The sequence below is a fragment of the Tenrec ecaudatus genome, chromosome 18 (genome assembly GCF_050624435.1).
Source record: "Tenrec ecaudatus isolate mTenEca1 chromosome 18, mTenEca1.hap1, whole genome shotgun sequence".
NCBI classification, from domain to species: Eukaryota; Metazoa; Chordata; class Mammalia; order Afrosoricida; family Tenrecidae; genus Tenrec; species Tenrec ecaudatus.
The window spans coordinates 72,677,064-72,738,011 of NC_134547.1; the positions used below are offsets into that span (position 1 = coordinate 72,677,064).

The window sequence follows — 60,948 nt, forward strand, 5'->3', positions numbered from 1 at the left end:
GCCAGTGGGTTAGAACCAGGAGTCACAGGACTCCCCGGTCACATTGGCCTCGTGTCCTGTGTCGGCTGCCGGCTGATCACTTCCAATCATGCTCCCGCAGAGCCATGCAAGTCAAAGCAGGACTGCCCCCAGGGTGCCCGTCGCCGGCGTTTCAGAACCAAGTTGACAGTCCTTTCTTCTGAGGTACATGTCAGGCCGGACTGGAACCCCTAGCCTTTCGCTCCGCAACCGAGCTAGTGAACTGCCCGCCCCACCCAGCATACACTCTGAATCAGAGGTGCTCTTTCCGATTCTCCACTAGATCTCGGACCCCTCGTTGGGATGAGGCCGCACAGAGCTCACCTCTGCTCAGGTTAGCAGCTAGGCTACTGCCACTACGCTGTCCCCAGGTGGGGACCATGCCAGCTCTCACCAGGGACATGCTTCTCTCCCAGGGAACACGGGATGCCCACCAACACTGCCTCCCAGAGGCCACCTCTCCAGGCCCCCAGCTGACACCCTGGCTGTTTGGATTCGGGCCAGTCTGTTGCCTCTGGGGAAGATGGAGGGGGGGGGGGCCTAGCTGCTGAGAGGTGGACACCACCCACCCAGAACCAGGCTTGGCAGCAAGGCTAGTGGTGGCCTTCGTGCCTGTGGTGGCCCACACAGCATCCTGGGAGGCTGAGTCCCTTGTGGGTCTATCCATCAGCCAGGGCTGAGGGGACGTGGCCCTGTCGGGGAGCATAGGACCCGATGCTCAGAATAGGCTGGTGCCCATGGTGGTATTGTGTCCATGGGGGTGTTGTGCTGTGTAAGTCACAGCAGCTGATTCAAAAGCCAGGCCTCCAACTAGAACGAGCCAGGCCTAGGGAGCAGCCCTCGTGAGCGCTGTGCCCCGTTTGTCCACTTGATGGCAGTGTTGCATTTCTAGCTGCCTTCTGCCTTTGCTGAGGGGACTCTGGCTTGGAGTTCCCCAACAAACACCCTCCTCCAGAGGCCGAGCAGTGAAGTAGGGGGCAGGCAGGTCTGCCAACTGCTGCCCCCACCGGGCCCCAGGTTACTTTGAGAGCAGGCAAGTGGCTGCTTGCAAAGGCCCAAGGAGCTCTGGGCGCCCTGAGAGGGGCTGTCCCTACCAGGGACTGACCCTGAGAAAGGATGTCCGGGAGGGGACCGTCTCTTCCTAATGGGACCATCCATCCCTGATGGGAACTATCTGTCCCTGAGGGGTCCCCACGGGGCTGAGTGAAGACAGGACTCTCAGCATTGGGCTCTCACAGGGAGGCAGCTTTCTGAGGGGCCAGGTCTCCCAGCCTGGTTCTGTCACCTGTTTGCCTGCATCACGGCGTTCACATGTCATGGCCACCAGACTTCATGATTATTGTCAAAGTCAACAGTCAGGTACGATACGCTGATGACAAAGAGGGTTGTTACATTCCACTGGGGTACAGCGCCTGGCTTCTCTCCCCTCCCCTCTACTCTCTCTCCTCTCCTCCCCTTTCCCCTCCCCCCTCCCCTCTCCCTCTCCACTCTCCTCTTTTCTCTCTTCCTCTCTCTTCTTTCCTCCCTCTCTCATCTTATTTCTCCTCTTCTCTCTCTCCTCCCCTCTTCTCTCTCCTCTCCCCTCTCCCTTCCTCCCCCCTCTCCCCCCTCTCTCTCCCTCCACCAAGATTAATAAATGCTAGTTGTCAGCAAGCTGGCTCCAGCTCACAGTGACCTTATGTCCAACTGAACAGAGCCCATTGTTTGAGCTATTCATGCAGTACCCCCACTGAGGGGTCTGTCACTTCTGCGGACCCTCTGCTTTAGCACCAGGGCCACTGCCAGCTAGTGGCCACCGGCAACCCTCCACCCCCCCCCCCAGAGCCATGCCCAGAAGAGGTTGGTACCCCTAGGAAGACGGATGAGTCTGTTGATGCTGAAGTAGACCTCAGCCCTGTGCCCCCCAGCTTCAACGTATTTCTTCTGTTCTCCTTTAAGGGACCCAGCAAACCCACCACCATCCAGTCTGACTCTCGGGGACCTTGTAATACAGCATGGAGCACCCCAGAGGGTTTCCCAGTCTTTCGGGGAGCAGGCTGCTGCATCATCCCCCCTCTGAGTGGGTTCAAACCATCCACCTCTCAGCAACCAAGCATTTAACCACTGCCCCATTGAGACTCCTTCAACCCACTGCCTGGGTCAAGCCTGACTCATATCCTGCAGGACAGGGTAGAGCTTCCCCTGTGGGTTTCCAGGACTGTGACTCTACAGGAGTAGAAAGTCCCATCTTTCTGGTGAGCGGCTGGTGTTTTCGAACTGCTCACCTTGCAGCTAAGCAGCTCACCGTGTACCCTGTACCACCAGGGCACAGGCCTTTGTGGAGAGGACTTCACAAGCCCTCAGGAGCTTTTGAGAGGAAGAGAGGACAGCAGCCGAGTCACCTGCTCCCTAGGTGAGCCAGCATGCCCGCCCTGACCCAGGACCACCATCTCACTCTTTGGGGGGGGGGGACGACACTGGAAGCAGTCTGGACTGGCCAACACACTCCCCAGGCCTCCCCCACGGCAGCCATGTCCCCAAGGCCCCGGTACACCAGCCAGAGCCAGCTGGCCAGGGACAGCACCACATCCAGGAGAGCTGTGGCCATCAGTGACCACATGGCCAACAAGTGTCCCATAGAGGAGGGCCAGGCCATGTGCTGAGGGCCTTCCGAGCACAGTGAGGGTCTTACAGAGCTTCCACTATGAGATGTCACCACTGGGGCTGGGGGGCTGCTGACCTCGACCCCCCCCCCAGCCAAGGCAGAGCTTTGTGATGTGACAGAGACCAGCCTGTCCCTCCTCCACCCCTATTGCCACGTCCAGTGGGGGGGTCCCCCGGAGGAGGCTCAGCCTCACAGAGCCACGCTGCCCACCAGGTTCACCTGTTCACCTACCTCAGGTAAGGAGGCGGGGTGAGGCCAGAGAGCAGATGGGCTCAGAGGGGGCAGCCAGGCCCACTGGCTCCCAGGGAGGGGGCTCGGAGTCAGGTCGGCTGGTAGCTCAGCTTGCCCTGGTGGTTACAGGAAAGAGCTGGGACCCAGGGCCAACCTGGTGATGATGGGTTCACTGGTACTGTCTCGCCCCCCACAAGAGGGGCCCCTCAGAGGAGACTCCCAACAGAACACACCTAGCACCCACAGTCTAGGACCCCAGAACTCACCAGGCCTGGGGTGCCCCTATGCCCACTCCCAGGCCAGGCTGGGCCATGTGCTCTTTCAGAGCCGCTGACTAGCTCCACCCCCTGAATGCCTGGGGCCAGCCTGAGTGCACAAAGTGGGGACCACTGGGGATCCCCAACCCCATGCCCTCCTGTGATTTGGGGCTACAGGGAGACCCCAGCCTTGATTGACAGCCTTCCTGCCTGTCTGCTCCCAGCATCTGTGCCCGGTGACCTCCACCCACCAGCTCCGGGGCCACATCTCTTGTTCCCCTCCCTCACCCAGCCACTGCCCATCTCTGAGGGCCCCTGTGCTCTACACTCACCTCACAACAGGTGCAGGAAGAAGGGATCCAAGTCCTGCAGGCAGGCTTAATCCCCACAATCCCTTCTAGATCCGTTTTCTCCTCACTGAGTCACAGATTACCATAACCAGGTGGCTTAAAACAACAGAAATGTACTCTCATGGACGGGTCAATCCTGGGCCTCGAAGCCTGGGCTCACCACGCAAGCCCAGGGGAGGGGGTTCTGCCCGCTGGCGGGGCTCCTTGGCTTGCAGCCAAGTCACTGCTGCTTCCCTCACCACCACCACCACCACCTCCTTTGTGTCCTGCATCCTCCTTCTGTCTCTTGAAAGGGGGGGTTAGTCCTAGGGCTTAGATTCCCCCCCTCCTTAATCCTCGATTTCCGCTCCAGACCCTTCATTAACCCTCGCAGCACTGAATGCTTTTCTGCATTGAGTTTTGTGTTGAATCAATGTGTTTTCCAGATGGAAAACTATTTGCGTGAAATAGGGAAAAATAGCTTTTTGGAGGCGATAATGGAATTTAAAGGAGCCCCGATGGCACAGCAAGTTACACCTTGGGCTGCTAATCAAGAGGTCAGCAGTTCAAAACCAGCCGCCGTTCTGTGGGAGAGGAAGAGGGGCTGTCTGCTCCCATAGAGAGTCAGTCTCACAAGCCCATGGGGGCAGCTCCATGCTGTCCTATAGGGCCGCCATTGGTCTGCGTTGCCTCGATGGCGGGGAGCAAGAATGGATTTTAGTCCAGTTAGTGGGACACATGTTTCTCCTGAGGAGCATCTGAGGGGCTTTGAACTGCTGACCTTGCAGTTAGCAGCCCGATGCCACCATGGCACAGGGCCCTGGGGTATGCCTGGACCCAGCACCACCGGTGCTCACCTGGCGCTCGCTGGTTGCTCAGGGCTGGGAGCAGAAAGGCTCTCCCTCCCAGCGTGAGTGTTCAAACATGTGAACAGAGAAGCGTGTCATTTGCAGGGTAACACCTTTGGAAAGGGGGCTATGTGGTCCTAGAAAGCTAGTGAGAAGGGGAGGCAGAGATGGGGAGATGAATGAGCTCCCAAGATGTGAGTGTCCTTGGCGGGCAAGTCTAGCCAAGTGGGGAAGCCCCCAAGCAGGAGGCCAGCTGGCGCTCCTGGGAGGCAGCTGGGGAGACCAGGGGAGGACCGAGAGGAGAGGGGAAGTCAGCTGAGGTTGGCAGATCTGAGGGGAGTAAGGGGCTCCAGTGTTTGGTCCCTGTGACTTCCAGCCAGGGTGGAGGCCGAGAGGGTACACCACAGTCAGGGCAGAGATGGCCCAAGGGGTCAAACTCTGCTGGCCTACAGCCCTGCAGTGGGGTCTGTAGAGGGGTGGGGCACACAGAAGGAGTCAGGAATCTCCAGGGTGACTGGGAAGGGGCAGAGCCAGCCACTCCTGCCAGGGAGCTGCCAGAGCACCTTGCCAGCCCCCGAGAGAGAGGAGGCACCTGAAAGCTCTGTTCCAGGGCCAGCCCGCGCCCTCCTCCTGCTAGCCACTACCTGTCTGAGCTGGCAGGACACGACAGGACCCAGGATGGGCCTGGGGCCCAGCCCAGGAGGAGGAGAAACTGCCTGCTGGGATGCTGAATCCCTGAACCTCCAAGACACTGCCCCCTCCTTTGGAGCCCACTGGCCCCATGGCCCTGCAGCCACAGCTGCAACAACACCCCACCCCCTCCCACCCTCCAAGAAGCAGGAGCCAACACCGCTGGCCACATTCTGGGGACCTGCTGGAGTTGGAGACAGCTTTCTGACAGGCATCAGGGACAGGACCCAGAGACTGGGTCATGTGTAAAAGGAGAGAAGGGCGCTCAGAACAGTAAAGCCCCCAGATGCAGGCCTGCTGAGGACTCCAGGGCCCAGTTCTGCCACGGGCTCCTCTTCTGTGGAGCAGTGGGCTAGGCACTGAGGTGGTAACCACAAGGTCTGCGGTTTGAACCCACTAGCCACTCTTCAGGAGACAGATGAGACTTTGTACTCCTGTAAAGAGTTACAGCCTTGGAACGCCAGGATGGAAGGCAATTTGAGGGAAATAGGGAAAAATGGTTGGGTTGGGTTGTTCTGGTTTGGTTTGGTTGTTTGGTTTTTTGAGTCATCGTGGGTGACCCAGGAGGGGGACAGTCCTACCCTGTCCTACAGAGTCACCGTGCACCAGAGTCGACCCCATTGCCCGTGTGTCTGGTTTTTGTTGTGAACGTATGTAAAAGCAGGAGCCCTGGTGATGTGTTGGATTATGTGCTGGGCTGAAAGGTCTGCAGTTCGACCCCACCAGCCACTCGTGAGGAGAAAGATGAGACATTCTCCTCCCGGAAAGAGTTACAGCCTCTGAGGGTAAGGGAAGGTGGGAAGAAAGGGGAGCCACTGATCTCAATGAGCGACGTATAACTCACTCCCGCCCAACTGAGGGGCATGGGCAACAGAAACGTGGGTGGAGGGAGACAGCGGACGGTGTAAAATATGAAATGATTGGAATTTGTGATTTATCAGGGGGGTGCGAGGTTGGGGGGAGGACATAAAGAGGACATAAAGCAGAATGAAAATGATGATGGCAACGTATGTGCAAACGTGCTTGATGCAAGCGATGTATGGGTTGTGATCAGAACTGTGAGGACCCAGTAAAATGATTGTAGAAAGAGAGTGGGTGACCCAGAGGGGCAGTCCTGCCCCACCCTGCAGGGTCGCTGTGAGTGGTCCTCCAGTGAGAGAAGCTGATCTGGGTGGGGGTGATGGTAGTGTCTCTGCAGGGGGATGGGGCCCTGCTCGCTGCTTCAGTTGCCCCACGTCACCCAGGTCACACAGCCAGAAGCTTCCCTCAGTGGGTCAGCTCCATGTCCCAGCCCTGTGTGGTGCCCCCACCCCCTTCCAGACTCCCTAGAGTTCTCCATCCCTGCCCCAGCACCCTCCACAAACATACCACATCCAGCACCCAGGCCTTGGCAGGCGCTGGCCCCCTGCCTAGAAGGCAGGGCCCTGAGTCTCCAGGCTAATTGGGGAAAAGAGGGTGCAGCTGAGGTGAAAGGGTGGGGCGAAGGGGCACAGGAATCCTTTGGGCAAAGTCAAGGTTGCAGGAGGCCCTGACTGCGTGCTAGTTGGGGGGTGTGGGGGGCGGGGTGGATGGCCCTGCCCCAGGTCCCCATCTCCCGCTGATGAGCAGGAACAAGAGGAGGCCTTGAGCAGTTCCTTCCTTACGTTGCCACCGACGGGCCGGCTTTGAAAAGCTCAAGGGAACAAAGCAGGAAGGTGATGGGTTTGTCCGTCCACACACGAGACAAGGCAGTGGGACTGGCTGGCATGATCCCAAGGTGGGTGGTATGAGCCCACACAGGTGCCTTGGGGGAAAGGCCTGGTGCTCTAGTGTCCCAAACACAAGCCAACAGGACCCCCACCCCCACCCCCAACACAGCTGTGCTAGGATGGGCTGTCAAGTTGGGGTCGTCTGGAGGACAGCTGGGTTTTCAGATAAGAAAAGAGCTAATGCCCAACGTCCTTGTGGAGGGCTCCTGCCGGGAGCAGCCACCCTCCTCTCTCCCGCTGAGTGGCAGGTGCGTGTGTCCCATTGTGCACAAGGCCAACACCACCCTGGGACACGCGGCTAGAGATGCATGTGCAGAAAGAGAAAACCAGTGAGCTCACTGCCTCCAAGTCTGCAGATGTACGGGGACCCCGCAGGACAGCCCTGGGGGGTTCCAAGACTACATCTTAGCGTAGTAGACAACCTCGTCCTTCCCGTGAGGAAGAGCAAGGAGTGGTTGGGGATGCACATTTAAAAAACAAAACACAGATCCCTGCCACCGAGGCGATGCCGACTCACAGCGACTCTATAGAATGGGGTAGAGCTGCCCCTGTGAGTTTCCAAGTCTGTGACTCTACGGGAGTAGGAAGTCCCAGCTTTCTCCCAAGGAGAGACTATCCACTGACATTGCAGCTAGCAGCCCATCCCATAACCCCCACACCCCAAGGCTCCACATAAGAACTGGCTGGGAAGATACATTCCTTCAGCCTCTTTCACAGAGGGCCACTGGACACCCCCCACCCCCACCCACAGTGTTCCCTGTGTCCTGGTCAGGAGTACAGGAGTATGGTCTCCCTCCTCTCCCCCCCCACCCCCACCTGCTGTTGCTCCTGGCTTGCTCACAGCACCACCTCCCCCCACCCCACCCCCAACGCCAGCACCTGAGGAATGTCTGCAGAGGGTTCCCTTCTGGCTTGCCGAGCCTCACTGCCATCCTTGGGCATGCAGCACCCCACCTGGTAGCACAGACCCATCTGTGGGCCCAACAGAGCCCACGAGGAGCTGCAGGTTCCAGGGCGGGCACATTTTATTACCCACAGATGGTCAGGGACACTTCTCTCACCCAGTCACTGACTGAGAGGCGCCAGGCTTCCTCTGGATGAACCGCCGCTCATGCTGTTAGCATGTTTTCCGTGATCTGTTTGTATGCAAAGGGCAGAAACATTCCCACTGTACATGGAATCTTTGAGAGAATCTCGTGCACATGCAAAAGCTGGGCCTGGAATCAGGGAGACCGAAGAAGAATGATGTGTTGGCGAGGAATCTCGGAAGTCCCTTGACTGTCCAAAGTTCAAAGTGATCTGTCTGGGAAGGAGCGCGGCCACGGGCACTTAGATGGCGAAACTCCAGCTCATGGACTGGAGACAGGTTGTCAGAAGAAACCGGCCTGGTCCCTGGGGAAAGACATCAGCCTGTGAACGCAGCGGGGCCAAGAAAGAGAGGAAGACCCTGCACCTTGTGGATGGACACAGTGGCTGCATGCACGAGGACCGCTGTGAGGCCGGCACAGCACAGGGCAGAGTTGTATTCTGTTGAACAAGACATCGCTGTGAGCCGGAACCAACCAGGCGGCACTGAGCAGCAGCAACGTGTGTGGGAAATGCACATCCCACTGTCCCACTGTCCATTATACCTGTGTGGGTGTGTGTGTGACACAGGAATGGCGTTTTAAGGTAAAAGATAGTGTTATGGTGATAATTAGGAACTAAAGCTATGGTTAGGGATAGGGTTAGGTTTTTAATGTTTAGGTTAGGATTGTTTGGGGGTACAAAAAATGTCTCTGTGATACTATAAAGAGAACATTTATTGGGTTTTAAAAGGGACACAGACATGTCATCCGATACAGGAAATCAATACAGTGTTGGAGGATTGGCCATCGGATGCTATTTAAATACAGGGCAAAGGGAACTGTCACAAACTCACGATTGGTGGCAGACGAATATATTGCTCTTGGAGGCAGGACTGCACATGGATAGAACTTATGGGGCGGCCCAGGGGCTTCCAACCAAGGCAGTCAGGGTACAGCTCAGAGGGCACGACTCATGACTATGCGGCCCCCATACTGTCCCCAGGGACCTCCATCAAAGACACCCTGTAAAGTCCCTATAAGGGACTGCCTCTCCCAGGGCTGGCTGGAGAGGGTAGAGGTGACCCACTTTCCTGGGCACTCTGCCTGAGGGCAGGATGACCCGCAGCCTTGGTGAGCGACCAGATGGGATTCAGTGGGGGCTTAGCTGTCAGAGGAAACCAGCCTCCAACAGCCAAAGGGCCAGTAGGCGCACTTGTATGGCGACAGTATATGAAGATCATAGTAAATAGTAGAGCACAGTAGAGGAGTGAGCCCTATTGTATGGTAGCGTGCTCACCGCAGCCCCTCTTGATGGTCCATGTGGAACTGGCAGAAGAGAGAGAACTTTTAATCTCTTGGGACATTGATGTGATAAGACATGCTTATTCAGTAGTTACAGGCGTCACAAGGTAGGTCCCTGAGCTCACAGGTGAGGAAACCTAATACCTGCCTTGGGGGAGGTACCAGTGGGGTTGGGTGGCCCAGCAGGAAGAGAGAACAAAAGGATCATGTCTGCTTCTATAGTTAAAGCTGCCTCTGCGTAGCCATCAGCCAGGTGCTTGTAAGAGGCACCTTTGAGGCAGCACTATTAGGGGAAGATAAGTCGGGAGCAATATTACTTATGAGAATGTGACTGGGACTTACCTCCAACTCACAAGGGTGAAGGCCTCCAGCCACCCCAGAAACCCAGCCTACGGGGCTTCTTAATCTATGAGAACAGAGGGTTCGTTCATATGCACATTCTTCCCGCTCTTTGCCCCCACACCCAGTCTACTACGTGGAGACGCTGCGAGTGAACTTTGGACTGTCACTGTCATTCATGACCGCCTATGGAACCGGAGTGCCCAGAAGTTCAGTCATTTCTGACTCATGGGCGACCCTGTAGGACAGGGTAGACTGCCCCCATGGGTTGCTGAGATTATAACTCGGGGAGCAGGAAGGGCCCGCTCTTTCTCCTGTGGGAAGGTAGGTGGTTTCCAACTGCCCCCTTTCAGATAATCCACTATGCCACCAGGGCCCCTTCCTGGGAATATCACCCTTGCTACCAGCAAGTTGGTGCCTACTCTGGGCCCGGGCAGAACTGCCCCTGAGGGTTTCTGAGACTGTAACTCTCTATGGAACTAGACAGCCTCGTCTCTCGCCTGCAGAAGCGGCAGGTGATTTCAAACTGCCCACCTTGCGGTGAGCGGCCCAGCCCATAAACACTATGCCACCGGGCCTGCCCTCCTGAATATATCTCCAAACCAACCCAACTCTGCCAAACTCACCGCCTCACCGCGACCTATCGGACAGGGTGGAACAGCCCCTGTGGGCAGAACACCTGGTGTGTAGCTGGGGATAAAAAGCCCAGTCCCAGTCCCAACCCCTGAGGATAGGTCCAGTAGCACGACAGTGGTGGAGTAGCAATGAAAATACTTTTATGGTTGTGGGGTCACTACAACATGAACTGTGTGAAGGGTATTAAAACTGTATTAAAGGCATTAAGATGGTTGAGAACCACTTCCCCAAGGGCAGGGGTGTGATGGTGTGGGAGGCAGAAATGCCTTTTTGGGGTCGGGAGGGTTGGTGCAATTCCTCACCTTCCCTCCAACCCTACAGGACATCCTCGCTGCCAGCCCTGCCCCCTCCTGGAACCAGCTCCTCCCCTCCTCCCAGGGAACAGGAAGTGGCCTTGACCTGTATCCTTTCCTGAAATCCCGTCGGCATTCCCCCCAGACCTCCCCTGGCCCTGAGGAGGCAGACCTGAGCCGGATTCCTGGCCAGCCAGCCCTAAAGCCAGCACCCCACTCCTGGACCCTCGGGTGCAGCACAGACCCCTCCTCTCAGTTTCCCCAGCTTGGTTCTCACCTGGCCCCCTCTCCGAGGTACTGCTGCATGCACTCCAGGCTACTCCAGCCCACCACTCCATGCATTCCTCGATGACAGCCTCTTCCTCCTTCAGCACCAGGTCTGTGCCAGTGCCCTCCCCTAGCTCACTGCTGGTGTGGAACCTTCTGGTGGCTGTCAGTGAAGGGTGTGGAGCCCTAGGGAGGTAGTCGTTCCAAATTGGGTTGCAATCCGTCTGGTCGGCAGTTCCAAACCCCCAGCAGCTATGTGGGAAAAAAACGGCTTTCTACTCCCGTCAGCAGTCAGCGTCGCACGCACCCGCATGGGGCGCTGTTGTTAGGTTTCTCTGGTGGAAAGTACCTCGGTTTTTGGCTTTGCAGGAGCAAGTATTCACACCAAAGCCTGGTTTATGATCCAAGCGGATTTCATAAAGGACAGAAGTTTTGGGTTTGATAATCACTGAACAGGGGCAACCTGGTGGCACATGGGCACACCCACACGTGGCAACCTGAGGCCAGGGCGACCACTGCTGAGCAGGCACAGGACAGGAGTGGAAGGGTGAAGAAGGGGGGAAATGGGCAGGAGGTCTTGCGGTCAATGTATTTGAGGCCTCTGGCTGGAAGGCATGGTGGAAGGTATTGGTTGACCCTGTTGACTGAATTAAGCCCAGGTGTGCTGCTCACCTGGCTCGGGCTTGACTTGACACGTGCCCAGTAAGTCTGTGGCTGGCTCAGGGCTCACCTGATTCTCTTCCAACCTCATGTAGGGGGCCTTCAAGCATGCAGATGGACAACCCCTGTCCCCACTTCTTGCTACCTAACACTGAGCCAGCATTGACTCCATGGCAGTGAGTGAAGGAAGGAGCCCTGGAGATGCTGTTGGGTCAGTGTTGGACTGCTAACCTCAAGGTCTGCAGTTCAAACCCACCTGCCGCTCCTATGGAGAACATTGAGGCTGATTTACAGCCTGGGGAACCCAAAGGGGTAGTTCTACTCTGCCCTACAGGTCAACTTGATGGCAGAGAATCAGTGAAGGGTAAGGGTGTTGAGACCCCTCCCCAGGGGCCGTGGCCACTCCAGGAAGAAAGCAGCAGGGGCCTCGCTCCCAGGGCATGTTCCTGGTGTGTGGGGCAAGTGAACATCTTGCCCGTAGCTTGAGGGACGCTGCTCTACCTGGGACTAGTCGTGTCTTGTGACAGCTCCCTCTGAGCACAGACCGCTCGTGCCCAGGATTCAGGGCAAGAGTCCAGCCGCCATGGACCACCAATCTCAGCGGGAGGGACGCACAAGAGGCGAAGAGACAGGGCCCTGCCCTAGACTGGGGACCACTGCCCTGATCAAGTGGAGAAGGCGTCGGTGTCCCCAAGCGAGGTTCAGAGACCTCTCTGGCCAGAGGCACAGGCCCATCATCAATGATGATGATGAAGCCAGGCCCAGCTGGAGGAGGTTCACCTCCAGTGCCTCCGATCGATTCCAGCACCCAACCACCTCCACCTGTGCTGCAGGTCAGCTGAGACGAGGATGGCAGGGGGCCCCTCCCCCTACAGCAGATACCTCAGCACCCCAGCCAGGCTGCACCTTCCACCTCCAGCCTCCAAGGGCCCTGTCCAGACCTGACAGTGCCCGCTGCCAGGCGCCATGCAGGGTCAGATGGCAGACTGCCCAACACGGAGAGTGAGAAATTGACGTAAGCAGCCCAGGGCCTGTCAGGTCCTGCTCCGACATAGCCCATCAGCGAGGCATGAATCTCACCAATAAAGACCCAACACCCTCCTTGCTCTGCGGCCCCTCACAGTGGTGCCTGCCTGGAGCGATGCTCCAGCGGCTCCCCTCCCTGTAAAATGACCAAGAATCATTTGATCTCCCGCTGCAGGGAAGGGCCCAATCCTGGTTGTGCCCTCATCTGGTGATGAAGGTGACGATGGTGAAGATGACAGTGGGAGTGTGTGTGTGTGTGTGTGTGTGTGTGTGTGTGTGTGTGTGTGTAAGCTCCAATGATGGTGAAGAGGGTGTCGTAGTGAGGAAGATGATGGAGAATGGTGGAGGTGATGAAGACGACCATAAAATGAAGATGAAGTAACAGTGATGGAGATGGTGGTGGTGCGAGGAAGATGGCAGTGATAGTGAAGACAGACGATGGGGATGATGATGGTGGAGATGAATATGATGGTGACAGCAATGTTGAAGATGACCATGGGGACACTCAGGAGGGTGAAGAGGGTCACAGCGGTGATGGAGATACTGGTGATGCTGTGTAAGGTGGTGGCGGCCACAAGGAAGGTGAGGACGACGACCACCAACCAAAGCAACCGCCACAACCCAGGGGAGCTTGGTCGCAACTCAGGTAGTTAGGTCTCCACCCTGGGCAATCGCGGGAAGTCGCCAAGAAGGCCCTGTGCCGGCTTTGGGGATGAAACTGGAGGAACAAGATAAACGAGACTGCGGGGGTCTCCGTCCACGTGTGCAGCACTGCTCTGGCCACCCTTCCACGTGCTTATCTCAGTGTTGCCAACAACAGGACCTGCCTCTGAGGATGCTGGGAAGACTCATTCAACCGCGCATCTGGTAGTCAGTGTAATGGCGTCTGGTAGCAGGTGTAATACATCACAGCTTGTGTTGCTAGCCTCTTCTGGCCCCAGAGCCACCCTGCCACCTCGCCCTGAGCTCGTGGGGGCCCAGACAGCCTGCCTCGGAAGATCCTCACAGAGGCTGCCCTGAGGCCCGGGGCTCATCACCAGTTCAGTGAAGACACACCCCGTGGCCCTTCTAGGTGCCCACAGGGGCAAGAGTCGGGGTTCACAGGTTAGAGGGAGATCTGAGCTCATAAACAGGTCACGGGTCTGCAAGCACCCCGACTCCACGTGGACAAGACACAACTCTGGATCCCATACTGATTGCTCTCTCCAATGCCCCATTGTGGTGGGCATTCCTCACTCCCATGAACCTCAGCGGTGGTGGGAGTCAACTGGGACCACTGAAAGCCAATGGGGTGCATCTCTTCCCAACACTATTCATCAGGTGGAATCCATCAACCTAGCGGAAATGTTTACACCATGGGAATTGGTAGGCACTGCACATTGAGACTTCTGCATTGACTGCTGACTCTCCTGAGCAGGCTCTGATTTTGATCCATCGTCAAGTCCAGTAGATGGCTAGCTCCAAATGGGCCAAGGCTCCATCCATCCTTCCATCTTCTCTACTTGCACGGCCAGCATCCTAGCGCAAGTTCTCTCTGAACGGCCGGTACAGCCTCTGATGTCTCCTTGCTCAGTCATGAATTCCCCAGCTCAAAGCCCCCAGCCTAGTGCTCCCCATTGGGAGCCTAAGCTTGGCTCCAAGGCTCCATGCCAGGTCCAGGGGGTCCTCCCACCTCTTCCCTACAGTGTCTCCAACAAAACAAATCAATGGGACCCAGAGTTTCTGTCTGAACTATTGCTCTGCCTGCGAGGATATAGCCCAGGACCCGCATCCGACCATGGTGTTGGCAGGAAGGAGGAGAATTCAATACCGCACCAGCCCAAGGCCAGTGCCACAGGACAGAGGTCAGACATGCCTCCAACCTCCACCCCTCTCCACCCTATTCAGACATCAACCAGCCCTCCCACCGCTCTCTGTTCCTCCTCTGGGTTCATTCATTCTGCTGAGTTCATCCATTCATTCAAAAGTCAGAACTTGGACAACTCTCGCAATTATCGTTTATTCAGGAAGCTACCAGCTGACAAAAGTCAGCTAAGTGTAGGACTGCAAACTGCAAGGTTGGTGTTCAAAGTCATGAGCCTCCTCATGGGGGAAAGACGAGGCTCCTGCTCCTGTGAAGATATACAGCCTTGGGAACCCTACCTTGGATCGCTATGAGTCAGAATTGATGCTGACAGCAGTGTGTTGAACAGGCTATAAAGTAGTGTGGTAGTTGTGTGTGTGTGCGTGTGCCCACAGCAGTTCTCAGACGTGCTAGTGGCAGGCACCTCTCTCTCTGATCCTCAGCCTCTCAGCCACGTGGTCACTTGGCCTCTGCCTAGCCCAATGGGCCCCTCTGCTTCACGGTCTGGGTGTCGCGGCCTCTGCTATCTCTCCCACCTGAGACAAGGATCTCACACAAGGTCTGCTGGCAGCTTAGGGGCCATGGGATTCTCTCACCCTGCTTCTGGGGTGACTCCTTTCTCCCCAGAGGGATGGTAAACAGGCCAGTCCACTGTCTGTGTCCACCTGCCTGCTAGGCGTGGTGCATAAGTACAGCGACGTGGGAGAAGAGCAGTGTTGAATCTGTTTCCAATCTCCGCAAACACCACCCTGCCCACATCCCCAGTCCCATGCCAGCTCAAGTGCCACCTCTCCAGGGGGACTCCATGTGACTCTCCCTGATGTCCTGTGTTGTGAAGTCAACTCTGACTCACAGCCACCCCATAGGACAGAGTAGAGCTTCCCCTGGGGGTTGCCCAGGCTTTCATCGTGTGGGGGACCAGCCTCCACAAGCAAATGGGTCCCAAGGGGCGGTTATGTCATTGAAGGGTCAGTGAAAGAGACTGAATCAGACAAAGCATGCAAGGGCCCACCTCTTCCATGGAGTCTGGAACCAGAGAGAGCACGTGAGTGCATTCTCAGGCTTATATAGTCGCCAGGCAAGCAAACCACGCCATACACCTCCGTAGCAGGAAAAGGAGGTGCTCAGAGCCCACACGTGACAGGAAGACAGGTGCTAGACTTATGATGGTGCTTAGCCTTGGTGGTCCCTTCGCTGGCTTGACCTTCGGTGGCCCTGAGCTCTTCTCCAGGGCAGCAATCTATGATCCTCCTCAGGAGGGAGCTGGCTGTAGTTAGGGTGTGGGACAGACAAGAGGGTCTGGTTGCTCTCTCCGGCAGACAACCTTCAAGCATATCGTAAGCAGTCGTGTGCTTGCTTGTAAGAAGCATCCTAAGAGTAGCGCTATTACGGGGGAGACTGTGGGGACGATTTTGAGTCAGAAGAATGTGACTGGGATCCATCGCCAGCTCACGAATCTGAAGGCCTTCCTCCTCCACCAGTCTGCCTCCCCGACTCTTTAAATGCGAGCGTGGAGACTTTGCATGCATGCATTCTCTTCCTGGTTCTCCGTCCCCGCTCCCCCACCCCCATCTTAATGGGAACAGATACCTCAACTTTCTCAGGAGGAGTGGTTGGGTGAGTCTGAACCGCCCAGAAACCTACAGGTGAGAGTCCTGACGTCTGACCCGCAGCATCACTAAGGTTCTTAGCCAACCCCCATAATTCTCAGCAAAGCCCCACTCGCTGCTGCTGTCTTTTGGCTTCACTAGCGCCTGTGCTGTGACTAGCTCGGGGAGACCCCAGGCACCATAGCAGGCCGTGATCTGGGATGGGCTCTGCAGGATCTCCAGGCTTCTCTTCAGAGGCACCTCTGAGTGGACTCAAACCCTTAACCTTTCGCTAGCAGCCCAGCACACTGCCAGCTTACAGGGTCTCCAGGGCACAGCAGGAACATGGAAGCTCTCGCTGCTGTTTGGGACAGGGAAGGGGGGCAGAGCAGAGGGAGGGGGGTCCCAGTAGGGCAACAGGATGGGATGGGGGAGGCAGGTTTGCCATCCTCCTGGTAAGGTTAGGAAGAGTTGGGGAGGGGGCAGCGTGAGGAGCCCTGTGGGGTCATCTGCAGACAGACCTCAGGAGCCCCAGCCCGTGATCTGGGCCTGCAGGAGGTCAGCAAGTCAAGTGCTGGTGAGATGCTAGCCTGCAGAGAAGCCTGGCAAGTGCCATCAGGTACCTCTCCCCAACCTGCCCCTGGCCCATGACCCTAAACTAGGCTGCCGAGGCCCTGACCCCGACTGTCCACACAGGCAAGGTCCTGGGAGGTTGTGGACCTGAGAGATGATAGGGAAGGCAAACAGGGCTTTGTTTTTTCAGCTGCTCCGGGGCCAAGTCACAGGCGCCCTGATGGTGTGTGTGGTGGTTCCGCTTTGGACTGAGAGCCATACCATGGGCAGTTCAAAACCACCAGCTGCTCCAAGGGAGAAAAGGTACTCTCCTTACTGTTCCAGTCTCGAAACCCACGGGCCAGTTCTGCTCTGTCCGATAGGGTCGCCATGAGGCAGCAACAGCTCAATGGCCGTGAGTTTGCTTTTGAGTGGGGCCGCGAGGAGGCCTGGTGCTCCGTGGGTGATGCACGGAGCCGCTCCCCCCGAGATCGGTGGTTTGAACACACTAACCATTCTGCAGGACACGGAAGGCAGACTGATTCTGAAAGATGACAAGGTGGCAGGTCTCTGGGGAAGCCTGCTTTGTTGTTGCTCATTATGAGTCAGAATACGCCACGGGGCAGTGGTCAGGGGAAATGAGGCAGCTGCTCTGCACCAGGCCTGGGGTACAGACGCTGGCTGGTAAGGACAAGGGCCGAAGGAGGCTGTGGACAGCCCACAGCTTGGAGCCTGCAGGCCTCACTGCTGGCTGCAAAGAGACAGTGCAGGACACACAGGAGCCTTAGGGGCTTGGAGGCAGGGTGGAGCACAGGGATCTGGGTAGTAGGGAGAGGCATGCTAACGTCCCTGACAGCAGGGTCTGGCCCACACGCTCACGTTCACACAGACAGGCCTAGAGCACATGCACAGAAACTCACACATCCACACACTACATTCACACACATACTCACAAGCTCACATTCACACAGACAGGCCTGGAGTACATGCACATACACCCACTACATTCACACACATACTCATGCTTACATTCACATGTACAGGCCTGGAGCACAAGCACAGACACACACACACACACACTACATTCACACACGTACTCACATGCTCACATTCTCATGTACAGGCCTGGAGCGCATACACAGACACTCACACACACTCTACATTCACACATATACTCATGCTTACATTCACATGTACAGGCCTAGAGCACAAGCACAGATACACAATACAGTCACACATATACTCACATGCTCACATTCACACAGGCCTGGAGCGCATGCACAGACACTCACATTATAAATTCAAACACACACATACATTCACACAATACAAGCCTGGAGCACACATACACAGATACACATTCATATGCATACACACAGAATATGAGCCTGGAACACACACATCACACACTCACATTTACACACACGTTCACACTCACAAGCCTGAAGCACACACACATGTTCACACTCACATTCATACATACAATACAAGCATGGAGATCACACACACAATACAAGCCTGATGCATGTACACATTCACACACACAATACAAACATGGAGCATACACTCACACAGAGAGAGAATACAAGCCTGGAGCACACATTCACACACACACACTCATACACAGAATACAAGCCTGGAGCACACACATTCACACAAACAATACAAACTTGGAGCACACATTCACGCTCACACACACACTCACACAGAATATAAGCCTAGCACACACACACACGACACCAGCCTGGAGGAGATGGAGGCGGCTGTGGTGACTGCATGGGAGAACTCTCCCTTCCAGGTTCACATACAGCCGATGCATGTGCACACACCACGCGTTCGTTTGTCTGTCTATCTGCTTGCAGAGGCTGACATGCAACTGTGATGCTGGGCAGACTTCTCCAGAACTTACAGGCTAAGATGGACCAGGAAGCAAGGTGTGGCAGTGAACAGGGAAAGCCCAGGGTGGGCGCGAGGACCCAGCAGTGTCCTGTCCCATTGTGAGAACCTGCATGGCCGGGCCCACAGTCAGGCTGCAGGATGCCCACCGTGGACTAAGGACCCCCCACGGGCCCTGGGGGGCTGAGGGGAGCAGGTCTGACTAGTCCTGCCCCCTAAGCTGGGGGATGGAGGCTCAGAGATGGGTTGCAGGGCTTCAGGCCCTGGGCAACACTCTCGCTACGTCCATTCCGTCAGTGAAGGGAGCAGACGGGCCCTCGTGCCAATGAACTGCTTCCAGAGCCTGTTCCTATAGCAGACACTAGTTATACCGAGACAGGCGCCCAGCTGGCAGAGCCCTGAAGGCCCCAGCAAACCCACCCAGTGGCTGCAGACGTAGGGGTCTGCGCCCCAAAAGATCAAAACCAAATGCAAGCCCATGTTCACCAAGTCCATCCCAGCCAATAGCAGCCTCCGGAAGGCACAGCGGAGCTGCCCCATGGGGTTTCCAAGGCCGCCTCTGTCCGCTGAAGCATTGAGGACAGGCATCCACAAAGACACCACGGTTCATCCCTGGTTGCTGGGGTGGCCACAGCAGAGCCCTTTACACACCCTGGACAGGACCCCTGCCCACCCTGATGCTCCAAATACTGCCACCAGCTCAATTTTGATTCAGAGTGACCCTACAGGGCAGAGGAAACCAACCACGTGGGTTTCTGAGGCTATCAGTCTTTAGGGGAGCATACAGCCTCACCGTTCACCCACGGAGCAAGCTGGTGGGTTCGAACAGTTGACCCTGCACTGAGCAGACCAACTCATCATCCACAATACCACCCTAACAGTGGGGCTGGTCATCCACTCTCCTGCCGGCACCTTCCCCCTAGATTTAGTTTCTTGGCTTCTTGTAAACTGGATGAAGGTTTCCAGAGGAAAGCCGTTTTCCAGCCAACAGTCCAGGCACATCTTAGTTGCTGTCACTGATCTCAATGTCTCCATGTGACCAGCACGTCCCGCACCTCTGCCCTGTGGTTCTGGTCTCCATTCCTCCTTCCTTCCCTACTCTCTGCCCTTTGGCCTTGAGTCCTTGCTGCCTTTTGATGACTCAAGGAATGGACACCCCCCACTTATAAACCTGCCTGTTGATTGGCTGAAAACCAGTCATGGGGTGAGTCCATTTCCAGGCCTGAAAGGGGACTGAGGGCCATAGCCTTGGTCTCTGTCTGGCCAGCAAACTTGGGCTCTTTGAAGATTTTGAGTTTTGTTCCACATCTCCCACTGGATCCAGGATCTGCTTATGGGATCCCTCTCCGAGCAGCTGGTGGTGGAAACCTAGAACCATCTGCTTTTCTGGTTCTCAGGGTTGTGGGGTCCCATGTTCGAGTGTCTATTACTGGTCCATTGAACAAATCGCTTCCACGTGCCTTTGATAGTCCTCATCTTCATTAGTTGCACCTTAGATGGCTGCTCAGGAGATTTTAAGACTCCAGTCGCTCGTCACCAAAGCAGGGTGCAAAACGATGTCTCGGGACGTCAAGGTGACTCAGCACACAGCATTGTCCACAAAGACAACCTCCTGCTCCCTCTGGGTTTTTAAGGAAAAGGAGCCCTGGAGTTGCAGTGGATACATACTCCGCCGTGGAGCAAAAAGCCAGCTTTCTGAACCCATGAGCTGCTCCAAGGAGAAAAGGCCTGGCTATCCTCCAGGGAAGACTATAGGCTTGGAAACTCAGCGTAGCAATGCTGCTGTGTCCCACAGTCCCCATGAGTCCCAATCAACTCAGGCAGGGCGTTTTAAGAAAAAGAGTGGGGAATTTGGTGGGGTTGGGTGGGGGAGTGTCGTGGGATGTGGCTGCTGGTTCTTTCCACGTGTCCCTGTGCCCTCTCCAGCTTTAATGGCAGTGGCTCTGGACCCCCAGGATGACCTGGCCAGGCCCTGGTGGCCCTGCTGAGGCTTTGTGCCCCACAGACAGACTTCTGAGCATCGCCCACCCGCCTCTGCTTCTGGTGGCCTCAAGGAAACCCATCAGTGGCCCAGTTTCATCATTGGTAAACTAGACCTGTTGCTGGGCATATTTGCCCATCTCTCAGGGCCAAGGGGATAATCGATGAGATCATGCAGACAACCGGGCTCGGCACACAGAGAGGCTCTGGGCAAATATTGGCTGTTGTATCACGTGCTGGCAGGATGTGGGGAGAAAAGGGTCGCACCTCTGACCAGGGCCCATGCCTCTGTGGACTCACGTGGAGAATAGGATGCCCTTGCTGTGGCTTCCTGGCTGGCCCTGGCAGAGGAGGGCAGCTGTGCTGATGGGCAAGGTCTTCCAGCTGCCCACCGGGGCATAGGAAACTTGGACAACCTTGCCTTTGCACCCTGGGATGGGAAGGAGACAACCCTTTGTTTGTGAGACTTTAGTCCTGATTCTGGCGCTGTGTGGCCTCAGGCCCCAGAGCACCCTCTCTGAGCCCCTGCTGGGGAGTAAAACTCAAAATGAAACTCACTACTATGGAGTCAGTGACAACTCATAGGACTAGGTAGACCTGCGCCTGTGGATTTCCCAGACCATAAGTAACTCTTTAGGGGGAGTAGAAAGGTCCCATCTTTCTCCAGGAGAGCAGCTGGTGGTTTCGAACCGCCGACTTTGCAGTTAGCAGGTAACCCCTGCACCACCAGGGCTCCTAAAACAAAGGCTGAGGTCCACCAAAATAAATGCCTTCTTGGGCTCACAGAATCCAGGACATTTCCCAGACACCTTATTACCCAGGTAGGAAAGACACAATGAAAACAAATCCCATCAGGTCATTTCCCTGGTCCCAATAAATAACAAGCCCTTCCAAATGCCCTGTGTGTGTCACATGGACAGGGAGCCTGCCTGACCCAAGAGAGGCTGGAAATTTCAGATCCAGACTTGTTTTCAGAGAAATCCAATGACCCCCCTTGAACCACACGGGTTTTGAACTGCATGGGTCTGCTCAGACCCAGAGTAGGTGTTTGTCCTTCATCCCACCCCCAATGAAAAGTCGTGGCGTTACAGGAAAAGTCAATTGCTTCATGTAGGCCATTGATTGGGGCTGCCCAGTATGTCAAGATAGATGAAGCCATCCGGTGTGAAGATTATTGAGAAAGAGGCCAGGGAAATTTGTGAAGCTGCCACTGCAGCCACACCAGCAAGAGCAAAACAAACAATGGCTGTACTGTGACCCCCATGGTGTGGACAGCGCGGGACTGGGCGGTGCTTCATTCTTGTCGTACATCGAGCTGCTGTGAGTCAGGACCAACTCGACCACACTCAGCCACTGGACCCGCGCCCCCCCTCCCCCCCAGTTACTCTGAGTATGTTTCCCTGCTTATCTCTCCTTCCAGCAACTCCACCTCGACCATCCCCATCCTTGCAGTGCCGGCGGCCGGCTGGCGCCCCTGGTTGCAGCCACTGAGTCCATCCGTATCCTTGAGGGTCTTCTGCTTTTTCCGCTGGCCTTCTCCAAAACAAACTCACTGCCACGAAGCCAACCTGGAGGACAAGGTAGAACTGCCCCTGCGAGTTTCTGAGTCACTAACTTTGTATGGGAGTTGACCCATCTCTGCCTTGGAGCCACTGGTGGTTTCGAACCTCCAAATGTACAGATGTCAGCCCAGCGCATAGCCACTACGCCACGAGGGATCCTACAAGCATGGCTTCACTCACACTAAAACCATTGCAGGGGACATGCTTAGACTAAAGATGTGGTGCTGTATCTCAGATTCAGAGTCACTCGTATTTTTATTTCCGTAAACCTTTCCATCATGCCACCGGCACATCTCAACCTCAGTTTGGAATTTTCTGCTCAGGAGCCACTTGTGGGCCAGGCAGGTGGGAAGGTGGGACAGTGTCAGGTGGCACCCCAGATCAGGAGCCCCCCCAAAAGGGACAGCCTGCAGAGAGCCAACCTGCCCCTCCTTCCCACTTTATCTTGGTGTAGAGCTTTCCAGAAACAACTAAACACATTCTATTTCTGACCATCATGTGGTTGGTAAATAAGGGAAGAAAGTCCACCGGCCACCACGGTCCTCTTGGCAGCTTTTCAAAATGTGGCAGGGACTGTGGGGGGCCGGGAGGAGGGAGGACAAGGATAGGCCAGGAGAAGCCCTCTCCCCACTGCCCCAGCCCTCTGCCTCTGACCCTGAGCACCTTTCTCTCCACCTCAGTGTGCACATCTGAGAACGGGGGAGTGGCAGGTGCAGCACTTTTCAAGTACGGGAAGTGAGGCAGCTACTAGGGGAAGATGGAGTGTAAGCAAGAGGTGTATACCAGAGTGCCGGGCTCAGGCCAGCGTCAGGTCGTGACCTCTGCTGGGCTCCTGGAATATCAGGAAGCATTGGCAGAGGACAGCCTGCAAGGCCACAGAGGACACCTGGGTCTCCACCAGGGTCCCAGAGCAGTAGGGGTCCTCTGCACCCCTCTGCCACTGGCTGCATTATGCATACTCCCCTGCCCACCCCAGGAAGAGGATTCTGCATGCCCATTTTCACACGGGGAAAGCTGAGGCTGGGAGGGAAGCGTGTCTTGCTGAGCTCATCCAGCCTGGAAGGGGCCGAGCAAATCTGAGGCACATGACCTGAACAGAAAGGAAGCCTCCGCTTCCTGTGCTGCCAGGACAGGCCCCACCCCGTGTCCCCTTCAGCCACAGGGACCCACCAGGGCGAGAAGGCTGAGGGACTGGTCTCAGGCGCAACAGTGGCGTGGGGGACAGAGTTGGGGGGGTCCCAACCAGGCCAGTAGTCAGGAAGCAGGATATGTTCGTGTGCCTTTAAAAAAAAACATCTGATGAATGTGAAACTCCTCTGATGTGCAGAATATGGTGGTTCACGATTTCTCCTTTGGTCTTTATTCTCAAGTTTCCTATTTCGTCCAGCGTGTTTTTTGTTTTTGTAACATCCATTTTGATTTCCAAACAAATCGTGTGAACATTTTCATCTTGTTAATTTTAAATTTTTTTCATCTTGTTAATTACTAAGGGTTTTCTGGCACTTTTAAAAATTGGGGGTGGAGGCCCCAGGAGAGCGCCTCCTTGCCTGCTGTATCCTAGTGCCAGCGTGGGTGTCCACCCCCCACCAACACAGGCAGAAGAGTCAGAGCAAGGATGCCCCAGGCCTGGGAGAGGGAGAGGAGGGGGCGGGGCGGGGCGGGTAGTAGCATAAACAATGCAAACAGTTTGCAGCTAATAGGCTCCGAGTCCTGGTGGCACAGTGGGCTACAATCCCAGAGGCCATGAGTTGGAAACCACCAGCTGCTGCTGTGGAGGTTGGTGCTCTGTGTTCCTATGAACAGTCCCAGTCTCAGGAACGCGCAGGGGCAGGATAGGCTCGCTGAGCTGAGTTGGCACTGACTCGATTTGGAGGGGGCAGGGGTGGGGGAACACAAAGACCTGCCTGTAACTGACTTCAGATAGTGCCCACCACTCACTCACTATTCTACACTGCCCCCCAGGAGGTTTGCGGTGATGGCGGTGAAGCGGCTGCAGGTGGCAGAGGTTGTCGCTCCATCCCGTTGCTCTCGGGACGCAAGCTTAGCCATGAGCAGCTTGCCCAGTGGCCCAGCCAGTGGGCGCTGTGCCAGCTGGCAGGCTGGGGGTGGGGGGAGCCCCCAGCGGGGCCCAGGGCTCTCAGAGGCCACGGGTTGGCAGCGCGCCGCCCCCGCCCCTGGCACGTTCATTCATTCACGACCTGCTGAGTCACCCTGATGAAGGGGCCAGGCCAGCCCCGCCCGCTGCCGCCCGGTGAAATAGACCCGCTTCCCCGTAGCCGCTCACTGCCTCGCGGGTCTCCACGGGCGACGGGCGACTTCCCGAGACCTACAGGTGCCGCGACCCCCCGCCCCCAGGAACCTGGCCGGCTGGCTCGCCGGCCCCTCCAGCCGCTGCCCGCCCGCAGGTGAGTGGAACGGCCAGGCCGGGCCTGGGGTCGCGGTCGCGGTCGCGGTCGCGGCCCCAGCCAGACGGCCAGTGGGGACCCGGTCGGCGGGACCCCAGGGCGCCCCCAGCCCTGCCGCCCGGTTCCCGGCTGGGCCTGCCGCCAAGCGCCCAGCTGCCCACCCACCAGGTCGGCCCTGGTGACCGCCTGGCCACGTGACCGCGCTCCGGGCTGCGGGGGAGGGGGGGGCGGAGCCGCTCTGGTTTTCGGAGCCGGCTGGGTCCTACGAACCGCCTCCTGCTACCCGCGCCCCCAGGCCGGGTTTCCCATAATAGGGTTAGGGGTATAGACTTGGGGGTCGCCTGGAGGGAGGGGGCGAAGGGGGAGACTGGCATGGGGCGGTGGTAGGATTTGTGCTCACGCCTTCTCTGCTGGGCTTTCTCCTCCCGCCTGGCAGGACTGCTGTCCAGGGCCGAGGGCCCGTGCAGGACTCAGCTAGAATGGCGGGTGCAGGCGGACAGTCCCATTCTTTTAAGCTCTCATGACCCCTCGGGAAAACATCATGTCCCATCCTTCGATGCCTCGCTGTGGAGGTGAACCCCAAACTGTCGCTACTCTTTTAACTTTTCTCAGCCACCCTGGCGGCTGCACGGGAGGTGACTATCCAGAGTAGAGTCTTAAAAACGGGGGTGGGGTGGGGTTCCCACTTCACCAGCTGGAGGTGTGAAGAAGAACCAGGGACTTCGGCTTTCGGTCACTTCTATGCATGTATTTGCAGCGTGTCGCTGCAGGTGGCCAGGGCTCCGGGGGCCAGGGCCTCTCAGCAGCCTTCCTGTCCAGGAAACTGACCACAAGGTCAGCCCCGGACAGGGATCTCATGACTGTGGCATCCAGGGGACTTGGAGTCCAGGCTGCTCCCACAGAGGGTAAGATGGCCAGCAGTCTGGACCCCTGGGAGAACACACAGGCCGGGGGACAGGGAGGTGTGTCCAGGGTAGGCTGGGCACATTGGTGGGATTTGGGGGTAGATGGTGTCCAGACTCTGTGCATGGCTGTGAGCACAATGGAGACTCAGTAGCCCTGCCTGTGAGCTGGGAAGAGGTGCCTTCTCCATAGGAGGCCACAGGTAGGCAGCAGTCAGAGAGGATCCCGGGTGTAGCCTACTTCTGGTGTTCCCGAGCAGCAACAGCAAGAATCAGTGGCCCCTTAGCCAAAAGGGGTGCAGGAGAACCGGGAACTTTCATTCCCTGCCCAGTACTGTCTGGGAGGGGAGTGTCGGCTAGTCCCAGTGCTGGGACCAAACTGAGTGTCTGACCCCCAGGGATTTGGGAGGGCTTGTACCAGGACTTTCAACAGCCTGGTGAAATCATCACCGCGAGGTGACATGCACATAGCACCAGAGAGGATTGGCAAAAAGCCAATACCTGCTCTCCGCCCCCACTAACTGTTACTATCACTGGGAGTGATGATGTCACCCCAAACCCTCCCACCAGAGGGGGAGAGGGCGACCCTGGGAATGCAGGGTAGACCTGGGCAGGTGAGGGGGTTTGTTCACAAGGCACCTGAGAACATCTAAGAGAGTGTCTGGGTGCCTTCACCTCAAGCCTCCATTTGTTTCCTCACTTGCAAGTAGGAGATCACCCAGGGAACCACTGTGTGTCCCTGAGCGGACTCACCAATGGTACACTACTACCACTCTGCGAGGTCGGTCATCAGCCCGCCCCTTGTGGGACTTGGGAACCTGGCCAGCAGTGGACCTGGGGTTTCTGCTTCTCTGCTCTCATCAGCGGGGGCCCTGGTGGTGCGGGGTGCCAAGCATGAGGCTACTAACTTCAGGGTCAGCGTTTCCAAACCATGAGCTGCTCCTTGGGAGAAAGATGAGGCTGTCTGCTCCCGTGAAAAGTTGGCCTCACAAACCCACAGGGCCGTTCCCGTGTCCTGTAGGACTGCTATGGGTCGCCATCGACTCTACGGCAGTGGGTGGCTGATTGCATGGGTGTCTCGGGTCCGACACAGTGTCTGAGAATCCACCCCACCCCACCGCCCCCGCCAAATATGAATCAATCCCCCACTCTTTCCCAAGTCAGAGAGGTCCCATCAAATGCAGGTCCCACCTTCTCTGGAGGAAATCTGTAGGCCGGGGCCCTGGCCACAGGCTCTGGGTGGGCTCCTGCCACCCTGACCCTGTGACAAGCCCAGGTCCCCAAGCTGCCCCCGCAGCCCCCCAGAGCCTTGTTTGGGTCCCTTTAAGTGATTTGGGCCGGTGGCTAGCGGGGAGCGCTGGTGCTCCACCTCACAACAGGTTTTACCCATAACCCGGGACACCAGCTTCCAGTTCCTGTGGTACTGGCCCTTCTTACCCAGGGGCCTGGGTATTGCCCCGGGAGTCAGACCCACTCTTCCCACGTTGCAGATGAGGAAACAGATGCTCCCGCCATGCCCCCCCACCCATGCCCCCTTGCCCAGGCATGCAGGAGTGCCTGGAGGTCATCCCCACCCAGCAGCCAGACCTGGTTACGGCTCCAAAGTCCATAGGCCACTCTGGATGGTGGGGGGAACAGGGCAGGGCCTGGGGAAGAGAGGTAATGAACTGTGGGTGTGGCTCTTGCCAGGGAGGCTCAAGGGCTGAGAGCTGCCCAGGTGACTGGGCTGGGGGCAGGGAGGGACATGCTGGGCGGGGGTGGGGTGACTGCTTAACTGGGGTCTGGGCACTGTTTGGAGAAGGTTTGAGGGGTCAGCAGTCCCCCAGCGGGGGCTGTGGAGGTGGGGGGATTGGACTCACCCTGGTTCCACCAGGGAGTCACACCCAAGCCTGGTCTCTGTCTCCAGATCTGCTGCCAGCACTGACCCCCCCACCAGACACAGCCATGAACTCCTTGCGGAAGGAGCCCCTTGGCAGTGGCAGCTCGGAACCCCTCCCGGTTGCCATCATTGGTAAGTGAAGTGCTGAAGGCTGGGGTGGACTGACCCTGTGCATGAGGAAGCCCACAGGTGTCTGTGGTGAAGAGCGGGGCTGGCCGGGCCAGGCCTGGCTTCCCTTCACACCTGGGTCTTTAATTTTTTTTAATTTAATAAATCTTTTACACCTGGGTCTTTAATTTAACCACTGAGCGTATACCAGGTGGCAGTGCCCTGCTTAGCAATTTACAAACTATCGTCCCATTTTACGCTGGAGAACCCATGAGTTAAGAACAGGAGTCTGAGCCGCGAGGGCAGAGGGCGGGTCTGCTCCTAAGCTCAGAGTACAGTGGCCAAAGGTTTTGGCGCTGCAATGTCACACACACATTGCCTGCAAAGAAAGACAGCTGGGCGACAGCTGTCCCCATTTTACAGATGAGGAAACCAAGGGGCTGGGGCTTACCCAGGGAGACACAGCTAGTGCAAGGAGGGAGCCAGGGAATGGCCATGGCATCCTCATGAGCACAGGTCCCAGAATAACATCAGCTCCAAGGCGCCTTCTCAGAGCTCATCCACCAAGGGGACACAAGCAAGTAGCCGTGACTCCTGCCCTCCGGGGCATGCAGAAATGGGGGTGGGGAGCAGAGCCTTCCCTCTCCCCCCTCCCCGACACAGGTAGAAGGTGGACCCACAGGAAGTGGCCACGAATGTCTCCCAAAGTGTAGATCAAAAGATCAAATGCATCAGGCTGTCTCAAAGACAGTCCAATGCAGGGCACAGAGATCAGCTGGTGACGAAGAGCTTCGTGTTCGCCTTGGGCTGGGCCTGTCAGGCCCAGAACTTCCCCTTCTTTCTGTTTGGAGTTTCTTGTCCCTTGGGTGAAAGCAGACGAAGGAGATTCATTTTCTTCTTTTGCGGGGCGTCCCTCGTGTCACGGCAGGTGCTGGTTGGCCAGTTTGGGAAGGCATCATCCACTGAGCGCGGGCAGTCCATGGGGGTTCACCCTCGTGGCAGTGAATGTGTGGATAATACTCTGGGTCGTGCAAGGGGCCAGGAGAGCCTGTCACGCTGTGAGTCGAAAGCAAGGACCGGGTGGATTTGGGACAGTCTTAAGTTTATTCCTGTACGCGTTTGCAGATAGAAACCAGCCAGGTGTCTCTTCCGAGCTATTTCTGAGCCCAGTCCTGATCCCCTCAAGTGAATATAAAAGAAATGGGTTGTGTTGTTTGTTTGTTTGTTTACAATGATTACAGGGAGAGATTAGCCAGTCTTTATAATGATCCCAGGATACAGTTGATGCTCTAGGAATCCAGGATTTTCAGTGATCCTTAGGAAATTATGTACACGTACATTTCTCCAGGGACCATTTGACCACAGTCCCATGAAGCCTCAGGCACCCCTGTTTATCTAAATTGGGGTGATGTTTTGTGTCTGACTACCTAATGACCTAGTTAGTTAGCCTCCTCCCCAAGGTGGAACGGCAGCTTACATGGAATGTTTACCCTGTGGGGCGAGGGGCTGTTACATTCTGGTTTTTAACAAATGAAATCTAAGGGTGGCTATATGTCGAGTACTGACCTTCCCTCTTATCAGCACAAGACAAGGAGGGAAAAGGCAGGTAAGACCTGAGGAGCTGTCAGGATCTTGGAGCTCATCAATCACCCAAGAATTGCCATTGACCGGCAGCAGGATGGAGTTAGGGGTGGGCCGCCCCTCCTGAGCCCCTAGGCCCCAAGGCTCAGCCACCCAGACACCTTGAAACTGGAATCTAGGACCTGGCTTGTTTCTGCCTGAACCTGCGGGGTCGGGGTAGGGATCAGTTCTCAGTGATCTCAGACTTCCCACTGCATTCTCGGGTCCCCTCTGTCTGGGTTTGATGCCTCCCAGCTGTGTGACCCTGGGCAAGTTACTCAACCTCTCTGTGGCAGCTTCCCCACACGGCAGAGGAAAGGGTAGCAATTCTCTGGCTGAAGCAATTAGGGGTAAGCAGTGAGGTGGTGCAGGCCCTTCAGTGCTCCATTGGGACCTGGGACCCCACGGCCATCTGACAGCTTGTCATTTTTAATTATGAAAGTCACTCAGCACCTATCTAACACCGTTTCCGCTGCCTGGCTGGTTTCCTTCTGCAAGCGCTTACAGGAGGTAAACTTAGGCTGTCTCGATCTACCTGGTCTCTGTTCTCGGCTAAGAGAATGACAGGCCTTCTGGGGCCCATCGCAGCCAGCAGCAGTGTTGGACTACTGGCCCTGTGGTTCACAGCCTAAAACCTAACCCTCGGTGCCACCAGGGCTCCCTAGCTACTACTACCAGTACTTGTCATCCACTGCCTCTAGGAAGTGCCCAACCATCCTTCCTGACTGTGTTTTGTGGCAGTGGCAAGCACAGCCTCCAGTAGAGGCTAAAACTTCTCACTCACTGCCATCAAGTCAGGGCTGATTCCTAACTGTTCACTCAAGTGGAAAGACCAGTCTTTCTCCTGCAGAGTTGCTGGTGGTTTCGAACTGCCAACCATGTGCATGGCAGCCCACTGCACACCCACGATACCTCAAAGGTTCCTAGCATAGGCTAAAGCCTCAATGAATTAAATCATTCCGGTAATTCTTACGAAGAGTCAGGCCCACACCTGAGCCTGGGCAGAGTGATCTGTTTTGCCTACACCTGCCACCTGCCTGCCAGCCACTAGACTGACCCCTGCCCTCTCCCCTCAGGCAATGGCCCCTCGGGGATCTGCTTATCCTACCTGCTGTCGGGCAACATCCCCTATGTGAAGTCGGACGCTGTCCACCCACATCCCCTGCTGCAGAGGAAGCTCATGGAGACACCGGGGGTCTCCATCATGGACCAGGTAGGTCTGCCCACCTCGGGAGACTATCCCAGCTTCCCCGGGGTGGGGTGGGAAAAGAGTGCTGGGGAAGGAGAATGCATTTGCAGAAAATAAGACAAACTCACAGAAGATGACAGGCCACGGCAGAGTCAGCCAGAGAAATTAAATTGTGAGAGAAAGTGGGGTCCTCTTGGGTCCCCCTTCCACTGCCCCCTCAACGTGTCTCACCGCCCCTCTGCCCCAGTGTGAAGCCTTGCTGTCCTGCTTGCCGGCTGTGTGACCATGGGCAGGTTGCTTAACCTCTCTGTGCCCCGGGGTCCTCCAGTATCAGAAGACAATGGCTGAAGGGGGTTGGGGTGGGGCAGGGAACAGTGCTCAGTAAGATAAAAGTTCATGCCCCGGGGACATTCAGCAACATCTGGGGACAGTTAGGTTGTCACAGATGGGTGGGGGGAAGGGGTGTTACTACTGGCCAGGGATGCTGCCTAACACCTTACAGCAGCCACCTCCCCCCCCTCCATGAAGACCACCAGCAATATATAGGTAAGGCTCTAGGCCAAAGCTGCTCAAACTGTGCTTCTTGACCCCACACTGGGTCGTGTAACTGAATGTGAGGGTCGAGGGAAACTCGGTTTCCAAACAGGCAGCACCTACAGCCTAATTCATAATGGAGCACCCACGAACTGGAGGTGCCCAGGCTGCCCTTGCCCCCTTCCCACGCTGCTCAGCTCTCGGACAGAAAGCCAGGAAAGTCCAAGAAGCTTGCCTTGGCATATCAGTCCATGCCCCTTTCCAAGGAAGGAAGGAAAGCCCAGGAATGGACTCCCAGGCCCCTTGCCTGCCAGAAAGCCACTCCTGGTCCCCTTTGTCCCCTTCGATGGGCACCCTGCCCCCTCCTACCCCTCCCACCTGGCCTGGAATCCTTAAGTTCCTGAGAGACCCCAAATGAGTGCACACATACAGCCGCCACCACACACACACACACACACACACACACACACACACGCACCCTTGTGTGACTTCTGCCCCCTCAGACCTCTGCCCCTCCTCCTCACTCCCCATCTTCCAGGACCTGGACTACCTGTCTGAAGGCCTGGAGGGCCGCTGTGAGAGCCCCGTGGCCCTGCTCTTCGACGCACTCTTGCGGCCAGACACAGACTTCGGGGGAGACGTGGAATCTGTCCTCACCTGGAAACATGAGAAGGAACGGACTGTCCCCCACGTGGTCCTGGGCCGGAACCTGCCAGGGGGCGCCTGGCATGTGAGTGGGGAACAGGGCAGTGGGGACTGGGCCACCTCTATGCCTATTCAAGCCCTCTGCCCACCTGTCCCTTCCCTCCCCTGCCATCTGCTGGTGGGCAGCAGATGTCTGGAGCCAGGGCTTTCTCTTCCACGCAGTCTATTGACGGCTCCATGGTGACCTTGAGCCAGGGCCAGTGGATGGGTCTCCCAGACCTGCAGGTCAAGGACTGGATGCGGAAAAAGCGGAGGTAAGCCCCTCCCAACCCGAGCGTCCCCTGGCCTGCCCTCCTCATCCTCCTGAGCGGGAAGCAGAGGTCCAGGCAGGGCAGGACCCAGGATGGTACACAGAAGTGTCCAACTGGCCCCAGGACGCCCTGTGTCCAGTGCTCACTCCACCCTGCCTGACAGTCCCAAACACCTCAGGTCAGAGGACCCCAGGGCTCCTTGCCCCGCCCACTATTCAGAGCCTGGCCTGGGGCATCCTCTTCCCCTCCTACTCTGCTGGGAAGAGGGTGCACATCCTTTAAAAATATAAAATAAAATGCACCCAAACCATAATGTGTATGAATGAAAAGTGGAAACAGGCACCGGGGAGCCCCACACTTATACCCAACCTCGTCCATTTGGGGGCATTTCTCCCTGCCTGCCTTCCAGCTCCATACAGGACCACATGGGACACCCAACCCCTGGACAAAAGACTGCGGGTGTTTCTGCCCAAAGGAAGGCGAGGCCTGCTCATCCCAGGGCAGAGACAGACGGGCCTGGGTAGCACGATGCCAGCAGACCAGGACTTTGAACAGGGAAATCGGAACAGACGCGGGTTTGTCAAATGTGGGCAATGTGGAACCCTCAGAGGAACGGGAGATTTGTGGGCCGAGGTCCCGGGGAGGGGTGCCTCAGGAGAGGGATAATATACCTGTCCAGGAGCCTGATGATGGTCAGGATGGTGCAGAGCAACCGCCTGGAAGCCCCATCAAAAGTGTCAGGGTGACTGCCCTCTGAGCTGACCACCACTGTTTCCCACGCCGCCGGCAGGCATGAGGTTTGGTTGCTAAGCAACCCACATGCTGCCCTCCCCTTCTCTGAGGGAGGTTAAGTCTCCGACAGGGTCATTTCCCCAGTTCCACTTATGGTTCTGGTATACCTACATCTTATAGCTGTGGTTTAACTGAGGACCCTGACTGGACCCAGGAAGCACTGGCCTGTGGCAGACAGCGAGGCGGCTGCATCTATTTCAGTCGTGCCCATTTCTTTTCCGCTCCCCCTTATGCATTTTCCTGGGGACACCATAAGCATTTCGCACCGTGACTCCAGAAGGCTTGTAACCATCCTTTTGCCCGGGTGCTTCATGATCCCCAGGGCAGTCAAGCAGTTCCTCTGCATCACGTGGTCGGCACGTTCTCACCATGCGCTGGGCCTGGTGCTCCGGTGTCACCGAGACCACACACTGCCATCGAGTTGGTTCCAACTCACAGCCACCCTGGAGGACAGGGTGGAACTGTCCAGGGAGCTGCAGGGACTGTCGGTCTCGACTGAGACAACCAAACCTAAAGCCAAACTCACTGCCATCGAGTCAATGCCAACTCGCAGAGACCCTGTACGATAGGCCAGAAATGCCTCTGGTTGTTCCCGAGACGGTAACTCTGTGCAGGAGGAGAAAGGCCCCATCTTTCTCCCTCGGAGCAACTGGTGGTTTCAAACGGCTGGCCTTGTCTTAAGCAGCCTGACCCATAACCACACCACCAGTCCCACAGCAACAACATCATTCCCAGAGTTCAAGGGCCAGCTGTGGACTGGCAGAGTTTGGGGTAGGGGGAAGCTGGAGTGGTCTCTGAGCCCCAAGTCTGCAGCAGTTGTGGCACATGTGTCAGCTTGTCCCGAACAATCTTCCATTGCACGGGTTCACCCTTCACCATGTCTCCCGCTGGCTTCAGTGACACGCCTAAAGCTGTACCGGGAGGAAGTGGGGTTCCGCCAAAGCCGACAAGGCTGCAGGGACCCACACTGGCCCTGCCGGCATGACCCCTGGAAGGGCGGGTGGTAGTAATCAAATGCCCACTGCTGTGATCTGTGGGCTGGCCACTCTGCTAAGTGGCATCTGCTCCTTTAACCCACCAGCCCAACCAAGTGCACTAGAGTCAATTCCGGCTCGCCGAGACCCCATCAGACCAAGCAAGACTGCCCACACTGGGTTTCTCCGAGGCTAGCATCTTCCCTGAAGCAGCCGGCCCCATCCCCAGCTCTCCCAGGGGAACGTGGCTTCTTAACCCAGCGCATAACCCGCTGTGCCACCAGGGCTCTTTGTAGAAAAGCCGTTACAAGGAGAACGTATGATTGGCACAGGGAAAAACCACACACTGCGCGTATGCACAGGCAGGCAGGTTTTCTCCAGTAGACCCCTATCTCCTTCGGGCCACACCCCCACCTGCTCCCCAGAGGTAGCCCCTCTTGTCCTGCCAGCTTCTGAACGCTGCGGAAGTAGAGCTACGGTCTCCAGGGAATGTTCTGGAAACGTTTTAGCAGAACAGCAGCGGCATTGCCTGCCGGAGTCCACTTCTAGCACTTGCTCACGGGGCATCAGCTCCCGGGATCCTCTCGGTCAGCTCATGGCACAAAACTCCCACGACCGCCGTCACCATAACTGTACCAGTGAAGAAACTGAGCATCTCAGACCACACAGCTAACCCCCAGCACAGCCAGGATTTGTGCCCGCGCATCGGGTTCTGGAGGAACCCTAGTGGGGGGTGGGGGGTGGGGGGAGTCCATGTTGGAGCTGCTCATTGCAAGATGAGAGGTTCAGACCCACCAGCCGCTGGGCAGGAGAAAGAGGAGGCTGGCTGCTCTCAAAGATGGACAGCCTCCGTGGCTCTGAAGGGCAAGCTGCTGTGTCCTCCAGGGTCAGAACTGTCGCCAAGGTGGGCAGTGGGTGGGATTGGTTTAGTGGGGTCTGAGCTCTGCACCCCGCCCTCCATTGTCCCTCCTGAGGCAGAAGAGTAGATGAAGGCCTTCCAGAGCTTCAAACCCATCCCCCCCAGCCCCAAGGTCAGCCCACCTGGGCATCTCCACCCAGCCTGTCCCCTCTACCCCCAATGGCTCTCTGACCACCTACCCCCCATACTTTTCAGAGGGCTCCGAAACAGCCGGGCCACAGCGGGGGACATCGCCCACTACTACAGAGACTATGTGACCAAGAAGGGGTTGGAGCACAACTTCGTGTCTGGCGCTGTGGTCACGGCCGTGGAGTGGGAGGCACTGGAGCCCCAGGACTCTGGGGCCCAGGATCCCGGGCCCCTCTTCCAGGTGAGCGGCTTCCTGCAGAACGCACAGGACCAGAGCCCACAGCCTTTTGTCCTGCGCGCCCGCAATGTGGTGCTGGCTACCGGCACGTACGACAGCCCGGCCCGCCTGGGCGTCCCCGGGGAGAGCCTGCCCTTCGTCCACCACGAGCTGGCGGCCCTGGAGGCAGCCATGCGAGCAGGCACAGTGACCCCAGCCTCAGAACCCGTCCTCATCATGGGCGCGGGGCTGTCTGCAGCTGACGCGGTGTTGTATGCCCGCCACTGCAACGTGCCCGTGATCCACGCCTTCCGGCGGCCCGTGGACGACCCCGGCCTGGTGTTCAACCAGCTGCCCAAGATGCTCTACCCCGAGTACCACAAGGTGCACCAGATGATGCGGGACCAGTCCTTCCTGTCCCCTGGCCCCTATGAGGGCTACCTCAGCCTTCCTGAACACCAGCTGCTCCTGCTCAAAGAGGATTGTCAGGCCGTCTTCCAAGATCCCAGGGGCGGCCAGAAGGCCTTCGGCGTGTCCCTGGTGCTGGTGCTTATCGGCTCCTACCCGGACCTCTCCTTCCTCCCTGGGGGAGGCACCCACCTCACCGTGGACCCCAGCCAGCCGCTCAGCGCCAAGAGGAACCCTATCCATGTGGACCCCTTCACCTACCAGAGCACCCACCAGGAGGGGCTGTACGCTGTGGGACCATTGGCCGGAGACAACTTTGTGCGGTTTGTGCAAGGTGGCGCGCTGGCCGCAGCCAGCTCCCTGCTGCGGAAGGAGACCCGGAAGCCACCCTAACGCTGGTTGAGGGGCGCATCCTCAGCCCTGAGGGGACCAGAGATCCACACAGCCCTGCAAAGACAACCAACCTCCCACTAACGGGGGCCTCTCCTGGCAGGAGCCAAGCAGCCAGCCTCTGGGGAAGAGGAGGGGTTCCAGCTGCCGCTCAGTGCCCCCCCACCCCTCCACTGACTCAGATGGAAGACAAGGAGCCAGCAGGGACTGCAGCAGCCCCGTGCGGCTGTGGGGGGAAGGGGAAGCTGTCAACGCCCACAGGGAGTGGGGGTGGGTCTTCAGGTGAGCACTCATCCACAAGGCTTCAGCCCAAATAAAGACCACACCTGCCTCCACCTGTGTCCCAGGCCTCTGTGTCCCGGGAAGAATCTGGGCGGCTGGAGGGAGGCTCGACTTGGAGCTGGCAGCTCATGGACCAGGACGGGGACCTTGAAAATGAAGCCGGGAGAGGGGGGAAGATGGTGGGGCAACCATGGCCCCACGGTAAAGTAGTGTGTGTGTATAGGGGGGGGGGCATTGTGTTCTGTAGCCCCGGCCCTCCTTCCCCACCCCTCCATTCTCCAATGAAAACCACAGGTCTCCTGGCAGCCCCCACCTTTATGAAAATGATGCCTGGAGGGAGGGGGTGCAGGTGGGTGGGGGTGGCCATGGTAGAGTGGGGGGGGCTGGTGGTATCCTCTGTATCCCCAGCCCTCCTTCCCCACCCCTCCATTCTCCAATGAAAACCACAGGTCTCCTGGCAGCCCCTACCCCCTTGCCCTGCCACAGGCCCTTTGCGCAGCCTCTCCACACACCACCACCCCTAACTCCTCTTCCTGCTAATGGTTGCTCCCTGGGGGGACATAGGGAGCCTCGACCCCTCCCGAGGGCACCCCAGGCATCACTGCTGGCTTATTTGCCAGTCGGTTCATAGGTGGCTCTGCGCCCCAGTGAGAGTCTGCTCCTGAAGGCTCAGGGCCTGTCGTTCGTGGCTCGGGATGCTGCTGCTTGGGCCTGGCGCCCAGCGCGGCCGTTCAGGGTCCCGGGCGGGCCCGGCCCGGCCCAGGGCCTGTGGCTGGAGCTGTGGCCGGCGGCGTTGGCGTCGGCGTCGGCGTCGGCGACGGTGGCGGGCCAGGTGGGTGGGTGTCCCGCCGCCCGAAGGCCAGGGTGGGCGCAGAGAAGGAAGGGTGCCGGCAGAGGGCGCCACGGGCGCGCTGGACCCCTCGCGCTCCGGCCCCTGCGGCGGCGCCACGGGAGGTGGGAGGCTCATGGGGCGGGGACTGCGGGGAGCCCCCAGGGACCCCCCCTCCCACAGCCAGCCCCCTCCCGGGCTGGCCTGGCTCGCGCCGGGCACAGTGCCAGGCGGGTGGGGGTGGGGGTGGCGCCAGCACGTGGCGCGGGGTCCGGCACCCCCCCGCCCCCCCGCCCGTCCCGCCCGGCCGTCCCGGGTGGCCGCGGGCCGAGGAGGGAGGCGGGGCCGGCGGCGGGCGGCGCCGGGAGGGTCGCGCGGGCTGCGGGCGGGGGTCAGCGGCTCCGCGGCGGCGGCGGCGCGATGTGCGAGCGGGCGGCGCGCCTGTGCAGGGCCGGCGCGCACAGGCTGCTCCGAGAGCCGCCGCCGCAGGGCCGAGCGCTGAGCGGGCTGCTGCGTTGGATGGGCGCCAGGATGGGCGAGCCCCGGGCGCCGCTGGCCCCCGACGCCCCCGACGCCGACCCCCGGCCCGGACCCGTCGCCGCTTCGCGCGGGGGCACCGCCGTCATCCTGGACGTGAGTACCGGCGCCCCGACCCGCCCGAGCTCCGTTAGGGCCTGAGCCGCCATGCACCCCATCCCTGGAAACCCCGACACGGACCCCCGCCCTCATTCCTGCCCGGACCCGAGCCCTGCCTCTGGGGAGACCCTGAATCGGACCCCGATTCCTGCCGGGACCCTGAACCCTTCCTCTGGAGAGACCCCAAGACACGAACCCCTCCCCACCCCTGTACCTGCTGGGACCCCAAGCCCCTCCTCTGGGGAGAATCCGATATGGACCGTAATTCCAACCTAGACCCTCAGTCCCTCTCCAGGTGGGAGGGACCCCGACTCCTTCTGGTGGGGGGGATCTGGACAGGGACCCTCATTTCTGCTGGGACCCCGCAGGTTCTCCTCGGGGAAGGGGCCACAACACAAAGCCCCTGTTCCTGTCGGGACCCAGAGAACCCTCCTCTAGAGGAAGAGTCCCCGACTTGGGCCCCTGTTCTTGCGGGGACCCTGAGTCACCTCCTTGACCTGGAGGATCTCTCGGCTCCGTTTGGGGGACTCAATGACTTAAGATAGGACCCTCCCCTGGTCCCTCGCTACCAGGCAGCATAAGGCCCCCAGCTCCTCTGGGTCTGGGAAGGTCTGCACCCCACGTCTTCTCCCTCCCTATTTCACAGCCCCTCCTCATACTTCTCACCTTCCTGGCTAGGACTCCAGAGACCCCGGACTTAAGCAATTTTGACCTAAACAAGCCCCCATTTCTTCCCCAGCCACACATCCAACTTGTACTCCGTTCGCTCCGGGCCCTCCAGCCCCGCCACGCCCCTCCCCTCCCCTGGATCAGAGTAGCTACTTTTCTGAACCCCTGACAACCCCAGCTCTCAGCACCTCCTCTCTCCGCGTGGGCCCATCAAGCTTTGTCTATCAAAGTCCTTTCCCCCACTAACCCTCCCCCGCCCCCCCCCCACGGCCTCTGGAAAGTAAGGCCCCTCCCCATACTTAGCTACTCTTACTTTCCAGAGGCAGAACTACCCCCACCCCTGAGCCAGAACTCCTCAGCGCCTCCCCTCCCCCCACCACACCCTTTGCTGAGCCCCCCTCTCCCTCCATTCTTGCCTCCAAAACACCCTTCTCCACCAAAAGCCCTGCTCACTTGGAGACACCCCCCCTCCAGGATTCTGCCTCACCCCACTCTTCTCCCCTCTGGAAAGGTCCCCTCCCCTCCCCCACTTCTTGAAGGTGGAGAAGGTAGGAGACCTCAGGGTGGACGCCTGGGGCTGGCACACCCCTGCAGAGAAGGCTTCACCAGGGTCCCCCCCACATACACACAGTGACAGCCCCCACGCGTGTGTGTAAGTATGTGTGTCCCTGTGAGAGAGGGAGAGAGAGAGAGAGAGAGAGAGTGTGTGTGTGTGTGTGTGTGTGTGTGTGTGTGTGTGCGCGTGTGTGTGTGTGTGTGTGTGTCTGTGAGAGTCCTGTGTGTGTGGCTGGTAGGAGATGGGGGTACCTCTGGATTGAGGGTAGTTCTGGGAGAGCTGTGGGTGTGTTTCTGGGTGTGTATGTGTGCATACATGCTCATGCATGCACCTCCCCCTTCTTCCCTCCTGAACCCAAGGCTGGGCTGGGCTGGGGCTGAGACTGGACTGAGGCTGGTCTGAGGCTGGGGCTGGGCAGGGAGGGCTGGACGTGCAGGGGAGGGGCTGCAGGACTGTGAGTGCTGTGTCCCTGTTGCTGAAGTGTGTGTGCATGAGCTAGCATGCACATGCATGTGTACACACACACACACTACAACAGCTGAGCCTCCTCCTCGCCCTCCACCCCACCCCCATACTCTATATCCTGGGCTAACAGTGGTGTACTCTTAGCCTTGGTTTGCCCACCTGAGAAATGGGGAGGCCAACTCACTGGTTGCTATTCTCTGAGGGGAATCCCCAAAGTAGGTGTCCCCCTGTCCTTCCCCACCTCTGTACCAGGCTGCATGGAGGCATGGGGTCCTCCAGCCTTTCTCATAGAGAAGGGTGTGAGGTGCCCAGGCCAGTCTGAGAGGAGGGTTAGGGTGGGTTGATCCCCCCTTTCAGCCTCCATCACAGGGTTCTTGTCCAACCCCAGGAGGAAGGGTTCAATAAGGGGAAGTCCCCTCCCCTGCCTCAGTCACTCAGTAAAGGACAATGGTGCAGGTGTGGGAAGATAAGGAGTGGCAGGGCCTCCTCCTTACACCCATGGTGCCACTCAGCCAGAGCTGACCAACCTCCGGAGTCTAGGAAGGGCCGTGGCCTATGTTTTCCTGGATGTGGGGGGCCGGACCTCCCTTCTGCTGAGCTCCTCAGCTCCCACCCCAGAATGCATCAGACCCTGGGACACAGATAAAAACCAGGTTCCACCCCAGGAAGGCTTTGTGGGCCTGAGATTCTGCATCCCTAAGAAGCCCTCTGCCTGCCCATGCTGTGGCTTCTGACTGGCGGCCAGAGGGAACAGGGTCCAGCAGCAACCACACTTGGGGAGCCCTGAACACCAAGGTCCCACCAGGCAGGGTGCTCACTGCTGGGACCGGGGCTGGTCAAGAGATTTGGGCAGGCCCCCAAGTGGTGGTCACCTGGGGGAGGAGGTGGGAAGAGCTGAGAGGAGAGGCCCTCTCTGGGAACCCCAGGCCTTATTTCCCCTGGGCAGAGCCCTATAGGTGTCCCCAGAAAAGCCTATAAGAAAGAGGTGCTGATTCAGCAACCACCCCACCACCCCACCCCGCTAGCCAAGCAGAGGCCTTCCCACCAAAGCTTCTGGGTTTGGAAATTGGGCTGCCCCCTCCTTCTGCCAAGTGCTGCCGGTATGCCCACACTGACTTCTGAACCCCCAGTCTGTGAACCACCCACTTCTTACCCAGATAATCGCCGGTCCTGCTCTGTGTCCATTCAGTGCAAACCCACCGTCCCTGGAGAGGGAGCCTCATAATGGGCGATAGTGGGTGGAGGAGGGGTGGTGTGTGTGTGTGTGTGTGTGTGTGTGTGTGTGTGTGTGTGTGTGTGTGTTTTGGACGCTGACTCCTTAAAGACTGTGTGTCCGTGGCGTGGGCAGGCAGGTTGGCAGCAAGCACATAAGGAGCGTGGGCGGGCGTTGCTGTGGCGGCTGGCAGGGCCTTTGCCTTACAACCCCACCCCCCCCAGTTCCCCCCACCTCGCACTCCTGGAGCCCAGCCCACGCTCCTGGCCCCAGGGGAAGAGTGGGCCGGAAGCTGCAGGGCAGAATTCAGGGGAGAGCAGTGGGTCCCTGGCCTGGCGCTGACCCCACCTTTCTCCTCTGTAGATCTTCCGGCGAGCGGACAAAAATGGTGAGTGCCCCCACCCCCAAGCCCGGCCTCTTTCTGATGTTCATGGGGAAGGGACGAGGCGGGGATGGGAATGTGGGCAGCCTAGAACCCGAAGGCCCTGAACCCCCGGGGCCTGAAGGGGGGGGAGGTCTAATCCTGGCTCTGGGTGCCTCAATGCCCACGTCTGTAAAGACAGCATCCTGATAGACAGCGCCTCCTCATTGAAATGAAACACAGACAACAAACCTAAGTCAGCCCTCACGTCAGCCCTCGCGTCGGTCGTGGCTGCTATCGACGTGCAGGACAGGGTAGAACTACGCCTGTGGGTTTCCAAGGCTGTAACTCTTTGCAGAAGTAGAAAGCCCTGTCTCTCCCCCAGAGCGGCGAGTGGGTTTGAACTGCCGATCATGAGGTTAGCAGCCCCCATGAGTAACTTATTGGACCTCCAGGGGCTCCGAAACCGAGAGGGTGTTTGTGAGGCTGATGCCGCTGCGTCTTCATTCTCCTTGGCTGTTCACATCCCATACACTGACCATGTTCCGTTACCTGACCTTCAGTTCATTCAGTGTTTCCCAGCCACCATGTCTGTCTAAGGTCCAACATATTTTCATCTCCAAACGGAAACGGGCCCCAAGAGCAGGCTCCCCACTTTCCTCTCTGGACGGGGCGGTGGATCGCACTGAATGTGGTCCTAGGGGTCGGCTCTGTCTCAGGAAGCACCATGTTTTCGGGTGCCTTGTCAGTTGCAGCAAGCATTCGGACATTGAAAGTCACCTGTTTTGACCACTGACTACTCTGTTGCCGGGCAGCTCACACCAGGTTTCTCTGCTGATGGACACTTGTGGATCTCCACTTAGAGGCTACCGTGAAAGGCGGTGCTGTGGACACGTGTGTGAAGCCAATTCTGCTTGAATGCCTGGTCTCCCTTCTAGGGCACATGCCTAGGAGAGGAATGGCCGGTGATGGCACTTGTACGTCCCCGCTCAAAGAACCACCACGGTTGCCCACAGCGACTGTACCCTTGGCATCAGCAGTGGGCAAGGGATGCCCATTGTATTTATCTGCAGATCAGCTGAGCGGAGCTGCGGCCAAGAGCCACCACTGTCCCATCCCTATCCCTATAATATGCTGTACTCACACCTGTTCCCACCTTTGCTCACACCTGTACCCATACCTGCCACGAAGTCTGAAGGCTCACCAGTCAGGAAGAGGGGTAGGCACAGGTGTGAGAGTAGGCAGGAGAGCCAGTATAAGAAGTGGGATGGGTATCCGTGTGGATACAGGTATGAATGCAGGTATGGGAACAAGTATGGGCCCAGGTGTTGACTAGGCGTGGGAAGCAATATGAAAACAGGTGTGGGCATAGGTATGGGAATGGGCCGGATACAGGCCAGGCACAGGGATGGGCATACGTGTGGGAGTAGATGTGTGTGTGGTTACACACAGGTCTGTATGAGCATGCCCCTAGCGGTGGCCCCTCTGTACACGAGGTGGGGTGGTCTTCACATATGGGATGCTCCGTAAGGCACTTGGTGTGCGTGTGTGCATATGAGTGAGGGTGTGCATAAGTGCATGTGTGTGAGTACATGAGTGTGTGTATGTGTGTGTGCGAGTGAGGGTGTGAATGCACATAGATTTGAGTGAGTGCGTGTCTGTGGGTGGTACGTGTGTATATAAGTGTGTGTGTGTGCACGTGCTGCCGTGGGCCCCTCCTGGGCACAGTCTCAGGGCTGCAGAGCCGGTAGGTTTGGAGCGAACGCAGCACAGCATAGAGAGCAGCGTGTGGGTGGTGGTGCAGGTGCGGGTGCAGATGTGAGCTGAGTGTGGGAACAGGTGTGGGCACAGACAGGAGCGCACATCAGTGTGGGGTTAGTTGTGGGAGTAGGTACGGGCATAGCATGGGTCTGGGTCTGGAAACAGCTGTGGGAATAGCGTGGGCACAGGCAGGGAGTAGGGCTGTTTAGGGGTGAGACTAGGAGGGGTACAGGCAGGATGGGTTGACCCCTGCACGGTCTGCATCCGCCTACCCTGAGCAGACACTCACAGGCTCAGCTGCGTCAATGTGCTGATCTAGTGAGTGGTTTCCGTGGGTGTCACTACATCTTTGACAGGTGGCAGGCACATGAACCTGCCCAGGGTAACTGGTTTGACCCTGATCCAGGTGTGGGGGTAGGTGTGGGCACAGGTATGGGCACAGGATAGGTCCAGCAGTGGGAATAAGTGTACAAGTGTGGAAACTGGTACGGGGCTGGGAAGAGGTGTGGGAATAGATCTGATATAGCTGTCGGCACCGCAGGGTGTTGGACACAAGGTGGCAGTTCAAACCCACCAGCTGGCCTGTGGGGGAAAGACGAGGCTGTCTGCTCCCCAAAAGATTCCCGAAGCTTCAGGAACCTTAATTAGTGTCACTGTGAGTCAGAAAATGAGTACCGATAGCATAGTGGGTTGCTCAACCACAAGGCCAACAGTTTGACCCCAGCAGCCACTCTGTGGGGAAAGGTGAGGCTGTCTGTCCTGCGGGTATGAGGGTTGGGAAGACTCCAGGGCAGTGGGGTGGTGGGATGCACACACAGGCACGCATCCAGTTTTCTTCCCTCAGCCCAGAGTCCATGGGAGCACCTCCCTCAGCAGTGGGGTGCTAGGAGCTTGACACCCCCCCAGCCCCGGGACTGAGGCTTGGGGGGCAAATAGGCTTCAGCAGGGGTGATGCGAGTGGGCTTCAGAGCCTACAGGAACAAGGGCTTGGTGGTGATTCTGATGACAAGGTGGGGCACATGGTAGCCAGCAGAGGGGGAGAGGGCCAGATGTGAGCACCCACTCCCCACCCTCTGGGGACAGACATGAAGGCCTGGCATTTTCGTGATCACCAAGGGAGGCTGGCCTCAGCTTCAGTAGCGGAGACACCTGCCAACAGCGACGGCTGTGGGTAATTGGGCTGGATGCTCATTAGCCAAGTAGCCCCTGGGCCACGTGCCCGGTAAATGTCAGTGAGGGGGCTCTGTGCTTGACGGGGGGTGTTGGATGTCGTCACTGCTCGCTGCCTCCAAGTTCACAGGGCACAGAGGCAGGACACCCACTGCTCAGGGCAGCAGGCGGGAGACAGGGGCCTGGTCTCCTCAGTCTGTGTCCAAGGTGGACAGACTGTCCCCATGGAGTCCACTTGGCCTCGATTGGCCTCCCCACACAGCCCTGCATCCACCAGCAGATGGGACCACTTGCTAGCTGTGCTCGGCCAAAAGGCAAGGAGCCCCCAACCAGTTAAGTGGAGCCCCCTGCCCCCCACGGGCTGAGTGTGTGGACAAGGAACCCAGACTGCCTCCCAGTCCCTTTCCACCTGCGGGACCTTCGGCACTCAGAACCTCAGTTTACCTCTCAGTGAAATGGGGTCCAGAGTACCCCACCCCTGTGCCGGGGGCCCCAAAGGCAGGGCATTCTCTCTGAGCATGCTCCTATTAGGACCACCAGCTGTAAAGGTCCGTGGCTGGGAGGCTGGGCTTCAGGGGAGGGGCCTGAACGGCCCATTCCCCCTTGACTTCCGTCTTCTCTACGGAAACAGATCCCAGGAGAAGGCACGGGTGGGTGGTGAGTCCGGAGAGGGTGCTGGCTGCAGGCTCTGGCTGGCTTCCTGGAGGTTGCTCCGCCCGGTGTGTGCAGGTGGGGGAGGCTTGGGGACAGACTCCTGTCAGGTCACTTGTTTCGCTTTGGCCTGGTTTGACCTCAACCCCCGAGACTTCTCTGAGGGAGCCAGGTGTGTCCGCAGCAGACTGGTGCTTAGAGCACCGCCCACCCTCACACTCAGGAGAGGGGCTTGAGTCCAAGGAGGGTTGAGGGATGGTGCATGGTACAGGCCTGAGAATCCTACAGGACTGGGCACAGGTGTGGCATTCACAGCCCGCTCCTGCCCGCTCCCTGACCCCCACCCCCGAGCCTGCCCCACCTGCACCTGTGGCTGCACCTGTCTGCTGCTCTTGTGGCCTCGGCAGCAGGCTGGTAATGGAGAGAGGGGGCCGGCTGCTCTCAGGTCAGCCCCCAGTGGGCCCGTCTCAGGGGCGCTGGAAGCTGTGCCGCTCAACCAACGTAGGGGTAGGCCGGGAATGCTGCCCAAAGTCAGGGCTTGGGAGCTGGGGACAGAGACTGCCATGGGGCTGTGACCCCCACATGTGGCAGGAATCGTGTGTGATTAACCAGACCACCTGCCTTTGCTCTCAAGGGGAGATTACAGCAATACGGAGCCTCCGTGACGTGCGCCGCTCACCTCAAGGTGGGCGGTTCAAACTCACCAGTTGCTCTGCAGGAGAAAGGCTTTCTACTCCCATAAAGAGTGCCCGTTTTGGGAGCCCCAGGGGCAGTTCTGCCCTGTCCTCTGGGGTCGCTGTGAGTGGGCATGGGCTCAGGGGCAGGGAGGTTGTGGTTGGCTGTGGTTCCTCAGCTGTGTCATGCTGACGGCATTCACGCTGCCTTGGGTGGAAGACAAGCTGTCGACAGGTGCTGTATGGGGGGCGAGTGGGGTGGGTGGGGGTGCCATGTGACCTGGAGCTGACTGGTTCGTTTGGCAGCTGGAAAAAGGGAAAAGGGCTTGTTGCCATGGAGTCCGACCCAGAGCGACCTCGTGGGACAGAGTAGAGCTGCCTCTGTGTTTGCAAGGGGGCAACTTTCCTTCCGAAGGCAGCTGCCCCGACTTTCTCCCTTAGAGAGGCAGACCCCCAAACCAACCCGCAGCCATGGAGTCGATGGCAACTCACAGCGACCCTACAGGACAGGGCAGAACTGCCCCTGTGGGTGTCTGAGACTGTCTTTATGGGAGTAGAAAGCCCATCTTTCTCCAGAAGGTGGGTTAGAATCACTCACCCTGCGGTCGCAGCTCAGTGGCTGTCTAACCACAACCTCGCCAGGGTCCCCGGGGGCAGTTCTGTGTAGGGGGTGGGGGGAGGGGGAGTTGTGTTTATCCCAGTGGCATGGGAATCACCTGGCCCGGGAGGAGCAGGTGCTCTGGCCCCGAGGGCAGTCTCGGCAGATGGCAGCAGTCGTCCCTCCCCCTCCGTCCTTGTAGATGACGGGAAGCTGTCCTTGGAGGAGTTTCAGCTCTTCTTCACAGATGGTGTCTTGGACGAGAAAGAACTGGAGTCTCTCTTCCACACCATCGACTCCGACAACACCAAGTGAGCCTCTGTGCATGCGTGAGTGCCTGGGGAGGAGGCATGCCACGCGGGAGGCTGGAAGAGTGCCAACCTTGCTAAGCATGGGTCAGATGGGTCTGGCCCTCACTGCTGGGTCCCTAAGGGGCTCTGATGGCGTGGGGGTGACGCGTTGGGCTACTCACCGCAAGGTCAGCAGTTCAAAGCCATCACCTGCTCCGAGGGAGGAAGGTGGGGCTTTCTGCTCCCGTAAAGAGTTACAGTGTCAGAAACCCATGGGAACAGCTCTACCCTGTCCTGCAGGGTTACTGTGCGTGAGAGGCAGGTCCTTTGGGGACTGGCCCTGGCGGCCATCCTGTTTCTTGTTTTTGAGCAAGGAGAGACCCCAGGCCTTGCCCGTGATACTGAGAGAGCCTCGGGAGCAGCATGTTGGCAGGAACATGGGTCCCAGATCAGTGCTTATCTACACAGCCCACTCTGCTGCACAAGAACCCCCCTGCCCCACTGAGTCAAGCCAAAGGGCCCTGATTCCACCCTCAGCCCTGCTTCTGACCCCCCCACCCTGTTGGCCACTGAGGGCACCCCACTCACAGCCCCCCATGTGGGCAGAGCAGAGCTGGCCCATGAGGTTTCCAGGCTATGACGTTTCAGGCATGGATGGTCAGGGCACCTCTCAGGGGATTTGAAATGCCAGCTGTGAGGTTTGTCTAGGGCTGAATCCGTTTCACCTTCGGACCGCTCTCTTCGCCCAAGCCCCAGCCGCTCTCTGCACAGCTGTTCTGCAGTCTTCTCAGCGGGGGGTACTGCTGGGGGCCGGCTTGGTACATTGGGGTCCCCTGAGACTGGCTGGAGGTGGCCAGAACAAGGAGCTGCCCGGGGTAATTTGCAAGAGACTCTGAAAAAGTGTCTGGGCTTGGGGTCAGGCTGACACTGTCCCCAGAGTGTGGGAGGCTGGGGCTGCCGGCCTGGGGATAAGTGGACTCAGTACCCCCCCACCCCAAGTCTGGGCGCCTGGGGAAGTGGCTCCAGGTCGTGGGTGCCAGATGGAAGTTTCTGGAGATTTCCTCCTGCCTCCCAGGGTGCTTTGAAGGGGCTGAGGCCAAACCCTGCTGATCTATTCATTTGGTGGCTTTGTGGCAGGCCACCTGGGTGGAGGGTGTGAGCACTGTGTGACTGGGGACAAAGGGGAGGCTGCTGGCTTTGCTGATGAGAGGCCTTCAGAATGGCCCCCTGCGCCCTCGCTGCCCCCCCCCCAGCCCCCATATCCCACGTGAGTGCTCTGTAAGCCTGAGCTCCTGGAGAGGGCACACAGGCTGTCTGCCCTGGCGATCCATGGACACCCAGCAAACGAACCCTGGTGGCATCGTGGGTGGGTAACTCATACCCCTTGCAGCTCAGAGGGAGAAAGACCTGGCATGGTGTGCCGCTCCCATGCAGACTGCTGCCAGCCGGTGCCATCAAACCTGTTCCAAGTAACAGCACCCCATTGTCCAACACTACGAAGTACCACCATGGCCTTATGTTCCTGGGCCCGTGAGGGAACAGGGAGCCCTCGCTTAAATCCCGCCCCCACCATGTCCACATTCAGGAAGCCGCACACGCCATGACAAACCAAAACCAAGTTGGGGGCAGGGGGGTGGGTGGGAGTGGAGCCCAGCCCAGGGTGCCACACATTGGAGCGGAGCCAGCCGAGCGCCCTAGGGTTCCCAGGGCAGGTTTTTAAAAAGCCCTTTCACATGCCTCTAGATGGACTGGAGCGCAGAACCTTTGGCGAGCGTGGGAGTGTGGGTGTCCCTGGGTTCCCCATAGCCTGGAAGGGGGAGCCTATCAGCGCCGCATATGCCCATGACCATGGCCTGGATCCCCGAGTCCGTGCCAGTCTGCCACTCGGAGGCTCCTCCTCCTCCACATGGCAGTGTGGGCCCAGGTACCCAGGACCTCACAGGCCAGGGGGCCCAGGGGCTGTGTGTCCACTGCACGTTGCATTGACCAGTCACAGCCCTCCCTCCTACCCCAAGCCTGGTCCTTTAGCTCTAGGCCCCACTGTGCCTACCGAGTGCTTCACAGAATTTGGGGTAGCTGTGGTGTGGTGGTGGGGTCGGGAAGTTGCCTCCAGCTCCCTGGGTGCTCCCCAGCACAAACTGGGGGAACTAGTCATTTGCCTGACACCGTGCCATCCAGACAATGGAGTTTGCACATTGAGGAAAGGGGGGAGGGCACAGCTAACATATCCAGATGGCATGGGGATGTGGGCAGGAGATTGGGACAGACCTGCCACCTCTCTCTCTCTTTCTCTCTCTCCCCCTCCCTCCAGCCACGTGGACACCAAGGAGTTGTGTGGTAGGTGGCCGGCTGTGGGTGCTGGGACAGGAGAGAGGAAAGGCAGTTGGGGGGACACCGATAGGACAGAAGCCCCCTGAGACCCAACCTTTTCTTGTTTTCACCCCAGATTACTTTGTGGACCACATGGGGGACTATGAGGATGTCTTGGCCTCCCTGGAGACCCTGAACCATTCTGTCCTGAAGGCCATGGGCTACACAAAGAAGGTGAGTGGGCGCAGCGGCTCTTCAGGGTCAGGGCCAGAGCCCAGCTCAGCATCGATGTCCTTCCCCAGGCACCCATGGCCTGGGCCAGGCTGGACTTGCAGCGGCTAGTGATGGTGGGCCTGACTCAAGCTGGGCTTGGGCAGAACTCTGAGAGGTGGCTGAGATAAACTGTGGGCAGGGGCAGGGGTGAAGCCCCTTGGGGAGTTCTGCTGCCTTTGGGGCCAGGTGCCTTTTCAGGGTGGCCTGCTGGGTGGGGGTCCTAGAGTGGAGTCTAGTAGAGGGTGGCTGTGGTTTGGGGTAGGACAGCAAGAGGCCCAGGGTTTGTTTCCTTGGTGCGGTGATTCTATCCCGCTCACTCGGTATTTGAGTTCATGGAACTCGTTGCTGTTGGTCATTGTCGCCAGCGGGGCTCTCTAGAGAAGCCACACCAGTGATGCTTACGAATGTATCCAAAGAGTGGTTTATATCCAGGAAATGGCTCACACACTTGATTGTAGCAGCAGGCAAGTTCCAGGTCCCTGGGGTCAGTTGTCAAGCTGGAGGCTCATCCTGACTCCTGTCAGGGAAACCCTTGGCAAGTCACACAGTAGGCTCTGACTAGAAAGGGAACTGCACCTGAGGTCAGCAGGTCAGATGGCAGGGCGCCGACCCCTCCCTGCATCAGCAGCAGGCAGTGCAACAGGCTGCTGGCTCAAATTGAAAGCACTGGAGGTTAGACAATGAGCCAGGTGCAGGATCCAGACCTGGCAAAAGAGCAAGCAAGCTTTTCCACAGCATCCACATTTGTTGGGAGCAGGCCACACCCCAGAGGAAATCTCATCATGGGAGGGGTACAGTGGGGGAGAGGCCTCGCATTCTAACTGCCACACCACTGAGAGAATCCTGGTCCAGCTGGGTGACACATGCCCTTCTCTGTCCCAGTTGTCATCGAGTTGATTCTGACCCAACAACATCCCCAAGGGTGTGTGTGAGAGAGAACTGGCTCCTGAGGGTCTTAAAGGCTGAGGTCGTTCGGAAGTGGATTGCCAGGCCTTTCTCCCTAGGCACCTCTGAGTAGGTTTGACCTGCTAATTAAGCAAGTGTCCTACTGATTTTGGTTTCCCAGTGTATATCAAAGTTACACTTACTCTACACGGAGGTGGCCTGGCGGGTTGTGTGTTGAGCTGATAGCCACATGGTCATCACAGTGAGGGGGAAAGATGAGGGAGGCTGTCCGTCCGTCGCTCGCTCGCTCCCGCAAAGACCTGCAGGCTTGGAAACCCTGCGAAGCAGTGGAATGACTGAGCGGCGGCTGGGTTGTCTTCATTAATCATCTCACTCCTTTGCTTCGGTTGGAATGTCGTCTTGCCTCTGCCTTGTCTCTTCTTGCCTGATACCTGTCCCCCATTTCCATTGTGGCCTGGTGACTTCCCCTCCCCCCCCCCACACACACACATTCCACAGCCTGGCCATGGTGCCGCGTCCGGCCACCCTGTCGGGCACCAGGAAGTTTCCAAGTGCCTAGCTCTCGCAGAATGCGTTTGAATCGATGCATTTGCATCACGGTGCTGGAGACGGATCTTGACAGTCCCGTGGGTTGCTGAGAGGACAAACTGGTCTGTCTTGGAAGAATTAAGGCCAGAGTGCTCCTCAGAGGCAAGGGTGGTGAGACTTTGTCTTCCCTAGGTTGGACATACTGTCAGGAGGGGCTGGTCCCTGGAGAAGGGCATCGTGCTTGGTCACATGGAGGGGCAGGGAAGAGGAAGGGCCCTGACGAGAGGGATGCACACGGTGGCTGTGTCAGTGGCTCAGGCACAGGGATGACTGTGAGGACAGTGCAGGGCTGTGTGGTGTTTGGTTCTGTGCAGGGGTCGCTATGGGTCGGGGCCAACTCGTGGCACCTAGCAACCACAGCCGCACCGGCGGCAGCTCTTGTAGGTCTCCAAGAACAGCATCAGCACCGGCTATTGCATTAGAATTCTCTTCAGTGTGTCAAGAACACGTTCCTTTTTTCCATTCCCTTTGTTAGAGTCTGTCTTGGGAGGTGGTAGTTAATTTTCTCAAATGGTTTTTTTGGGTATTTTTAAAGCGATCATATGATTTTCTCTATTGATGGGGCGAATTCTATTGTTAGCCTGCTCGCATCCTGAACGCTTGGTAGCTTCCTGTGATAAGTCTTAATTGGTGTATTATTCTTTTTCATCACACTGCTGAATCCTAGTCCCCAGATGAACATTTATTTTATTGCTGTCTCTGCTGGGACTTGCAAGCGGATGGTAGTTTGGGGATGAACTATGAGGTCTTTGAGCGTTTTCTGGGTGTGAGTCAGCTTCTCTCGTTTAGAGTCCTTTTTTTTCTGATTCAAAAAGGGGAAGAGCTTATCCATCACTCTTGGATATGAGGCTATGGACTAGACAGAGAAGGAGAGCGGTCTACTGACTGCCTTAAGGCCCACCAAGTTCCCATCAGGTGTTTGCACTTGCATGTCCATGTGAGTGGGTGTGGTTCTAAGTCAAATGTCTGGGGGGATGTTGGTTTTTACGGGTTTGTCGTCATGTGCCCTTCCGGCTACTTTTCCAAATAAAGATCTAGACCATCGGTTGGTACAGAACAGGTACTTGGTGTGGACCCCGTTCAATGAAAGGTCTGTGAATAGGGTGGGTCTTATTTTTCAAATGTTGCTACACCCCTTGCTCCTGTTTGACCAGTGGTTCTCCACCTTCCTCATGCAGCGACCCTCTCATACAATTCCTCATGTTGTGGTGACCCCCCCCCCAACCATAAAGTTATTTTCGTTGCTACTTCATCACTGTCATTTTGCTACTGTTATGAATCGGGCAGCCCCTGTGAAAAGGTCCTTTGACCTCCAAAGGGGTCACGACCCACAGGTTGAGAACTGCCGTTAGGTGCTGTCCAGCGGGTTCTGACTCATAACGACCCCACGCACAAGAGAACAAAACGCTACCCGGTCCCACACCACCCTCCCTCTCTTGGCTATGTTGAGCCCACTTGCGATTAGGGGGTCCATCCCTCTCATGGACAGTCTGCCTCCTCTTTGCCCACCCTCTGCTTTACTGAGCTGGGAAGCCTTCCCCAGGGGCTGGGTCTCTGCAGCCAATACACACACCCAAAGCGCCTTCCTTGCTTCCAAGGAGCACGCTGGCTGCACCTTGTGTGAGATTCGTTTGTTCTTTAGGCAGCTCCCAGTATATTAGGAGTCAATTCCATCTTCGGGACTCATCATCCGGCTTTCGAATGCAGATGAGGTTGATTGAAAGCCCCGTGGCCTGGCTCAGGGGTACCTGAGTCTTCACGGGACATCTCTGCTTTTCAGCCCCGCCACGGGGGTCTTTTGCAGCAGATTTGCCTCATGGAGTACATGGTTTGGTTTCCATGTGGAAGTGTTCACTGCACAGTGGTTGGCCTGTTTTCATGACAGCCGGTCCTTTTTCTAATGGCCAGTCCAAGCCATTTGTTCCGCATGCATGGTGTACTACTCTCTCCCGTATGACTGGTTTCTTGTGATGGTTTCCGTGACTCGGCAGTCGCCAATATTCTTTTCGGAGCCCCTGATGGTGTGAGGCTGCTGACCAAGAGGTCAGTCATTCAAAACCACCACCGGTTCTGAGGGAGCAAGATGTGGCTTTGGACTCCCATAAACAGCGAGTCTCAAAAACTCACAGGGGCCGCTCTACCCTGTCCATTGATACGGCATCGACTCGATGGCAGGGAGTTTGGTAATGACCAGGAATCACAAATAATAATAAAACTGGAAATAACTTAAAGCCCCCCAAAACAAACTCAACTGCCACACTGACTTACTGGTTAAGGACAGTTTATGTGAAGTGGAAGCAGGAGTATCACAGCATCTGAGCCATTCAGGGCTCTTGGAAGGTAGTGAAGTGACCGCATGGGATCCTTGCATCCCCATAGGCATGTGGAATGACCACATCCTCTTCCCGACCACTGAGTCATGCCAGGCCCTTGTCAGGCATCATGTCTCGTCATTGCCTCGCGCCCCTTCCCGTGTGAAATGTCCTCATTCAAACACTAACCCAACGGCGGCCTTGCAGTGTGTGCCACAGCGCCACTGACCCGCCAACGTCCTTGTCCTCCACACCCTCAGAGCGGCTCTGGAAAGCGCCTCTCGTGGCGTCCGGTCTGATTAAACCTGGCGTGGCATCTCCACATGGGATTTCGGCTTCCTCTCTCGGGGGCTAGGATCCTTCTCAGGGCATAGGTGGCTCCCTGGTGCAGTCCTCATTTTACCGCGTGGAGGACCTGGACTGGATCCTGGCCAGCGCACCTCACGCACGGCCACCACCCACCATCGGTCCATGGGGGCTCTCGAGTTGCCGGGATCTGAACAGGATTCTGAGGAGCTTCCAGACTAAAACAGGCTGAGAAAACTCAGCTGGGAAAATCCTCCTTCAACCCTGTAGTGCACAGAGGGAGTGGCCTTGCTGGCTCTAACAGGAAAATGATTGGCATAGCTGGCCACTAGTTACGTTGTTACATCACTGCTAGCGCTTGTTACATTGTTACATTGCTGCCAGCTTTTGTTTAATCTCTTCCATAACCTTGTTCTTTGCTGCTGTTGAAAATTACACCGCAAAGCAGGTACTCAGCACTTTCTACATCAGCCCCACTGTTTCCTCATCTCAGCAGGTTTTATTTTTTAATAGGTCTGCTCTGCTGGATTTTACCCTCGATGGAAATAGAGAAGGTTATGCGTTCCAGTTTGCATTCTGCTAGTGGCTTTTAAACCTTATGTTGTTCTCCTTCTTAGTCCTGTTGGGTAGCCGGTTAAACGAAAACCATGTCTCTGTTCCCTTTTCTGTGGACTGAAGGGAAGTCTGGAGGTGTTTGGAGCTGCCTCACGTACACCTTTCTTCCTTGCTGATTTAATCCAGTAGACTTCAAATGAAGCTGCTGGTGGCAAAGGTTTCTCTTGCTAAGTGCTGTGACCTTAATAAAGACGCCCCAGTGGCGTAATGGGCTATAAGTCAGGCTGCCAAGCATAAGAAGGTCCAAAGTTCCAGCCCACCAGCTGCTCCACAGGAGACAGTGGAGGATGGCTGCTTCTGTTAAAGATCTACAGCCTCCAGAGACCTTACGAAGGGCCACTGGGAGGTGGAACCAATTGGACAGCAGTGGGTTTTGGTAGTGAGGGGGGGTGACCTTAATAAAAGAGCTGTGGTTTAGGTCATGAGTTCAAACCCACCAGCTGCTGCTCATGAGAATGAGGCTGTCTATTCCTGTAGAGAAAAGGTGTCTCAGGAGACCCTGCATAGGGTCGCTCTGAGACAGAAGCAACGTGGCAGCACTGGATCTGGGTGATGTTTTGTTGAGGCGGCGATCGTGTTATTTTTTTATGCCCCTCCCCATCCTCACCCCCGCCTCCAGCGTGTCTGTCTATAGATGTAAGTGATCGGGAGAGGCCTGTCCTGCATTCTTTTCAGAAATGTGTGCACATCAGACAAATCCCAGAGCCTGCAGCTTCCTGGACGCGTCTTTATCCTGTAAACGGGTCCCTTCTCCACCAATGCTAAACCCTAGGACCCACCCTTTCTCTCCGGGAGCTGAGGGCACAGCTGGGCACTGAGTGTGGCTGGGAGAAATGGCTCAAAGCGGATATTTCCCTCCTTGGAAAAGCATTTGTCTCTTTCAGGGTTTGACTGGTGAATACTTCCTGAGCCCCCAGGCTCAATGCTTCCTGCCCCCACACCCCCAGCTGTGGTTTCCCGTGGTCACTCCCAGCAGCCTGCCTGGCGCTTAGTGTTTAATGTGTTTACCAAGATTGTCTTGGTGAGTTTCTGGCCAGTCATTCATCTGAGTCCCCTGACCACAGGCCTGTGGGCGGGCTGGATCACCAGAGAGGATGGACAGTCAGTCACTGCACAGCGTCTGGAGAACAGAGCCTGAAATGAACTCTCTTGCCCAGTTAATCTTGGTCTAGAGCTATGTCTTGTGTGGGCTGAGCCTTGGCATGGGTGTCCACCTCCATTTTACCATGCCCCTGGGCATCTCCCTTTGGCTTCTCTCCATTATGTGCTTTCTCTCTCTCTGTGTCTCTCTCCTTCCTCAGTGTGTCTGTCTCATATCATTTCCCATTGTGCAATTATTGCTAATTAATTCCCACTCAAAAGTGATGGATGGTTTAATTTGCTTTCTCTGAGAGCCCTGTTTGCTCATGCCTTGCCAGGGACTGGGCATAAGTCCAAGGTTCCCCAGGCCAGGTGGATCAGGAAGGTGGGGTCTTGGTGGAAGCGCCCAGAGGAGAGTAGCTCAGGGCAAGGACCTGAGAGGACCAGGGGTCTTTGGCCCAGGGTCGTTTCATCGGTAGAGATCACCAGAGAATGGGACACACCAAAGCCTTCTTGTTTCCAGCCTGGAATGGAGCCAAGAGCCTGGGGCATGGTGTGTGCTGGAGTCTCTGGGAAAAGGGAGATGCAAAGCCAGTGGGAAATCCTCCTTCCCCTTTGCCGGGCTCCTCTCTTCCTCAGTCTGCTGCGTCTCCCTCTGCATTCCTGGAGTGGTGGGGGCTCGGCTGCCTTTAATTCTCTGCTGTGTCTCTGAGCAGCATGTGCATGCCCAGGATGCTGGAGGGAGAAAGAAGAGGGGGAGAAGGAATTGTGAATAATGCTTCTGTCCTGTAGTACTCGTTCGCTGCTGGCAGTAACACTGTCCCTGTTCCCGCTGTCATCCCCCTGGCCACCCCCACCCTCCTCCAACCTACTTGCCCCCGTCCTCACCCTAGCTCCCGTAGTCTTTGCTATGTGATCACGCAGAGATGAGCCTCTAAAAGGCATGTGGTCACCGAGTCCTCACCATGGCCCTCTAAGTGGGGACTGCAGTGACCTCATGCTCAGAGATGCCCCACAGCTAGTAGGTCAGGAATCTAAGGTCCACGGCCCGGTCTCTAGACTCGCCCCTTTCCCTCAACTGTACAGCCACTGCAGCGCAGATGGTGGGATCCTTCCCCCTGCGGAGTGGAGACACCCACCCTGGAGCCCTGTATGCCCCCTGAGTCTGTGCCCAACCGCCCCACTACCTGTGCAGGTGTATGAGGGCGGGAGCAATGTGGACCGGTTCGTAACCCGCTTCCTGCTGAAGGAGACGGCCAATCAGATCCAGTCACTGCTGAGCTCGGTGGAGAGCGCCGTGGAAGCCATCGAGGAACAGACCAGCCAGATCCGGTGTGTGTGGGGGTGGGGCCCACTGAGAGGGGCTCCTGGGTACAGGTGGGGAGCTGCCACACCTCTCTGAGCTTCCACTGCCTCCTTGTGAGGACTCAGATCGTAGAGGGTTGCAGACACCCCCACACCCCGTATACACGCTGCACGACAGATGGCACGTATCTTGGCCACTAGTTTCAGCCCAGGGCTGCTGAGTGGCATCTGCAGGACAGACTGTGACCCTGCTGCTGCTTGAAGGCCCTGCCAGCCGTTCTCCAGGCCCAGGGAGAGGTCACATGGCAGGGCTCATGGGAGATACATACCAGGACCACTGAGGCAGCAGGGTTCAGAGGCTGGGAGGGTGGAAAGGGAGGGGCTGGCTGGGCCCCAGCTGGCTGGGTGCCTTTGACCAGATTGCTACCGTCAGGCCCTCTGTTTTCTAGTCCAGAAGCAGGGTGATACTGCCCCCCACCCTGGGAGAGGGTCCAGATATCAGAGCTGCTGACAGGTGAGGCATGGGCCCCGAATCCCCTGCCATACACTATCTGTGCATTTCTCCCATCCACACTGCAGACAGACCCACAGCAAACCTAGCCATGTGGTCACAGAGAGCTGGTATGGACATGCCACACCCCCTTATACCCCAAACCACAAGCTCGTGGCCACAGAACAAGTGAAGAGCCTTCCAGCAGGTGAGAGGGGCCCCGGGAGTCCTGGGAAGGCTCCAGGGGAGATTGGGACCCCAACAGGCCCACTAAAGCCTCATGGTCCTCCTTCCCAGTCTCAGTGGACTCCAGAGAGGACGGGCTGGAGGCCCAGGTGAGCCGACTGGCAGAGCTGATTGGGAAACTGGAGAACAAGGTAAGCCTAGCAACACACACAACCCCACTCCCACCTCCAGCCTCCAGGGATGGAGGGCTCAGAGGATCTCAGACTGAGGACCCTGCTCCTGACCTGTGGGGCAGGAAGCCTGTCCAGGAGTTGGTGGCAGACCACCAGGAGGGGCTTCATCAGCAGAGTCCGGGCTGCTAGAGGCCCCAGCTTCTAGTTGAGCATATCAAGGGTGTGGGGTGTCTGAGTAAGGGGAGAGAAGAGACCACCCAACCATCAGCACATATGTGGTGTGGGTCCACACCCAGCCTCCCGGATCCACCAGCAGTAGAGGCCCTTCAGTAACAGGGCACCTGCCGGCTCCCCAGGGGAGAGTTACCTGTCAGAGAAGGCTGGCCCTGTGTCCATGGGAGAGGCGTGCCTCAGGCGCCCTGGGTCACGGCTCAGTGGCACCCCTAGGCACCAGGCCAGGATAATGTCGGCTGAGAGCTGTCACCGGACCACCAAGTGTGGATAGCATTTAACAGTGAAGTGAACTAGGGCCTGGTTCTCTTGGGGGATGTAAGATGCTGAGCACGACCACCCAGGTGAGATCTGCAGCCCCTCCCTCTACCCCACAGCCGGATAGAGGGAGAGGGTTATCTGCTTTGCACGATTATGTGTGCTATTTTGTCTTTTGCAAACATCTGAATTTCCGTGGGCTTGGGGTCGGTTCTGAAGGGGCAGGCTCCTCTCCCTGCCCCCCTGCCAACATCCGCCCTCCTCTCCCCACTTGGGAGGATGAATGGCTGAGGCAGTGAGGAGGCGCCCACCTGCAGACTGGGGTGGACCGACCCGGGAAACTGGCTGCTGGTGGGAGCTCTGCTGCGGGGACCCCGTGGCCCGGTTGTCATAACAACTCTGCGGGTGCCTCAGAGGGAAGCTCTTTGAAGCTTATTTTTAGCGCCCTGGTCTCCCTAACAACCGTGCTGGAAGCCCGCGAGCACCTGGGAGTCCAGGAGATGGGCGGGGCTTCTACGCCGCCGCTGATTGGCCCAAGCAGAAGCCAATCTGGTCCCGACGTCTGAGCCCACCTGCGCTGACTCCGCCTGTTTCCTGGGCTGGGAGGAGACCGGTGGGGGCCGGTGTGTTAGGCTGTATCAGTGGTGGGTGCCCAAGGTAACAAGGGAGTATAAGTGACCCCAATTCCCAGCTTCTGGGACCTTCACTCCCTGCCATGGAGTTAATGTCCCCTCACTGGGATCCTCTAGGGACAGGGTAGAACTGTCACTGTATGGGAGCAGAAAGCCGTGTCTCAGAGCAGCGGGTGGTTTTGAACTGCTGACCTTGTGGTTAGCAGCCCGCTGTGTAATTCCCTAGGCCACCAAGGCTCCATGCCACTTACTGCAGAGGCTGAGGAATCAGTGTAGACTTGGTTCAAATCTCTCCTCAGAGTCACAAGCTCAGAAACCCCGGGGTCTTTCTACTTTTGTCTGAATCAAGGGCAGCGGGCTTGCTCTGGGTTTAGTACAGTGGCTAGAGTGGCCCCCTCCCTCCCATGTTCTTGAGTACCAGGGGATGATTCATGGGCTGTGGGCATCAAGCTGGCCTTGCGTCCCAAGAAGCCAGCACAGCTTGGCCCCTGCTACCCTCTGCTCCCAGAAGCTGCTGGGCCACAGGTTTCCCTGGACCAGGCCAGAGGGAAGCTGAAGCTTCCTACTCCTGGCGTCTCAGCTCTTCATGGCTGACTACACCCAAACGCCACAGGGTCCTTCTCTCACATAGGCCAGAGTGTAGGGCCCAGCCCATGGAGGTGACCCCCTCGGGTGTCAACCACTGTCTGTCTTCCACATCATACCTGGGGATGGGGGTGGTCTATCTGTATGGGTTCCGTCTCAGAGAATTGCTCCAGAGGCTGTGGCCCTTTCTAGAACAGGTGGCCAGGGCTGGCCTGAGAGGCTGCAGGGTGGGGTTGAATCACCAAGGATGATGTAGGCTGAGGGTTGTCACCAGGGTAGTGGGTTATACAGGGGGCTGCTAACAAAGTCAACAGTTCGAGACCACCAGCTGCTCTGAGCGAGACAATGAGATCACTGCCACTGAGTCTATCCCGACACATTGTAACCCTGCAGGATAGAGTAGAACTGCCCTATGGGTTAGACTCCTCCTAGGGGAATAGAGAACCTCAGGGTTGCAGGTTGGATGCTAATTACAAGGTCAGCAGCTCTGATCCTCGAGAGAAAGACCCGCACTCTGCTCTTATAAACCCACAGGGCCAGTTCTACCCTGTCCTACAGGGTCACTCACTACGTGTGGCCATCGACTCCATGGGAGTGAGAAAGAAAGGTCTTAAAGAGCAGGGCAGGGGATGAGTAGAGGCCCACGTTTCTCCTGAGGAACAGCTGGTGGCTTTGAGCTGCTGGCCTTGCAGTTAGCAGCCCAACCTGTAACAAGGCTTTCTCCTCCTATAGAGTCGGTCTCCGAAACTCACAGGGCATTTTGACCCTGTCCTGGTGGCTCACTGAGTCAGGATTGGAGCGAGAAGCCAGCTGCAGGGAGCAGCCCCTGTGCATACAGGTCACACACCGGGGTGGGAGTGAAGGAGGCGGGCCTCCCACCTGTATCCAGGCATGGAGAGAAGGTGCCTGACCAGGGAGGCCTGAGGCTGCCTCCTGGGGCCTATGTGGTAGTACCCCCTCCCCATCACGATGCCCCTCACCTAACCTCCATTGCAGAGCCTCTGGTTTGACCTGCAGCAGCGGCTGTCAGATGACGAGGGTACCAACATGGTGAGTCCCAGGTCCTTCCCGGAGCCACAGCTCCAGACGTGGCCGCAGCAGGGGTGGGACTGCTGTGGAGGGTCATCTTTTAAAGCCGGATGTGGGTGTAGGGTGTGTGCATGTGGATGTTACTGGGGTGGGAGAGGACCTGGGAGCAGAGGAGGGGGCCTGCTCTCACCCCTTCTCCCCTCAGCACCTGCAGCTGGTCCGGCAGGAGATGGCCGTGTGTCCTGAGCAGCTGAGTGAGTTCCTGGAGTGCCTGAGACAGTACCTGCGGGCCACTGCTGCGGAGCAGGACTGCTTCCAGTGAGTGACCCAACCCCAGCCCTGCAGGGTCCTAGGCAGCTCTTGCCCTCAGCTTATGGGGCCTCGTGAAGTTGGACCACGGGGGGTGGGGGACAGTGTGCTATCCCCTGGGGTTTGTAAGGGTGAGCCTGGTGTGTGATGTGTGTGTACTTAGCTGTGGTCCTGGGTGCACTCCCCGTTCACATACCCAGCAAGGCCCAAAGTCAGTGTGGGAGACACGGTAGCCGTTGCCTCTCACAGGCCTTGCTTACTAGCCCCTGCCCCACTAGCAGGCTGCCTCATCCACTCTGTTCCCCTGGTAGTGTCGCCGCCATGAGACTTTCCGACGGCTTCACCTTTGTCGTGTACGAGTTCTGGGAGACGGAGGAGGACTGGAAGAGGTGGGACGGGTGCCAGGGGCCCTTTCTGTCCTAGTGCCCAGAGCCATGTGGGAGACGTGGGCCTCGGTGGGCACAGGGCACACCTCCCAGGGATGGAGGGGGCAGTGGGGCCCAGCCCTGAGCTGAGGTGAAGTTCCTCCATATGACCGTACACTAGGGACTATCCCCTTCGAGGTGTGCCCTCTGTGGGACCCCGGCAGCCCCACGCCTTCACGCACAGGCCCCGAGAGCAGATGTTGCCCCCATTACAGACACTTGCAGAGCCCGGAGTGCAAGGCGTTCCGGCACGTCAAGGTGGACACGCTGAGCCAGCCAGAGGCCCTGGCCAGGGTCTCTGTGCCAGGTAAGGGAGTCCCAGCCAGCATCCAGGCAGGAGTTGGGGCAGGAGGACGAGGCCATTCCCAGGATGGGCACAGGTTGTCCCTGGCTCTGTTCCGCTCAGGTGGCTGCACCAAGTCACCACTGGGATGGATGTGGGGCGGGGGGGGGGGGGGGGGGGAGGGGGGGGAGAGGGTCTGGGAGGTAGCATGTACCTGAGGCTGACACAGACTTGGGCATAGGGGGCCAGGCCACACACAGGAAGGTGGTCCTGGCCCCCTCAGAGTCCAGATGGGTGCATCCCCAAGGCTGCTAACTTCCCAGTAGGAAGGCCATGTGCCCAGAGTACTCACAAATGGGCTTGTCACTTGAAACTGCACCTGAGCAGCCCCAGCCATGGCCTGACTATTCCTGCCCCTGCCTGTGCCCCCACAGTTCATGGGAGGGGCACCTGTCCACCAACCTGTGCCCTGACAAGCTCTCTCCCTGTCTCTCTCTCCAGCTGCTTGGTGCACAATGGCCAGAAACTGACCACTCCTCTCTGTAGCCCTGCAGGAGCCCGCCTGCCCCTAACCACCCAGACCCCGAGACACTGGTTAATGTACTCTCTTTCCAGACACTTCTAAACAAGAATGTATCTTCCTGCCATTGGGAGCAGAGGGTCCCCATCCCCACTGCAGCCATGGGGCAGGGGTCTCTGACACCGCTGCCTGACCCCTCCCCACCTGACCACACGCATGACTCACCCTAGTGCCCAGGTAGTGAGGACGTGGCAGGACTCGCCCTCCACCCCACTGGTTGTAATTACCTGTAGGAGCCGAGACCCCGTAGCGCCCGACCCGGGCCTGGCTGCACGCAGAGGCTGCCCTGCTGTGGCCACAGGTACCAAATAAACTCGGGAACGCCCATCATGTCCTGTGGCTGCTTCCTGACCTCTCACTGACATGGGAGCGGTGAGCTGTCACCCCCTTCTAAGCTGCAGGGTGTAACCAAGTCTCCTCTGGTCTCGGTTTCTTAAGCTTTTTAAGGAGGCAGCAGCCCAGGAGAAACAGGGTCGGGGAACAAACCTCCAACAACCAAAGGGCCAAAAGGCAAAGTGTACGGCATTGTCAAAGCGGTCAGACACATTTTATAGTAGCATGTTCACCTCCTGATGGACCCTGCGGAACTGAGAGATGTGCGGGCGAGACTACTACCTTGGGATATTTATAAGTAAGTTTTTAAGACCTGCATATTCAATAGTTACCTATGTCACAAGGTGGGCAGTATCAACATTAAGGGTCCCTGAGCTCACAGGTG

General features: G+C 57.7%; 2 protein-coding genes across 4 annotated transcripts; both read left to right on the top strand.

The window, feature by feature from the left end:
* The first annotated feature begins 24,004 nt into the window (after positions 1-24,004).
* On the top strand, positions 24,005-35,534 carry OSGIN1 (oxidative stress induced growth inhibitor 1). Of its 2 annotated transcripts, XM_075537257.1 has the most exons (6): positions 24,005-24,182; positions 26,991-27,095; positions 29,768-29,904; positions 30,953-31,144; positions 31,282-31,373; positions 34,251-35,534. In XM_075537257.1, the coding sequence occupies exons 2-6, from the start codon at positions 27,029-27,031 to the stop codon at positions 35,200-35,202; spliced, it is 1,440 nt and encodes a 479-aa protein (XP_075393372.1). In that variant the 5' UTR covers positions 24,005-24,182; positions 26,991-27,028; the 3' UTR covers positions 35,203-35,534. The 2 variants fall into 2 exon arrangements, with proteins under 2 accessions (XP_075393372.1, XP_075393373.1); XM_075537258.1 differs by lacking the exons at positions 24,005-24,182; positions 26,991-27,095; positions 29,768-29,904; positions 30,953-31,144; positions 31,282-31,373 and adding an exon at positions 31,407-31,945.
* Positions 35,535-36,730: 1,196 nt separating this feature from the next.
* Positions 36,731-60,435, top strand: NECAB2 (N-terminal EF-hand calcium binding protein 2). 2 transcript variants are annotated; one of them, XM_075537434.1, is made up of 13 exons: positions 36,731-36,943; positions 40,213-40,237; positions 45,267-45,375; positions 47,666-47,691; positions 47,801-47,898; positions 54,940-55,076; positions 55,629-55,747; positions 55,837-55,916; positions 58,601-58,654; positions 58,839-58,951; positions 59,254-59,331; positions 59,583-59,674; positions 60,152-60,435. In XM_075537434.1, the coding sequence occupies exons 1-13, from the start codon at positions 36,731-36,733 to the stop codon at positions 60,178-60,180; spliced, it is 1,173 nt and encodes a 390-aa protein (XP_075393549.1). In that variant the 3' UTR covers positions 60,181-60,435. The 2 variants fall into 2 exon arrangements, with proteins under 2 accessions (XP_075393549.1, XP_075393550.1); XM_075537435.1 differs by lacking the exon at positions 58,601-58,654.
* Positions 60,436-60,948: the final 513 nt, after the last annotated feature.

Excerpts from the sequence above, each read along its gene's own strand:
- OSGIN1 (XM_075537257.1), top strand. The coding sequence starts at position 27,029 with ATGAACTCCTTGCGGAAGGAGCCCCTTGGCAGTGGCAGCTCGGAACCC. Across the intron at positions 29,905-30,952 it reads GGGTCTCCATCATGGACCAG|GACCTGGACTACCTGTCTGA; the intron begins GTAGGTCTGCCC and ends CCCATCTTCCAG. Across the intron at positions 31,145-31,281 it reads TGCCAGGGGGCGCCTGGCAT|TCTATTGACGGCTCCATGGT; the intron begins GTGAGTGGGGAA and ends TCTTCCACGCAG.
- NECAB2 (XM_075537434.1), top strand. The coding sequence starts at position 36,731 with ATGTGCGAGCGGGCGGCGCGCCTGTGCAGGGCCGGCGCGCACAGGCTG. Across the intron at positions 36,944-40,212 it reads GCACCGCCGTCATCCTGGAC|ATCTTCCGGCGAGCGGACAA; the intron begins GTGAGTACCGGC and ends TCTCCTCTGTAG. Across the intron at positions 58,952-59,253 it reads GCGGAGCAGGACTGCTTCCA|TGTCGCCGCCATGAGACTTT; the intron begins GTGAGTGACCCA and ends TTCCCCTGGTAG.